At 31.8% G+C, this 72,089-nt stretch overlaps 4 protein-coding genes across 5 annotated transcripts; 1 reads left to right on the top strand and 3 right to left on the bottom strand.

The window, feature by feature from the left end:
* Positions 1-18,973: 18,973 nt before the first annotated feature.
* LOC122584778 (putative ALA-interacting subunit 2) lies at positions 18,974-27,867 on the bottom strand. Of its 2 annotated transcripts, none has more exons than XM_043756836.1 (9): positions 27,678-27,867; positions 27,411-27,540; positions 23,599-23,660; positions 23,401-23,475; positions 22,337-22,453; positions 22,158-22,228; positions 21,550-21,847; positions 21,125-21,414; positions 18,974-19,449 (listed from the first exon to the last, which is right to left on the bottom strand). In XM_043756836.1, exons 1-9 carry the CDS (start codon positions 27,678-27,680, stop codon positions 19,395-19,397), a joined length of 1,101 nt encoding a protein of 366 aa, XP_043612771.1. In that variant the 5' UTR covers positions 27,681-27,867; the 3' UTR covers positions 18,974-19,394. The 2 variants fall into 2 exon arrangements, with proteins under 2 accessions (XP_043612771.1, XP_043612772.1); XM_043756837.1 differs by having other exon boundaries at positions 27,778-27,851.
* A 6,226-nt stretch (positions 27,868-34,093) lies between these two features.
* Positions 34,094-38,505, top strand: LOC122584741 (prefoldin subunit 6). The gene is made up of 5 exons (XM_043756794.1): positions 34,094-34,286; positions 34,421-34,491; positions 35,623-35,747; positions 35,966-36,026; positions 38,288-38,505. Exons 1-5 carry the CDS (start codon positions 34,211-34,213, stop codon positions 38,342-38,344), a joined length of 390 nt encoding a protein of 129 aa, XP_043612729.1. The 5' UTR covers positions 34,094-34,210; the 3' UTR covers positions 38,345-38,505.
* A 2,089-nt stretch (positions 38,506-40,594) lies between these two features.
* On the bottom strand, positions 40,595-47,798 carry LOC122583972 (primase homolog protein-like). The gene is made up of 13 exons (XM_043756345.1): positions 47,513-47,798; positions 47,288-47,406; positions 45,163-45,218; positions 44,826-44,877; positions 44,348-44,449; positions 43,125-43,205; positions 42,756-42,839; positions 42,581-42,646; positions 42,370-42,486; positions 41,618-41,665; positions 41,447-41,532; positions 40,869-40,929; positions 40,595-40,797 (listed from the first exon to the last, which is right to left on the bottom strand). The coding sequence occupies exons 1-13, from the start codon at positions 47,703-47,705 to the stop codon at positions 40,717-40,719; spliced, it is 1,146 nt and encodes a 381-aa protein (XP_043612280.1). The 5' UTR covers positions 47,706-47,798; the 3' UTR covers positions 40,595-40,716.
* Positions 47,799-52,494: 4,696 nt separating this feature from the next.
* On the bottom strand, positions 52,495-55,073 carry LOC122583983 (primase homolog protein). Its single transcript, XM_043756355.1, has 9 exons — positions 54,882-55,073; positions 54,206-54,286; positions 53,980-54,069; positions 53,808-53,873; positions 53,598-53,708; positions 53,376-53,423; positions 53,197-53,282; positions 52,670-52,730; positions 52,495-52,587 (listed from the first exon to the last, which is right to left on the bottom strand). Exons 1-9 carry the CDS (start codon positions 54,993-54,995, stop codon positions 52,507-52,509), a joined length of 738 nt encoding a protein of 245 aa, XP_043612290.1. The 5' UTR covers positions 54,996-55,073; the 3' UTR covers positions 52,495-52,506.
* Positions 55,074-72,089: the final 17,016 nt, after the last annotated feature.

Here is a 72,089-nt window from a genome sequence, read left to right as displayed (position 1 = left end):
TTTATAAATTATAATATTATTCTATAAAAAAATGCTATTTAATAAAAATAAATTTCTTATTAAAAAAAACTAACTTTAGTTTATACAATTTAATGTTTTTTTATAAAAAAAATATTATTATATAAAAACTAATAATATTTGATATAATTTTTTTATTTTGTTATAAGTATCAATATTACTAATTAAAAAATATATATTTCAATTATTATTATTATTATTTGTTTAATTAAATATTATGAATTCCATTCATATCCAGTTAACAAAACACAAAAGATTATAATTCAATCAAATTCCAATTCCTTTAATAGATTTCAATTCCTTCAAAAAAAGAATTTGCGAATCAAACAACCCCTTGAATAAAATATGAAAAGTTTACATATATATCCTACCTAAGAAACATAATTACATATTTATCTAAAGTGAAAGTAGTTAATGCATAAATACAATGCTTCTAAAGCATATTTTGGATAGATATGTAATTATATCTTAAAAGTGGGATATATATATATATATATATATAAATCTCTCAAAAATATATATATATATATATAGGTTTTGATTAGGAAAAAAATAAATATTAAAATAAGATAAATAACTACATATATCATTATGTTTAGTATTAAGTAAAAAAAAATTAATTATGTCTATTTTTGTCATTTTATATATTTTATTAAAAGTTTCAGCTATTTTGCCAAACAATTAAATATATGCAAAAAGCTTTCAGCTACAACTAGTGGTTACAGCTAACATTACTAGCTACTTGCCAAACATCTTTTATAATGCTAAAACACAGTTGCTCTAATAGCTTATTAACCAATCATAACTCTCGATTTCATTAAATTTTTAATTTTGACTTTTGTTGACTTTTATATTATAAATAAATATATTTACACATTAATTGTCGACCACCTATGATCTAAAGATAAATATAATAATAAACAATTAAATTTATTCAATAAATAAAATAACGCCATCTTTGTGTTATGATTTGTAAATAGTCCTTATCCATTTTTAACTAGAACTTATCAATGATATATATCCTACTGTAACCATATAACTATATATATATATATAACTATAATATAATATTTATTTTATTTTAATCTTAATCTTAATATATAGTCAAAACAATTAACCTAACAAATATTAACCAATCATAAGTCTCGATTTAATTAAGTTAGTTAAATCAACACGTGTCTCAGTTAATTTACATTTTTTTTGATTTTCATCATCAATTTATACTTTATTCGAACATCAAAATAGTTAATACTTTGTTGCATAATGTCCATCTTTAAATTAATTAAATAAGCACGTGTTTAAATTAATTTACATTTTCTTTTTTTTTTCATCACCAATTTACACGTTATTCCAATATCAAATAGTTTATACTTTGTTGCATAATGTCAATTTAATAACAAAATAGACCTATAAATTAGAGACGTACAACTTTTAATCAATATATTATTTTATATTATTTTTATTGTAAAACTTATCTACAAATAGTAATATATATCCATGTACTTTGCAAAGATGAAGGAAGATATATGCTTATAATATCCACTTAACACATTATTTTGCTTTTTATTTGTTAATATTCTTGACATTTGAATTGCACATTTATTTATTTTTTGTATATCTTCAACTTTGAAACTACAAGCTTTTATGAGTTGAATGTATAAAGATCTAATATTGATAATGTCGTAATTTTCATGTCCAGTATGAAACACGGGTCCAAAATTTAGGACTCAACATATTAGCCGTTTAGATCATCCACCCAATATTAGATCCATAATTAAATTTAAAGATGGCCTTTTTGTAATTCTATGAAAGTTCAATGGCATGGAATTTAAAACAATCCCCTGAACATCCACGTTTATAGCTTCGTTTTAATTTATTAGTTTAGTTATTATTCAACGAAATTTTTCAAAAATGTATATTAGTTTAAATTTAGTTAATAAGTTATATTAAAAGAAAATCATGCTTTTACATCCTTTGATTTCTTATATTGATATTTTTTTTTTTATAGTTTTGGGTTTTGCTAAATACAGCCTTTAGGGCTGCAGTTAGAGAACATTAAGTAGTTGTACATTTACCATAAAATTCAGGAGGTAGGCTTTTAATATGAAAGGTATAATTTTTTTATGCACGTTAAATGCAGACCTGAAGGCTGCATTTAACATTTTTCTTTTTATAAGACTTGATTAATTAATAATTATTAGGCTTTTGTTTTATAATTTGTCTATTTAAGTGTTTTGGTATATTTTTGTGTTTGTGTTGGTATTATGATATTATCGAGTCTCTTTGACTTGTCAATTGTCATTATTTCATTTTAATCTTGGGTTTAACATAACATCCATTAAAAGGAAAAGTTGCATTTACGATCATTGTTTGTACATTAAGAGGCTTATCAAAATCTCCATTATTTTTTTGACGATTTGGAGTTTCATTTAAAAGAATTTTGGCCTGCTCTAAAAAATTCACTGCAGTTGTATAATTGTATACACAGCCATACGTGTATTAAAAGAATGCTAAATAATAGGATTTTAATGAGATAAACTTGGAAGAAAGAATAATTATTTATATGCAAAATACCCTTGACATCTTTTAGATAACATAATTAACTCCATTGACACATGTCAAACACATATTGTGTCTTATATGTTTTATTTTTTTTTAGAACGTTACATGTTTTATGTTAATATACTTGTTTTATTATACCCTTTTTCTATAGAGTTATAGTTGCCTATATAGCTATGGAAAACGGTTTATCCTATACTCATAATCCAAATAAAACATCATTATTATATCATACGTTTATGACACATAATTAACTTATTGTTTTTCCACTTTCTCTCTTTTGATTTATCCACATATCAATAAATCATTGTTCGGAGGATTTAAATGATATTAGCGTTAGAATCTACATATCACTGTTCTTTGACAAATTCAACCATTTTTATTTTTAAAAAAATGGTAAACTCGGTCAAGCAATATTTTTGTTGACACATAGGGAAATATTGGAATTAGTCTTTTCATTTTGTAGGGTCTGTACTCAAGAAACATCAAGAATGAAGAAGCCAGAGAAAATAATAAACGGGTGGTGGTGAATGAGGTGTAACGTCATTATATGTGATTATGTGTAGAAGAAACGATGCATCATGATGTCGGGTGTCTATCTTTGGATTGGATTAAAAAGATTTTCCAAATGTAGGAAATATTAGTACTTGGTTATTTAGGATTTAGGGTCCCACACTACCAAGAAAGAGTGGAACTCTTGGACACCAACTCTTGGACACCACACACGATTCACACGAACATGGGCGTTATAAATATATGGAAAATCGTTCTAATTTATATTCTTAGAAAAAATCCTTCTAATGATGTGATAATGACACATAATATAATCAAAGAATGTGAATAAAAAAGAGAATTAATAAATTATACTTGACATACAGTAAATACATTAGAAAGATTATTAGAAGAATTCGTTAAGAACATATATCACTATAAATGTATACATATACTAAAAGGAGACGCATACAATTCGTCGACGGAAGTGACGACAATGATGTTTTGGTAGTGATAGCGACGACTATTGGCGGTAGTAGCACATCAAATATTATAAGTTGATGTAAATAGGATAGTGAAGATATTGTAAATAAAAAAGTTTATAATGTAAATTAAGGGCAATTAGGTAACTTATTGTAATCTCATTAAAGGCGAGGCCAATGAACAGTGCCACGTGCCACGTGGCGCTGTTCTATTAGTCTCGCCTGTATCCCGCGTTTTTCTCAGATTTTATCATATCGGATTCCGTTAAAGTTATTTTTTGTTCAGTTTTTCTTGGTTTCCTACATAGTTTTTTTTGCTTTTGTGTTTTCTTTCTATTGGTCCACCTATACCCCGCATTTTTTCGGATTTTGCTATATCGGATCCCGTTAAGGTTATTTTTCTTTCGGTTTTTGTTGGTTTATTACATAGTTTTTTTGCTTTTGTGTTTTCTTTCTATTGGTTCATCGTATACCCCCCATCACTATTTAGATTTTGTCATTTTGGATCCTGTTTGGGGTTTTTTCTTGGTGTTCATCATAGTTTTTTGGCTTTTGTGTTCTGAATTAATATAATGGAAACTTTTACACAATATTTAATTTTTCCTTTGTTATTTCTATTTTCTTTAAGGTTATTTATCTTTTGGTTTTTCTTGGTTTTTTGATACCTTTTTTTTGCTTATATGATCTCTTTTATTGGTTCATCATATACCCCGCATCATTATTTAAATTCTGACATTACGGATCACATCTTTCGTTTTTTTTTTGGGATGGTTATCAATAGTCACCATGCTTATTAAAACTTGACACGTCGCATCGGTTATAAAGTGATACATCGCACGTTTCCTATAGTTTGGATTTTGCCACATTACATCCTGTTCGGATTTTGTCACGTCTTTTTCTTTTTTAGTTTTGTTTTTCCTTTTCGGATTTTTTATTACGGGTTACTTCTTTTGTTTTTTTCACACTTTTTAATTGTCATTCAACCTTATTGTGATACACCCTGCACCACTACTTGCATTTTGCTATATCGCATCCACCTGATATCTAAATTAATATATTAATATTTTTGTCATATCACATCCCGTTCAGATTTCTATTACGGGTTACGTTTTGTTTTCTTGCATACTTTTAAACAAACATATTAATGACAAAATTATTTCTATTAAGCTGTCGAAAAATCACGGCATATATACTAAAATAACGAACCGTTTCAACAAAGAAATTGAGACCCCGCAACGCAGGGTCCAAAATTTTCTTGTTAAAATTATTTTTAAAAAGGAGGTTCATTAATGATAAAATGATCATTTTCAATGGCTCTTTTATCTTTCTTTTTTTATCCAACTATTTTCAAAGGTAAAAATGAATGGAGTTAAAACTTTTATATAATAGAATAGGTTATAAATGTGTCCATATGATGTATTGTAGCTAGATATGTTTAGAATATTTAGGGCAAAGGTGTAGTCGGAAAGTTTTATCGGCAACTTCCCTCAGCAAGAATCGGCAAGTCGGCTCCCTACACCTTTCACTTCGGCAAAAAACGGCAACTTCAATCGACAACTCCAATCGGCCAACAATAGCCGATCCATTTGACCGTTGGGTGTGTTGGAACAAGTGTCAATGACTGTTTCTTACTCTTTTTTATACATATATATATATACACACGATGTATATACACGTACGCCAGAAAAATTCCATAGAAATCATCGCCGGAACTTTGTTGGTAGAGTTTTCCGGCCATCCTCACCATTGAAGAGCTCACATACACATACCTGATGAAATAAAGAGATAGATCTAGTAATTGAAGACTTTGCATGTGAAGACTTCGCATCCAATTCTGTTTATGGTGATGCTTTCTTCTTCACTACTATCTTATCAATTGAAAGATTGATATATCATATATAGTATGCATAATTACATGTACATAGATAGATGTATATAACTATATATATATATATATATAGAAAAATAAAGTGAGGGTGTGTGGGTAGGTGTGTGGTTCTGGTGGGTGATCAAAAAATAAGGAGAGAATTTATGTAACATCCCAAACTTTTTTTAATTAACGGTTGACTTGAGTCGTTAAGTCAATACTATGTGCCCGTTAAGTCTCTAGGAGATTTAATGCTTATAAGTGATTAATGTGCAATATGTGAAGCTTAAATGCCTTAATGATTGATGTATTCTCAATAGGTGATTTTAGCCTAATATGAGCCATAAGGAAGTCTAGGGACTAGTTTTGACATAGGGAGAATCTAAAAAACGGGATTAAGGGTTAATGAAACCCTAATTACACTCATAATCAGTTTCTCCTTCCTCTTTCTCAAGCCCTAGCCGCCCCTTTGTCTCTTGAGCAATCCTAATGCGTTTCTTGCGATTTCGGGTGGATTTATGATCAATCGATGCATGTATTCAATCCGTTAATCCTCCTACAAGGTATAGATGGTAATCCTCGCTTATTATCACTTATTTTCTTCTTTATAATTCGTTCATTCCTGGACCTATAATGGTTGATTGCAATCGGTTTGTGGATAGATTTGATGATTCCGGGTCAATCGGTACTTGTTATTGCAATCATTTAGTATCTAGAGATTTCCTACAGGTATGAAATCATTGTTAATGTCATTTTAATGTTTAAGTCTGACCATTATAGGATTCACACCTGGTCTAGAGGTTTCATTTGGATTCGATTGCGTTTGAGATTCGATTTAGGTCATTTCGGGTGTCACTTCGATTGTATAATGTGTCTAATGAATCCATAAATCAATTGTTGATTTCATAATGTCAAATGATTCATATTTTGGTATATATATGAACTGTAGAGGTCATGGTTATCAGCCATGAATGTTTGATGGTCGAAATTGCTTTCAAAACAAATTGGATTTTTAGGCCTGAAACTGTTGTCATGTTGAAAAAATCATATCTTTCTTATATGAACTATTTGGGAGATGAACTTTATATTTTTGAAAAGTTCTTTAAGTCCTCTACATTTGTTAAGAACCGAGTTTCCTCTCAATTGGTCGTATAGGATGCCAAAAGTAGTCTACGAAACTGAAAATAGTCAAAAGATAAAAGTAGTCTACAGAATATGAAAGTAGTCTACAAAAGAGTCAAGTAGTCTACCAGTGAGTCAGGTAGTCTACAGAAAAGTATAGTTGTCTACGAAGAATGAAAGTAGTCAAAATAGACTAGTAGTCTACAAATAGATGGAAGTAGTCAACAGAGACTATTATACGACATGTATATAGACTATAGGCCGGTTTAGCTTCATTTCATGCTCGTTAGTTGGTCCTATGTTTATTATAGGTAGCCAGGAATACTTACTTTGCACGGTAACCTTAGTTATCATTTGTGTGCGCTTCTACCAGGTAAGATACACAACTTTGACACGCTGAGGGTTCAACAAAAATATAGTTTTCATATAATAACTTCCCCTAATGATATCTTGGTTGCTTATGGGTATTCGGGATTATACGGGAGGTGATATGGGCTATGTATATGCATATTGAAGCCTGAAATGCTACCCCAATGATATGAGATGTAATGATATGCTATGAAATGATATGAGATGTAATGATATGCTATGAAATGTTACATAATGTCTTGAGATGAATTGAAATGTGATATATGTTGATGATATGTGAAATGTGCATGATTACATGGCATGTTCATCTAGTTCACTAGACTTAATAAGTTGTCATGACACGTGCACGTTTAAGGGCCCAAACGTAAAAGATGAATATGTGATGATGTTTAGGTAACATGATAACCTAAATTTTATGTGATGCAAATGCTCGAGCTATTTTACAGAGATGAAAGTGTTAAGCTTAACTTGTACATGCCTTGCCAGGGTTGTGCGTTTGATGTGGTTGCTTAGGTGGCTCCTTGCAACGAGGTACAACGTAGAGAGTAATACGTGAGGTCTTACCAACCCCACTTGTCTTGTACATACGGATTACTCAGGGATTGACTTGCCATTGATGTACAGCCGTAAGGTTTGTTCATCTAGTCGGGTGTGACTTATGTCACCCTTACGAGATGTTTATGTTATATGAGATGCGTGACTTATGTCACAATTACAAAGATGTTTAGATGTTATATGTGAGATGCGAAATATGACTAGGCACATTTAGGATGACTTATCCTATATGAAAGATGTGGAATGAAAGATGTGATATGATATATGTGATGAATTGTGATGATATGTGCCTTAAAGATAAAATATGACTTTTCTATAACGTTTTAAATGGACGAATGTTTTATAAACTATGTGTTATCTTACTTAGGTAATTCGTTAGCTAACACTTGCTCTTTTAAAATGTGTTGTGCCTTCTGGTTCAACAATAGTGAGCAGGTAGATGTGAGAAGATGTGAGGCATAGGTAGATGATCTTGAAGCTGACTGTAGTTATCGACAGTGGCTGCTCGCATCACACAATGACTTATGATTAGATATTTATGATTTGTATTTACTATGTTGTCGGTTGTTTAATGTTGGGTAACCGACAAATTTCCATTTAAACTTGTTTTGATGATTTGACTAGTAACACCAATTAATAAATGAACCAAACAATTTTGTTAGTTTGGACTTTTAAAGTTTAAATCCGCTTTTTTTTTACGCCGTTAGGCGAAAGTTTTTGGACATCCATATTTTTAAACGACGGGTGTTACAAGTTATATATATATATATATATATATATAGGGAGGGTTATTTAAAAACACACAAATAAAAACGAACTCAATAACTATTCTATACCACACATTCTTTCCATCTTTCTCTTTCTTTAATTAAATAATAAAGTTCACCCAAATCATTCAAAATGTTTTATTTCACAAACCGTAAATCGTTAGACGAAACAAAAAACATGGGTAGTCTTAAAATTTCGTCATCTTTCATTAGAGATGCAATTCGATATACTTTTGACGACTTTTTAATTTTTGTTTTTTTTTCCTCTTGTACTTGTGTACCTACACATGTGTAGGATCATTGTTTTCACATGTAAATTAGTAAATGAACATATGTACACAACAATGAAGGTTAAGGGCGGAGCCCGTCAATCCATGGAGGAGCCATGGTGGCCAAGGGCGGAGCCCGTCAGTCCATGGCGGAGCCATAGCAACTAAGGGTGGAGCCCGTTAGGTAGATCACCCACCACCGGTCACCCCCTATGACCTATCACCCTCAATGACCTATCACCCCCACCAGCTTTGTTTTATGAATATCCTAAAGGACGAAGCCCGCTCCGAATCATAATTTTTGTTCAACCTACTCATGTGTAAGTTATGTGTAAATACCAAAAAGAAAACGAAAATTAAAAAGTCATCAAAAGTATATTAAGTTGGTTCTATAATGAAAGAAAACAAAATTTTAAGACTACCCATGTTTTTTGTTTCGTCTAACGATTTACGGTTTGTAAGATAAAGTATTTTGAATGAGTTGGATGAATTTCCATATGTAATTGAAGATAAAGAAAGAGAGAAAGAATGTATGGTCCAGAATGGTTCTTGATTTATTTTTTTTAATGAGTTCTCAAAATAACTCACCCATATATATATATATATATATGGGTGGGTTATTTTAGGACCACCTCTTATATTAGTACCAATTAGGATATGTGTTTTTGTAACTTACACTGTTACACACCACCACCATCATCTACTACGATATACAAGACTTTTTTGTAAAAACACTAAGACTTTCTGGCGACGCGGTGGCCGGAAAATCATGGTGGTGGTCGGAGATGATCATGGTGGTGTGTAAGTTACAAAAAACACATGTCCTAAAATTGGTCCTGAAATAAGTGGTCCTAAAATAACTTGCACCTATATATATATATATATATATGAAAGAGCCGATCGACATCTTTTTACTCAACTACACCCTCTATTTTGATAACTTTTGGCCAAATTTGGTTTATTTCTTGTTTGGCCATGTGTTAAGCTTTGATTATGTATAGCCTTGCCAAAATTTGGCAAATCGGCAACTACACACTTTCCCCTTAGCATGTATAAATGATACATGTTTAAAAGTTTGAAAATGAAGACGTCCATAATAATAGATATTGGGTATTATGCTACAAAATTGTTTTGTTTTGTTTGTTTGTTGTTTTTTTTTTTTTGCAATAACCAATAAATGGCTATTTTTTTTTTTTTGCAATAACCAATAAATGGCTAACACCTTTACGGCGAATGCGCCCACTCTGCTTCGACTCCAGACAATGCTTTAAAGGGTTTACTTCTCATGTAAAGAGTATAACATTGCCAAGGGCCACCTCACCACATTTGCATGTGGTAAGATTCGAACCTGAGACCCCCAAAGAGGAAATCACAATATGGAAAACCCCTTGACCATTGGGCTAACACCTCAATGGCTACAAAATTGTTTGTTTTACATTACCATTTTAACAATTTATCTATACTTCTATACTATATTATAATACAAATAGGGTTTTAAGTTTCAACTTTCAACAATGTACACCTACTGATGCATAATATACAATACATCTATATACCCCAAACACCTTTAGAAGAAATCTCAACCACTCATTTTCACTCTCTCATCAAGTCTCAATCACTCTTTTTTTTTCTCTCCTGCATAAATAATTTTTTTCCTTTAATTTATTCAAAATCTTTTATCTCAAAAACCATAAATCGATAAATTATAAAAGTTATATGGGTGTTCTTAAATTTTCATGCTCTATCATTACAGATGTCATTTGATATACTTTTGATGAATTTTTAAATCCGAGGGTGGAGCCCGTACGGTTAACACATTTGGCTATCACACTCTATGACATATTAGTATATCACCTCCTATGACCTATCACACTCTATAACCTATCACCCCTACTATCTTACCGTCGCAACACGCATGTACTTTCTCTCATATATATATATATATATATAACGAAAGATTTATATGACATTTATTCATATATAAACGTAAGTTATATTAATTACAATTTCATTTTTTTTTTAAATTTGAATGACATGTTCACATATGAACATTACGTTATAATATTTTTTAACTTAAATAGTTCTCACATAAATCTTCTTCTATATATACACATTAACTATTAGATTGAATACGTTTTAAATTATATAAAGTAGCATATCTATATTGGTTTTCATTTCCATCTAAGATTAATTAGTTAATTAATACATTAAAAAAATTTATAAGTTTGTCCAATGCATTAAAATTTAATTAATAATTATTTTTAATAGTAGATTAATTTATTTTTTTTATAGTATTGTATATATATATATCGGTTTTATTTTAAGATATTTTATATTTATATTTTATTATTAATAAAAATTATCTTTCTAACGCCTCTTATAATTACTATACTTTTGAATAAGTTTTTATCGTAAATTATTCTACATTATAGTCCCATTGAGTTGTTTACATTATTATGAGTACAATTTTGTTCATTAGATTTTGTCTTTTATTAATCTAATGATAATTATTAAATTTTAAAAGGATTTATTTATTACATTAAACTAATAATATAAATTATTAAAGAAGATATTTATGATTTATTTATAAATATTATATCTCATTAATTACGTTTTAAAATTGATATATCATAATATTATTATTTATACTCCGTATTAATTTTAATTTATATTTTATTTTATATTATCATAAATTATGAATTGTATAATAACGGTCAATTATTTTTTACTTATCCTATCATTTAGCTCATGCTATCTTATGAGTGTAATCTAGTTAATTTAATTTAGTGATATCCATTAGAGTAGGTGATATTGCTATCCTAAACTTCTGTCGACAAAGTTAATATATAACACATATACATATATACATATAATAATCATATATACCAAAGAGAATATGTTGAGATGGAGTCATGTGAAAAAGTCAAGGATCTTGTATAATGAATTTGAACCACTAATTCAAAAGGTAGGGGAAATGACAGTGACTCTCAGTGCAATGTTATCCATCAATTTGATAACACATTGCGGTCCACATTTCTTTCTTACCCATATAACCTTTTTTTTGCATGATTACTCCTTGTACGACCATTGTTATTCGTCTCATCCCCTTCAACTTTAAAAAGCAACAAATATATCATCTTGATACGATAAGTGTTCTAATGAGTTTAATGAGCTTCTACATACTTATGTAACTAATGAGTTTAATGACATTCTGCATACCAATATATATATATATATATATATAGTGTTTGTTCATTTACATCTTTAATTTTCCATTAATCTCAAGGGCTTAATCTTAGCCTTTAGATCATTTCCATCAATGGTTAAGATTAACATTTACTCCTCATTAAAAATAAAACACGGAGGGGTATTTTCGTAATTTACATCAAAATAAAGAACCTTATCTTCCATTTCTCTTCTTCTTTTTTCTCCTGATCAAAACACACACACACACAGTCTCTCTCTCTCTCCCTCTCTTCTCCTCCATGGACGGTGACTACCACCACCACCACCATATCCGACCGCCTCCACTACCACCACTACAATCTGGATCTTCATCTCAAATCACTAGCAACAACAACAAATTGAAGATGATGTTTTAAATATTATTAGAGTGATATTTTATATAGTTTATGTTTTTTATATAAAAAATGGATAAACAAACCATTTTTATCCATGATTTGTAGTTTTTTCTCTTATTTTTGTTTTTTCATATGATAAGAAGTTTATGTTTTTTCTCTTGTATAAGTTGTATTTTTGTTTAAAATTTTTATAAAGAGTTTTGCCTACAAAGTGTTTGATGAAATGTCTAAACCAAAGTGTATGTACGAAATCAAATTTGATTATATACGTATTTACTGATTGTACAGCCAATCATACTCGATTGTACATAGATCTATTCTAAAATTTGAATTTGTTAAATTTGTGTTTTGTAACTTTGTTTGTGCAATCAAATTTGATGATGTATTGAGTTTTTAGTTACATGTGTGTTTGTGACTATATGTTTATAATCAAATTTGATTATGTGTTGATATTTTAGTGATTTTTCTATTTTTGCAACTTTATGTGTAGAATCAAATTTGATTATGTATAGAGATTTTAGAGATTTGGATTTTGTAACTTTGTACACTCAAATTTGATTATTTATTGAGTTTATAGTTACCAGTGTGTTTGTGACTATATGTCTACAATCAAATTTCATTATGTGTTGATACTTTTAATGATTTCTGTTTTTACAACTTTATGTATAGAATCAAAATTGATTATGTATAGAGAATTTAGACAAAACAAATGAGTTTCATATCAAGAAACCTATTCAAAATCAAATTTGATTTTATGCATATGGTGTCAAACTTATACAAAATCAAATTTGATTTTGTGCACACATTAAGACAAAACAAATGAGTTTCATACAAAGAAATCTATTCAAAATCAAAAATGATTTTTGGTATACAATGTAAAAAATTATACAAAATCAACTTTGATTTTATGCATACATTTAGACAAAACAAATGAGTTCCGAACAAAGAAACCTACACAAAATCAAATTTGATTTTACGCATATGGTTTCAAAAACCTATACAAAATCATATTTGATTTTGTGCTCACATTGACACAAAACAAATGAGTTGCATACAAAGAACCTATTCAAAATCAAAACTGATTTTATGCATACAGTGTGAAAAAGCTATACAAAATCAAATTTAATTTTATGCATACAATTAGACAAAACAAAGTTAGTCCATATCAAGAAACCTACACAAAACCCTTAAGCGTATCGTATACATCCGTTCCCCTACTGTAGGCTTTAGCATTTTATGGTTTAGATTTTCCCAGGTTTTTACATGGTAGCATAGGGTTTAGGGTTTGAAGTCGTAGGGCCCCTAAGACTTCAAACCCTAAACCCTTAAACGTACCGTATACATCCGTCCCCCACTATAGACTTTAGCATTTTAGGGTTTAGCATTTAGGTTTTTAGAATGCAACTTTTCTAAAATGTATGCATAAATCAAAAATGGTTTTGCATAGACTTTCCCGGGTTTTTACATGGTAGCTTAGGGTTTAGGGTTTGAAGTTGTAGGGTAACCCTTAAGCGTACCGTATACATTTGTCCCCCCACTGTAGGCTTTAGCATTTTAGGGTTTAGCATTTAGGGTTTTAGAATGCAACTTTTCTAAAATGTATACATAAAATCAAAAATGATTTTGCATAGATTTTCCCGGGTTTTTACATGGTAGCTTAGGGTTTAGGTTTCGAAGTTGTAGGGTTTTGTAGGGTTAGCCTAGCCGTTAGGCTTACCCTACAACTTCAAAACCTAAACCCTTAAGCGTACCGTATACATCCGTCCCCACTCTATGGAGTTTTTCCCAAATATATGTGTCAAATCATTTTTGATTTTGGTTTCTAATTATTTTTTATTTTGAATAGTTGATTTCATATTTTACCTAAGTGAAGGTTATTTTAGTTTTTTTGACCTATTTTATCTTTTGATAGAACAACAAAAATGATATACACAAAAATGATTAAAAAGAAAAACAAAAAGACACACACTTCCCCCCTCGGATTAGCTTTTAGCCCCCCAAGGGTTTAGATTTTAGGGTTTTATAATACAATTTTTCTAAAATGTATGCATAAAATCAAAAATGATTTTGCCTTGATTTTTTAACATTATATATGTGAAATCAATTGTATTTTACACAGATAGTCTTAAAAAGACACTTATAGCTTAAAACGTACAAACTTGAGCAAAATCATATATGATTTTGTATAGCTTTTTCACGCTCTATTCTTAAAATCAATTTTGATTTTGAATGGTTTTCTTTGTATGGAACTCATTTGATTTTGTATAGGTTTTCCCCAATGTATGCGTAAAATCATTTTCCCGGGTTTTTACATGGTAGCTTAGGGTTTAGGGTTTGAAGTGGTAGGGTTAGCCCTAACCCTACCACTTCAAACCCTAAACCCTAAGCGTACCGTATACATCCGTCCCCCCACTGTAGGCTTTAGCATTTTAGGGTTTAGCATTTAGGGTTTTAGAATGCAACTTTTCTAAAATGTATGCATAAATCAAAAATGTATTTGCATAGATTTTGCCGGGTTTTTACATGGTAGCTTAGGGTTTAGGATTTGAATTTAGGGTTTGAAGTTGTGGACTTCAAATCCTAAACCCTTAACCGTGCCATATACACCCCCCCCCCAACCACCACCACTGTAGGCTTTAGCATTTTAGGGTTTAGCATTTAGGGTTTTAGAATGCAACTTTTCTAAAATGTATGCATAAAATCAAAAATGATTTTGCATAGATTTTTAACATTATCCGTGTAAAATCAAATTCTTAAAAAGACACTTATACCTTACGCGTACCGTATACATCCATTCCACCACTGTAGGCTTTAGCATTTTAGGGTTTAGATTTTATGGTTTAGGTTTTCACCAGTTGTTACATGGTAGCTTAGGGTTTAGGGTTTGAAGTCGTAGGGTTAGCCACTTCAAACCCTAAACCCTAAGCGTACCGTTTACATCCGTTCCCCAACTGTAGGCTTTAGCATTTTATGGTTTTAGAATGCAACTTTTCTAAAATGTATGCATAAAATCAAAAATGATTTTGCATAGATTTTCCCGGGTTTTTACATGGTAGCTTAGGGTTTAGGGTTTGAAGTTGTAGGGTTAGCCTGGCTAACCCTACGACTTCAAACCCTAAACCCTTAAGCGTACCGTATACATATGTCCCCCCTCTGTAGGCTTTAGCATTTTAGGGTTTAGCATTTAGGGTTTTAGAATGCAACTTTTCTAAAATGTATGCATAAAATCAAAAATGATTTTGCATAGATTTGTAACATTATACACGTAAAATCATTTTTGATTAGAAATTAAACTTTAGTTTAGGGTTTGAAGTGGTAGGGTTAGCCGTTGACTTCAAACCCTAAACTAAAGCGCAGGGCTGAAGGTCCTCGTGATCACACTTTCCCCTCGGATTTGATTTTGAATAGGTTTAGTGAAATTCCATATATCTACACAAACAAATGAAATTCCATCAAATTTGATTTTGAATAGGTTTAATGATACCGAACTCATATCTTTTGTCTAGATGTATGAATAAAATCAAATATGATTTCTTATGAGCATTTCACACTGTAAGCTTAAAATCATTTTTTATTTTAAATGAGTTTCTTAGTATGTAAATCATTTTGTTTTGTCTCAATGTGCTATACAAAATCATATATGATTTTGTATAGCTTTTCCCCAATGTATGCGTAAAATCCTTTTTGATTTTGAATAGGTTTCAGACTTTATGAGTAAAATCAAAAATGATTTTGAATAAAAATTTTTTTAAGGAAGCCATTTGGTTTGACTCAATGTGCTACAGATAATCATATATGATTTTGTATAATTTTTCACACTGTATGCGTAAAATCAAAATTGATTTTAAATAGGTTTATTTGTATAGAACTCATTTGCCTTGTCTCAAATTTATATGTAGAATCGTATATGATTTTGAATAGATTTTTCATGGTGTATGCTTAAAATCGATTTTGATTTTGAATAAGTTTATTTGTACGGAAGCATATACAAAATCATATATGATTTTGAATATGTTTAATGATACCAAACTCACTTTTTTTGTCTAGATATATGAATAAAATCATATATGATTTTGTATAGGGTTTTGACACTCTATGGATAAAATCATTTTTTATTTTAAATGGTTTTCTTTGTATGGAACTCATTTGGTTTTGTCTCAATGTGTTATAAAAAATCATTTATAATTTTGTATAGATTTTCCCCAATATATGCGTAAAATCATTTTTCATTTTGAATAGGTTTTTCACAATGTATGCGTAAAATCATTTTTGATTTTGAATAGTTCATTATATATAGGATTTTCACACTGTAAGAGTAAAATCAAATATGATTCTAGGCATAAGAACACAAGTAACTAAAACTTCAATACAAAATCAAATTTGATTGTACAAAACAAAGTTACAATACATAAATCTATAGAATCTATATACAAAATCAAATATGATTTTACACATACAGTTACAAAAACAAAAATCTCTATAACCTCAATCAGATGTGATTTTACACATACAGTTACAAACAAATGGGTTTTATATCAACAAACCTATACAAAAATCAAATTTGATTGTTCAAAACAAAGTTACAATACACATCTATAGACTCTATATACAAAATCAAATATGATTTTACACATACAGTTACAAAAACAGAAATTTCTATAACCTCAATCAGATGTGATTTTACACATACAGTTACAAACAAATGGGTTTTATATCAACAAACCTATACAAAATCAAATTTGATTCAGAATCATAAAGGTTATCAAACTTTGGTTTAGACATTTCATCAAACACCTTATATGCAATACTCAATCAGATGTGATTTGATACTAAATCATATATAAGAAACTTTGGTTTAGATATTTCATCAAACACCTTGTAGGCAATATTATACCAAACAACAAAGTCAATTAAATAACTAATAAAATTTAACAAATTCAAATGTTAGAAAGATCTAATCACATGTTCTTTAATTACATTTGAATATTTAGAATTTACACAACAAAAAGTCATCTTCAAGATTAATTGATGATGAATGTTGGAGATGATGATGACAGAGGCAACGATGGCTATACCATATCAACTGAAACGCGATGGTGACCTGAGCACGGTGGTGGTGGTGGTGGTGGTGGTGGTGGTGGTGGTGGTGGGGAGAGAGATAGAGAGATCTGATCTATGTGTGTTTGTGTGTGTGTGTGTGTGTGTGTTTGAAACTAGAAAGAAATAATTGAGGTGTGAGATAATGTGCAAAATTACCTAAGTACCCCTCCGTGTTGTTTTTTTTTTTAATCTCAGCCGTGGATTGCTTTTGATCCAAGGGCTAAGATTGAGCCCTTGGGTTTCACCAATTTTTGTGGTTTCACATGAATACAACTCAGTTATATAGGGGTGTTCACGGTTTGGTTTTTACCCGGTTAAACTGTAAATCGAACCGTTTAAAAAACCGAATAAAACCAAACCGTTTTTGAATTTGGTTTTGGGTTTGGTTTGGTTATGGGTAAAGGATAATGAATTTGGTTTAACCGAAAAAACCGAATAACCTATATTAGTATTATGTATCTTTTTTTTTTATGGACAATTATTAATGTATTTTTTACTTTTTATGTCTATTTGTTTATCATATTAACTTTTTTATGAAATTAGATAAATTATATTTTGATGAATAATTTTTAATAATGATGACAAACAAGAGTTTAGTTGTTTCACTTATGTTATTTGTTTATCCATATGGTTTAAATTTACTACTTTGGTGAAAATTAAAATTATGAACATATTTTGGTTAATCACAACTTAGACAAAAAGAAATGGTAAATTTGTGTTTCTCATATTTGGTTTTTTCGGTTTTAAACCGAAACTGAACCGAATTCTAATTTTGTTTTCGGTTTGGTTTTTCTATTTCGAATTCGGTTTTGGTTTTGAAAAATAAAAATAAAAAAACCGAAACCCGAACCAAATAGACCAAATAACCGAAAACCGAACCGATGAACACCCATACAGTTATATATTATCAATATTGATGTTGATATAAAGGGGTTGGGTATTGTAAAACAAATATCTCTACTCCCTAATAAAGCAAATTCCTCCCCCTATTAATTACTTCCATCTTTGAAATACCTTATTTACCATTGGACTTTTTTATTTTTTTTTCCTTACGTAACTACCCAAAATCCCTAATAAAGCAGACCATCTTCCCCACTACTGCCGCCACATTGCACGGATACCATGCTCGTTAAAGTAAAACAATTAGGACAAGATCTTGATCCTTAAATCATGCTTAAATTGATGCACGAATATTCATGAACGATAATTTTTATGATGGACGGTGATTTTCAGTGAAGAGAAAAACATTGTTTTATTTGTTTTACTTTAATACTTGTTTTATTTTACGTAAAACCATTGTATAAAATGTATGCCTATTTCCTTTTAATTACAATAACTTCGTCTATAAATATAGATATTATATAGATATTGAATATAAATACATGGGATAAGTTTCCTAAAATGTAACTAATCATGACCAAATATATATAGTTAAAACGAACTAAGTTTTGAACATTATATGTTGACAACTTTAAATTGTCTAAGTCATGTAACATGATATACACAACAACCCATACGAGTTGTCACGTGTGAACTTTTAATTAATCAGATATACAATTTAAACATTTTTATCAAGCTGTCAACATATAATGTCTAAAACCATAATTCGTTCATAATACGTTAATGTGTCATAGTTATATTCCAGAATATTTATCCCTTAATATAAGTGTATAGATGATGATTGTAAACTAGGTGAGTTGTACAAGTATGTTTTTGCGAGAGAGAAAAAGGGTACAGGAAAGATGACAGAGAAGGATAATGGTGAAAAAAAAACTGAACTGGAATTCAAAAGTTGAGTCTAAAAACAAACCAATAAGAATGCAAGATACGACAAAGAGAACATCTTGCTTCACCATTCATATCACTGAAAGTCTACCAATAACAAACTATTCATCTAAAAGTCCTAATGTAAGCTCAAAGAAAACTCTAATATCACCATTGCATATCGCTTTACATTAAACAAACATTGTGTAATCACATAATGCATTGGCTGTATTATCCGATTCAGCAATTTGAGCGCTGACATCACCTATTGATCTTCTATGCTTACCCATATGTGTGTAGAGTGAGTTAAAGATACTATGACAGCTTATATAATTTAATCTCATTGCTTTTTTGTGAAGAAGAATCACTGAAAAAAGAAAAGCAGAATCTGCAGGAATCCAATTTCTTCTCTTATTTAAGAATACTTCTTTTGCTATGCAGGCGACTTTTTAACGAGAAATCTCCTTCCTGTTGCCAGATAAATACATTGTGTCTCCATATGGTCTGCCCAGAAAGAAACAGAGGAAATAGTTTAAAAAAACTCAGTTATAAAACTCTCAAACAAAGGAACATCCTATGAACACTGGTGCAATATTTACAGAAATTGCGGTGTCTATCATTGTAGTTAAACTGCAAAATTTCATCCTTAAACTATGTATTCTTGTTAGAAAAAGCATTGTAAGTTATAACTTCCATTTCTTCACAAGGGCATATCTGCAAAACCTGGAAAGTACGATGAGTCTAACTATCGAATCAAGTTCAAACTTAGCATAACATTTTGAGTCTAGCTTGGTAGTTGGCATCCCTGATTGCACCTAACTACAGTCAAAATTGTTAAGATTTCACATGCACCAAGAAGAGTGGTTATTCTTGATGTAGGTGTCTTCCTAACTACCATTGTAGAAACACATCAATCTATATGGTTGAACATCCAACCTGCATATGAAACATCTAGTCCACACAATCTCAAACAAGAAGTCTGCCATGAACTGGTATGCTTACACTCTGCTCAAACATGTAAGACTACTTTTCATTTCTCTTCCATCAAACAAAATTGCTACCAAGAAGGACAGGTAACAGATGTTGTATCTCCACCTAAATATGTGATACAACATGAAAATAGAATTGTGTTGTCTTTCCAGTTCTCTAACGACGGTTGTTATTCATTAGGAAATCCTTAACAAGGACAGCAAACACTAAAGAAGTGGAAGAAATCCCTACCAAGAAAAGGCCTGACATTAGTGATAAGCTTATAATTCTTCTAGGGAGATATGAGGATGGACTTAGTGATTATATTCTAAATCCATACTGTTAACTAGAGGGGGCAAATTCCACCCATTCAATCAATTAGGGTTAAGTCTTATATATAATGGATAAAATACAAAAAAACAAAAACAAAAGGCTTATAAAAACGGGTCAAATAGGTTATATGGTCAAAAGTCCCCCAAAGTGTACTTTTATTAATGGTCAAAAATTCCCCAAAGTGTAATTTCTATGAATTAAACCCTTAATCATTTATTTATAGAACATGCAGACTTTTATATTATAATAACATAGCTTTTCTAATCATATTTGATATGCTGATTATTTATGAAAAAGTTCACTAGTTCTACTAGACAAAACCTGTGGCGTGACCAGTCCCAAAATTTACCTGTTACCAACCTGCCCAAACCACCCACTTTGCCACCTTTAGCAAGATGGCTTTTTTTTTTCTAAATCGTTGGTCGTCCATAGGGTTTCTGTTTCCCTGTTTTATATATTATTCTCAACCCATGAACCCCATATACACCTTATTTATCACAGATTCCTCTCAGTTATGAATATCAATTCATATTCCAGGACAAACGCATGGCAAAAGTGTGAGCAAACCCCAACTCTCATCTCAACTAAAAACGCGGCCATGCTGTTGCACCCCTGACCATCACAACCACATGGTCCAGATCGGTAGCTATCTGCTCCACTACCTTTTATATGTAATCAGAATTTTCTCATGTTAATTTGCCAACATTGGACCTACATCACCTGCCACGATCATGCTCTCATTGATAATAGCTACAATGGACTACCAATATAACTCTTAATTGTGTGGTATCCAATGTAAATAAAAGCACATGAGTGCAGAATTTAGGTGGTATATGAAGTAAGAATTCACTTGGTATCTTGTGGACGAGTTAGTTACCTTGGATTTTTGACATGAAGCAACAAGAAAATTAGGGCAATCAATATGGCAGATGAGCCAACAAATATGTACGCTACCCCAAGAAAGCCATTCTTTCCTCCTAACCAGCTTGATGTGGAAAGTACAAGCATTTTTTTCCCACCAAAACTGTATGTATTATAATTGTTCATGAGATGTACTACTATGATGTCATCTTCTTCTAAATCCTCTTCAATTCTCCCATATAATTTACGAAAACTTGGAAAAGCAGCAGTCCGCATCCACACAATGAGATCCTCTTGATCACTAAGCTGAAATAATTTTAAAAAAAATAAGGTGTAAAGGTTCCATTAGTTAAAAGGTAACAGATATAACTATAAAAAAAATTCACTAGTACAGACATTGTAGTTCAAAAAAATAATAATAAAACAAGGTGGGACACTCACGGGGATAGTTGTATCTAGCTTTCCACCACCAACAAAAGAGCTATTCTGGAAATTGAAGGGATAAACCTGTTTGCCAAATTTGTGATCCCGGTCACTCTTCCATGCGATGTTTTTTTTTTCAACTTCCAATTTGTTTGTCCCGCGTGAAAAGGAATAGGTGTCGTTAAATAAACTCCATGCAACTAATCCACAAGGTACTACTGGGAGACCATTCTCAAGTGCTAAAGGTTCACAGGAACCTGTTTTGTTGTATCCTAGTCCACGTAGAAGCTGCTCATCACTTCTACTTTTTACGTACCTGATTGCACACATGTTTGAATCAATATGCATAAAATGATATAAGTTTAGAGACTTTCTTAAGAAATTGGAGAGAGTACAGTGGTTTTGTGAACTTACTGATAGAATAAATTCAATATTACACATAGAAGTAGAAACTGAAAACTGTTCATGAGAGATTGATATTGTAACCAACATAAATCATTTTTTGTATCTAACAAATTAAAGTACTATGTTTAACATCCAAGGATTAATGTTTCTCCTGTTTGGAAAAGGCAAAGTTTGACAAAAATACGGCTAAGACCCGAATCCAGAAAAATATTGTAACTAACCTCCTATGGTTTTGGTAATAGTTGTCCAGCTGATAATAGATATAAATTGGAGCTTTCATAGGCTTGTGCACCTACATCAAAAATCGAACCAACAGACAAATGCTTGATGAGACATACACTCAATAAAAGAAAATCATTTAATTGGCATAATTCGTCAGCTACAGAAAAGAAATTATCACCTTTAGATAACGGTGACAACTTTTCGGAGCTGATGCATTCTTGATATATGCTACCTTGTTGCTCTTAAACATGTCTGGAATACACTCAGTATCATATCTATCCACAATTTCATGAACCTACAAATGCAACGTAAAGTAAGTCCAGTTTAATAGACTTCTGACTATCTGTAGTACTATAAGCAGCAATAAGGACACATTTGCTAATGATTGGCTGTTTTGGGTTATGATTTATCTTAAGGGATTAGTTGCTTAGAATGTAAGAAACTTTGAACGAATGTCTATAGTAGGAAATAACTAAAGTTGTGTGTATTGTATGTAAACAACTTTGAAATAATGTTTATTGTATGTAAGAATTTCGTTTCAACCAATTACAATCTGACAAGTGGCACCTGTATATGGTTGCCACGTATGTAGTCTTACATACAATAAACATTTTTTCAAGTTGCTTACATACAATACACATAACTTTAGTTTTTTCCTACTATAGACATTCGGACAAAGATAGTTACATTCCAGGAAACTAATCCCTTATCTTAATCGTGCCAAATCAGATACTTTCGTATAATTATAAAGGCATCTCAAATGAGCTAAGGTCACTAAAAGTGTATACTTAATGTCTTAATGCATTCAATCTCCTATATACCATTAATTTAATATTGTGATTGAATAGTTATCTCAATCATATTAACACGCTAGTTATTTACCTAAAACTAAAAAGTGATCCCGACCAACCTAACCCTTTTTAGCTTGTTACCCAAACCATATAACCGCCCATTTGCCACGTTCGAAGCTGCCACCGGTATGCAAATGATGCACAATTACTTTCGTATTGGTGGAGTCACTACTCATTTACCTCATGGATGGATAGAAAAATGTTAGGATTTTTGTAATTTTTTAAAAGGAATTGCTAAAATTCAAAAGCTTATTCCACAAAATCCCATTTTTAAGGAGTAGGCATTATTGGAGGATCAGAAGAGAAAAAAAAAAACAAAAGAGGTTGCAAATTAAGAAAAATAACATAGCGAGGGCAATCAGTCGTGAGAGAAACAAGAGGTGAAGCTTACACTTTGAGAAGCATGAAGAGAAATTAACCCAACAGGGATGAAAATGACACCCATAAAAAAGAATGTCCCAATGACCTGAAAAGAAAAGCACATAAAGCATAAAATAACACGTACGACTATGAAACTTAAAATGAGATATATCAGTACCCACATCAAGATAGTTTAGTAACCAACAATTAGGTAAGATATGATGCATACCCATGCTGGTGTTAGAACAGGTTTACAAGCAGGGAGAGTTTGTTGGGTGAACTGATGTATAGCTGCAAAAGCACATGTAAACATCATTGATGTAATTTAGCGAAGTTTTTGATGTCAGAGCTTTTTATTACAGAAAGATGGCACCCACAATTAATAAGACAAGGACTTGGGTAGGGGTTTTACCAGGTAACAACCTAAAACTAGATGTACTTGAGTACAAATCCCATTACATTACATTACAATATCTATATCTATAATCTATATCTATATCTATATCTATAATACCTTGTAAAAGAGGAACCCACCCCGAAAAATCTCAAATAAGGAATTGAATTACCTAAAATATCCTCTCCTTTATTCATTAATTTAAACATCTCCACCTAATATACTTATAATACCCTTAATGAAATAATTTACAACATTACCTCTTTTAACATCAAATCATCAATTACTTTTATATTCACCACTATTGCAACCCCCACCACCCGTCGCCGCCATCACCATCACCGCCGCATTGCGCGGGCATATGACTCATTACATATAATAAAGCCTTCATAGGAGGTACAACTGACGCTAAAAGTATTGATGGGGTAAAGCTTAATAAAGTGCGAGTCATTGACAATAATCATGGGGGTTGAAAACTTGAATCATTATGCGAATTTTATGGTAAAATAAAAATAAAAAGTAATAACTGAAACTATGACTACCACTATGCTAAACCCACCACAACCTCTTGGTTTGTAAGACACTGCAGACAGTCACACATGCTGGTATAATGGCATTTGTTATAAACTTCTCTACATGTATCTTATTCTTCAATTGAATATATTCATTGTTATAGTTTGAACTTAAGAGTAATTCCAAGACTCATACCACAAATTGAACGTGATTGGCAGGACAAATTTAAATAACATAAAAGCATATCTCGATCACCCTATTTAATTCAATAATAATATACGAAGTTTCTAAATAATTTGTTAATTAATTTCACAAGCCAATAGTGTATTGTAGGGCTGATTGGTTTAAAAGGTCCTGAACTTGTCACTTTTTCTTAATATAGGGGCCAACGTAAAATTTCATATAACATGGGTTATAACATGGCACACACCGTCTATTTCAAGTACTAAAAATACCGGATGGTTATTTTGTGACACGTATGGTAGTTTTGGAACATGTTGGCAGCCATGTAGATCATGTTCTTCGTACATATAGTCAACACAAAAGCTCTTTTCTTTTCTTCATACATATAGACAACATTACCTCCTTTAACATCAAATCATCAATTACTTTTATATTCACCACTATTGCAGCCCCCACCACCCGTCACCGCCCGTCAATGCCACCACTGCCACCCGTCACCGCCACCACCATCACCGCCGCATTGCGCGGGCATATGACTCATTACATATAACAAAGCCTTCATAGGAGGTACAACTGACACTAAAAGTATTGATGGGGTAAAGCTTAATAAAGTGTGAGTCATTGACAATAATCATGGGGGTTGAAAACTTGAATCATTATGCGAATTTTATGGTAACATAAAAATAATAAGTAATAACTGAAACTATGAATACCACAATGCTGAACCCACCACAACCTCTTGGTTTGTAAGACACTGCAGATAGTCACATATGCTGGTATAATGGCATCTGTTATAAACTTCTCTACATGTATCATATTCTTCAATTGAATATATTCATCGTTATAGTTTGAACATAAGAGTAATTCCAAGACTCATACCACAAATTGAATGTGGTTGGCTGGACAAATATAAATAACATAAAAGCATATCTCGATCACCCTATTTAATTCAATAACAATATACGAAGTTTCTAAATAATTGGTTAATTAATTTCACAAGCCAATAGTGTATTGTAGGGCTAATTGGTTTAAAAGGTCCTGAACTTGTCACTTTTTCTTAATATAGGGGCCATCATAAAATTTCAAATAACATGGGTTATAACGTGGCACACACCGTCTATTTCAAGTACTAAAAATACCGGATGGTTGTTTTGTGACACGTATGGTAGTTTTGGAACATGTTGGCAGCCATGTAGTCATGTTCTTCGTACATATAGTCAACACAAAAGCTCTTTTCTTTTCTTCGTACATATAGCCAACAACCTTTACTTTTACTTCCCAAACTCCACAAACTCATCAGATCTTCCCACATAAATATCCCCTCAATATTTTTAATTCCCACATAAATATCAATTTCATTATTGTTACAAGAGAAATTTATCAACGGGTCACCACCGCTGTTGCCTTTATCCATCGGATCGCTGCTATCTCCACCGTCACCGGAATCGGCTGCAGCACCGCAAGGGATGATCATTCTTCTTCGCGTTGTTCGTGAGAAGATTGTTTATTATTAGTTGTATTGACAGGATTAGCGCTACTCAGTTGATTATATTTGCAAAAATATCGGAATTTCACAACCGTCACCATCTGACCATCATCGCCTCTATAGTCGCGACAATCACCACCACGACCATCATCACCTCTAAGCCGCCACCATCGCTGCCTCCACAATGGCCACATTATGGGGAAATAATTGATAAAATCTTGGTGGGTATTTCGGGTAAAGATTTATTGTTTTTGGTAAGAACTTGAAATAATGTTTGAAGCTTTAATGGAAAAAAGGTAAATATTGATAATAAATTCGGATTTTGAATCAGGTAAGAAAGATTGAGGGGTTTTTGGTAAGAAAATATATGAACGATTGTACTTTTATGGGGTTTGAGATGAAAAACAAAGGTAGGGAATTTGGTGGAATGATGAAATGCAGGAAAAGGATTTTGGGAATTATAGATTGAGAATGGTAGTTGGCTGGTTAGTGGTTGTGATGATAATAAAATAGTCGACATAATTTTTCTCCATCAGTCAAACACACACAAAACCAAGCCACGTAGACATCAAAAACCAGATAGTGGTTTTCGGTCCTATGTTATATGAGAATTGTCACGTTATACTTCACGTTATATGAACTTTACGTTAGCTCCTTAAATAAGAAAAAGTGACAAGTTTAGGACCTTTTAAACCAATTAGCCCTATATTGTAATTTTTGACTTGCTTAATTTATCAACTAATGATTAAAATTCTGAAACTCAGCAATTCAATAACAATTCAATGTTCATCGTGAACTTTTATATCATACCAGTTGTTGCTCTAACAACAAGCAATTGTAGTAACCCTAAATTCAATCATAAGAATTTACATTTGGTAGCAACTAGCAAATGCATACAAACTGGAACCATGATGGAATATTTGTTCCCTTTGTCAGTCAAACTAGTTATTAAAACAATGACTATTCCAAGATTTGAAGTCATAACCTCCTTTTGGTTTACAAGGCACTACTACGCAATAACGCAAAAGGCAACGTTGGTATGAGGTATTTGTCATAAACAATTTGTAAAAGGTGGTATAGTGCTAGGCAAAACATCCTGGCGGTCGTCTTGGTTAAATCTTACTAGTTAAACATCTTGAGGGATGGGCCAGGGTAAAAGTCTAGAAAATGGCCGCAAAACAAAAGTTTGACTTTCCCTTTCGATCCGTCTACTTTATAAACTTGTGTGCAAGTAGTTATATGGATGAAACAACGGTTGATGTTAAGGGTTGGGGGGGACGGGTACACCGCAAGTCCCTCAAGTCCAAGGGATCCAACATGTACATTTAATAATCTTCAACGGGCAAATGGAATTTTCGTGTTTCTTTAAACACTTATACATATCCGCTTAATTTTCATTTCACTATATATATATATAAGTATATAAGACTATATAGTAGAACAAACATGAAAGGGGATTGGTTACCTTTAGACCTCCTGCTGCTGCTGCTGCTGGCGCCATGAAGAATTACTAGTGGTGAGGCAGCAGTTGTTGACACATCACCTCCTCGTTCATCTACCTCTACATCCATGCTAATTAATTCTCTCTCAAATTCCTGTTTCATTCATTTATATAACAATTAAAACAACATTTGATAATTTTAATTATACCAAAATAAAAGACAATGAATTGAACCCATAATAAAATAAATATAAATATATAGATTTAAAAAAAAAAAAGAAGCAAGCATACCATTTTGTGAAACTTTATTACGGTTATGAATGAATGATGATACTAATAATAATAATAAAGGTGAATGATGAGGGGCGAAATCAAGAACAATAGATCATACCTGTTATTTTATTTGAAATATATATATATATAAGTGAAAGCAAGGAATATTAAAGTGGAGTGGTTATCAGGGATGGAATACAATTAATTGATTAATATAAGAAGAAGAAGAAGAAGAAGAAGAACAAGAGTAGTTGGTTTGCTTCGGTACTCGACAACGACTACCGGACATACTAACAAGACGTATGATTTGGATACTAGAAAAACAAAGGAGTGATTCAAATATGAGTATCGAATCTTAACTTTTAATTTTGATATAATGGTCATGATTCAACAACTTCACCGGTAAAGTTATACTCAATTTTAGGGGATCCTCATTCAAAAATAAACAAGCGTTTAAGTTTTATCATATTTCGATTTTCTTTCTCAAGTTTTATCATATTTCGATTTTCTTTTTAACGGTTAAAAATTATTGTATATTTGGGGTAGTCGGCAAAAAGCATCGTCAAGTTGTTTTGACAAGTTTTGGCAAGTCTATATCATATGCATTGGCAAATTTTGGCAAATCAATCGGCAAGTTGGATCGGCTAGTTTTGGCCGATTGCGGCAAATATTGGCAAGTATTTGGGAAGGTGAAAAGTTTACTTTTTTTTTGCTTTTTCTTGTTTTGTCTTTTTTGTGGCAAAGATTGGTAAGTTTGGCAGCTACACCATGACTTTTGGCAAGTTTTGGCTATATTTTAACAAAAAACACTTATCTTTTTATTGGATGAAAACTAGCCAATTTGTCAAACATTTGTCACTACACTCCCCTTATTTTTTTATACCGCCTAATAAAAAAAATCCTTGTTTAGAATAATGTAATTTGAGGTAAGTGATTTGTCTAAACTAAGCTTTGTCATAACAAAAGCACACACAACACATCCTAGGGGTATTGATGGGTCAAATTATTCGGGTTTTGGGTTATATGGGTCGGATTATTCGGGTTTGAGCCATACAAAATGTGACCCATAAACCGAACCGAATAAAGATTTGGGTTTTGGGTTTCGCGTTAGTTCGGGTTGGGTTTTTGGTTAACCCAAATTAACCAATTGAAAAGGTTTTGAAACATCTACAAAAACTTCCAATGTGAAAAATAGGATCAGTTGCTCATTTACATGTACAATACAATATTTTACAACATACGAGTTTTGAAGTACATCATCAGAAATTCAAAATTCAAAAAAGCAGATTACGCATGATCAGAATATTAGAATATAAAAAAGAAAATAGTACATACATTATACCAGTCTAATCCAAAAGAATGTTTCTTCTTGTATTTCAAGTCAAATTCTTATATATCTTATTACAATGAACAGTCACTCTAAATTCTTATATATCAAAATTCTTATATATATTAGTGAACAGTCATTCTAAACTTGAAGTACAAACAGTTCTTGTTTCCAAATTTTCAATAACAAATAACAAAATATCAGATAAAATTTATATATATTGAAAGATGTAATGGAGAAACAAAATTATAATTGTCGACTTCTACTAGTTTTCTTGTAACCATGTCATATTTATCACTATAATAATTCTAAAAATATATAAGAAGAATTTATTCGGATTATTCGGGTTAACCCAAAATAAAATTTTATCACCTACAACCCGAACCGATTAAGTTTATATGGGTATGCTTAACCAAATAACTAACCCGAAACCCGAATAACGCAACCCGCATAACCCAAACTCATTTGGGTCGGGTCGGGTTATCTGGGTTTGGTTAAAAAACGTCTTTAGGGCGCGTTTGGTTTGCGAAATATTTTTGCAAGAAATGGAATCTGATGGAATGGAATTTAAATTTGTCATGCGTTGATTGCCATAAGACTGAATGGAATTTAATTCCTTTTGTCTATTCGGTTCGTAAATCTGTTAACAGAATTGAAACGGAATTTTGGTAAAAGACCGAAACAACCCGACTCAACTCGACCAAAAGTTCAAAAAAATTTTAATTTTTTTTGGTACTGGCCGTAAATTTACGGCTCTCTTGTGGCTGAGAGCCATAAATTTACGTCTTAATTACAACTGACCGTAAAAACCTAGTCGTAAATTTATGGTTCAAATTATAACTAGCAGTAATTTGCTCCTGGATTTTTTTCTTCTCTAAAATAAAGTAACTCAATAATACAAGGGGCCGTAAATTTATGGTCCTAGGTCGTAAATTTACGGTCAGGTTTGCACAAAACCATTTTGACTCAAATTTGATTCAAACTATTTTCAAAGCTCAAAAGCTCAAACCAAAACACCAAAAAGAGTAATATCACATATTACAACATAAAGGATACATCTGAAACCTTTACCATTGAAATTTACATTAAAACGATCAAACGGGTCACATTACCTAAGTTGACATTAACCAAGACTATTCTATACTTTAAGTTACAAAAACCATGACTCGAAACTAATTTTTGCAGAAATATAGATTACCCAAATATGACAAAACATCACAAATGACCAAGAGTCAAGTTTAACAAAACAACAAGAGTATCATAAGCCATAATGAGGTAGGATGACTAAGTATCTATACTAAAAGTTCTATTCTTCCGCGAATGGACAATTACCTTCCAAAACACCTAGATCAACTTCTTATTAACACTTCAAATCAACAAGGGCTTAGTTCCTTCTTCTGGAACCACCTATAAAAATAGTAAACAACTAAAATATAAGCAAATGCTTAGTGAATAGACTTGCATACAAATATATATACGAAGGAGGGCAAAAACACAAAAGACTATCGCATGTAGCCAATAGTACCGTCGTACCATCACTTGCATACTCACTTTTGCGCTAACAACACATACATGGATCCATATACGCTAAACATTAATCAAAGAGGTTCTTAGGCCTCATCTCAATACAACTATGGGGTTCTTAGGCCCCGGCCTCAAAATTAGGCCCTAACGCCGAATCGATTACCACACACGGAATCCACCATCATATGGTAATCAACCCAACACACATATAAGAGTATGCAAAGTTACTCACCTCCTCCGTGGCTAACAACAATCAAAATTTCCACAACACAAATGACAATGCTTTCAACCTAGCAAATAATCAGAAAATTCATATAAGACTATATTCACAATCTTGGCTAACTCGATTTAGCCATACTAACAATTCACTATCATTCCTAGCCCACAACAAACCCATTGTGTCATTAAGTTGCTTTACTTATAAAAATCCATTATGATGCAAGAATGCTCATCATCATCTTCACCAAGTTCACCATTTCACTTTGACTAGTAAAGTGACAATTCTCATACTTTGAGTGTTACTAATATCATTCATATTTCAAATCATTTTCATCATGCATCTCAATAACAAAACCATATCATGAAAGAAATTGGGGAAAAATATCATGCACGGACTTAATCCCACAAACCCCCCAAATTTCCAATATTCAAGAACCTTAATTTTAAAAATTAAATTAAAACTAGGTTGTAGGAATCCTTACCTAGAAGAAGAGTATTAAAATCAAGAGTTGGGCATTCTTCCTTCTTTCTTCCTTAGGTGTGTTAACATGCACTACACACACACACACCCAATTCTCTCAATTGAAATTTTTCCCTAAAAGATTGTTATTATTACTATTGTTATTCACTTGAAAGATTGATTGGAAGAATTAAGGATGCAATTTACTTTTGATGGAAGAATTGAGAAGAGTTTGGAAGATTAAAACTTGAGAGGTAATGAATTTGTGAATCATCAAGGAAAATGGTTGGGCTATCCCCCCCTTTGCCACGTACATAATAGAATAAATGGGTATTTTATCCGCTATCCTCTAAACCAACTAAATTAACCCCATATCCAAAAATAAAATATTAAGAAATTATTTTAATATCAAAACTACAAAAAGGGGTTAATTTATTTATCTTAAAAATCTTGGAGTGTTACAAAGACCAAATTACCCTTACTCAACAATATTTTAATTATTAAAAATTTATGGATAAATTTAATATTAAATGCCAAATGCTGTGTATAAAAAACATAAAAAAAATATATTGTGGATATCTTTTTTATAATCTGACCATTGAACTCCAGGGACATAAATTTTGTTATAAAAACTCGCATAGTGCAAAATATCATTCCAGCAGATTTATAAATTCATAGAAATTGCAATTAACTAGAAGTGGCATATTGCTATTAATAAACTAGTACACCATCATAATAAAGCATCTGAGTACAACAAAATATGATGTTTTAAATCACATCTGGTGTCGTGTTAATGCACTGCAAGTTTAAAGTAAAAATAACAGCCACAAGTATCATCATACACACACAAAACAACATCAGAATCTCCGTAAATAAAAACCAATGTCGGGTTTCAATCAATCGTTAACATTTACGAGTTTATTCGTACATTCACGCACCAGAAATGTACATTCATATTTAAACCCCATTTTTTTATTTCTCGCAACAACGTGGGGGTAGAATGCTAGAATGTTCTATGGTTGTATCTTATACAATGTTTTTTTTTATTAATTATATATTCAATCGCCTTTTCATACTTTGTACATACATAATGTCGTTATTTCTTTTAATTTGTTAAGAAGGGTTCAGTGTAAAAAGGAAAAGGAAAAAGAACTCTCCAACGCTGTTTTTTTTTGTCTCAATATTCCGACAGTGTATGAGCGAAATTAAGATGTTGGCAGACCCTACCTCTTGCCTAGGTAAAGTGGTTGCTTCCATGATCTACCTAAATGATAGAAGGGCTGAGTGTATTTTGTACGTAATATTTAAATAATGTTTGTACATATTAAGTAAAAATAAATAATTGACGGAAATTTTTGTTTATTAAGTTAAAAAAAAACATGCCACTGGGTTGGTGGCCGATTAGTAAGGTCTTTAACCTTGAAAAAATCCACTTGGATTCGTAGTCCACTTCCTACATTTGTAACGGTAGATTATAGGGGGCTGTTCAAGAATCTTGGGTATCGTCCGAGGCATATGTGTAAGTTATGAGTAAAAATAAATTAGCTTTTGGTTCAAAAAAAAAAAAACTTAAAATCTGACTTAATGTATTAAGTTTTTACATATATCAAGTATATATTAAGTAAAAACGAAAACAAGGTCATTGTTAGGGGTGAGTATGGGTCGGTTTGGATCAGTTTTTGGCTAAAATCGAAATCCGAACCGATTTATTCAGTTTTTAGAAAACTAAACCATTGGATTTGGTTTTTATTTCGGTTTTTATTCAGTTCGGTTTGGATCGGTTTTGGTTTTTGTTCAGTTTTTTTCTAATTCTTTTTTTTTTTTACTTTTTTGTTTATGATGTTATAAATTTAATTTTCAATTGTTAACAAAAGAACTATGATATTAAAACTAAAATATAGATATGCTTTTTTTTAACCAATATGTTTTTTAGGTGTTAAAATTGAAATAACTTTTATAAAACGAATTGATTTTATTGTATTTTTCATCTAAAACATACAATATATATAGAGTTGTACACTAAAAAGACAAAAAGTTTAAATATATTAACATATTTACAAATTATAAGTAATAAATATAAATGTAATATGATATAGATATAAAATAAATTAAAATATAATGGGTTCGGTTCAGTTCGGTTTTCGGTTTTTTCAGTTCGGCTTTATGGGGTTTTTTCGGTTTTTGGTTTTCCGTTTCGGTTTTTGTTCGCCCCTAGTCATTGTACCACCTTTAAATCAATTACATTTACATCAACCTACATTATTTGACGCTTTCACCACCATCGATGGTCGCCTCCATCATCACCATTCGCCATCACCACAAGACCACCGTCGCCTCTACAACAGCCGCATTACGCAGGTACATGGTAGTTATTTAATAAATAATAATGTTTGTTGTATATATAGATTATGGGCTTTGATCATTTGAAAACTAAAATTTTCGTGAAAACTAGAAAACTGCCAAACACACTGTGATTTGAATTTAACACAATTTTTTTATAATATGTTTTTCGAAAACACATTGTGTTAAGTTCACATCACAGTGTGTTTGAACAATTTTCCGATTTACAACGCTATCAAAAACACACCGTGATTCAAAACTTAACACAACGTATTTTAGGTTACACAATAAAAACACATTGTGTTTTATAAAATCACATTGTGTTAAATTCAGATCCTGTGTTTTGATAAATTTTCTAGTTTTCACAAAAAATTTAGTTTTCAAATGAATATTTTACTATAGATTATAATTAATATATGTAGATGATAGTTTAAGATGGGTTTGAGAGTCCATAAATGGTATATGACCCAAAGGACTAAGTCGAAGCCCAACATTACTGTCAAGTCCGAGACCCGCTCGGCCTCTTTTGGTGAGCAACACACTAAACCGAGCCAGCTCCCTTCCTCCCTCTTTTCCTTTTCCCCAATCTTCCTTTCTTTCTTTCTTTGATAGTTTCTCACAGTCTCACTGGTCACAAGAATTAGACTCACAAAATATAATATAAATATAGAGAGTAAATCAATGGCTTCAGCAGCAACGAGAGAGCTACAGAAAGAGCTAGAAGGGAAAGCCAATGATCTTAGCAAAATCCAAAAAGGCGAGTTTCCTTTATTCATTCCGCTATACATATACATATATATATATATATAATATTGAATTTTATTTTTATTTGACATGATGAGATGATTTGATACTATTATTATTGTTATGATAAAATGAATAAAATTCTAGATATATCGAAAAACCACCAAGTGAGAAAGAAGTACACCATCCAACTTGGTGAAAACGAGCTCGTTCTTAAGGTATATCTTTGCTTTGTTTTACCTTCTCTCTCTCTTTTTAATAATAATTATTTCTGTATCTTTCTTTTCATTCAAATTGGAATGTCTTCAGCAACATTTTATAAGAGTATAAAATATATATGCTCATTATTGAAACACATAGGGCGTTTTTAGTTTTGGAAATTGTGTTGCAGTTTTCCATTTATAATTTTCTAGAAAATGGAAGGAGTTTTCCATCTTTTGAAAACAAACGAAAATTTTGAAAACGCATTCATAACTAGAAAATGCTATATTAAAAACGTGTTCTAATATACTTGGTGTGGGAGGTTGGTTTTTTTTTTTTTGGGGGGGGGGGGGGGGGGGGGGGGTCGAGGGGTGACGGGGGCATGTATGGGGGCGTAGGGGGAGAGTTAATATAATTCGAGGTTTTCAAAATTTAGAAAATGAATGTGAAAAAGAGTAAAAAAATGTTTTATAATTTCCCATAGAAAAGTGGAAAACACTGTTTTCTATGTTCTTGGATAACATTTTTTTAAAAACTATGATTTGAACGCGTTTCTAGTTTTTCATGTTTTCTTGGAAAACAATGGGTGTTTTCCCCAAGTAAACGCCCCCATAGTGATTCATTTGTTTAAATCAAGAAAGCAAACAAGTACCTGAAAAACACTAATTTAAGGTTTATAGGAAAGAGCAAATATTTTGGAAGACACACATACACCTTTTTTGTACTTTGATGCCTGTCAGTGCAAGTGTCAACACTGTCATCCTTCTTACGAATACAATTTCTACAACTACAATCATCATTTAAAGTGGAGTGACTATTTTTTTTTTGGAGTGACTAAATAAGAACCATTGCTCGAGCCAACAGTTTATCTGCCAAGGCGCCAAGTAACCATGTCTAGAGAAAAATAAAGTGGCATTTACTCGGTGATAGAGGGGGTTTTTTTCTTTTTTGTTGTTACAGGACTATTTATTGGTTAAACCCCTTCACCCTCTGCAATTTACCAAACTTGTACTTGGAAAAGAATTGAAAATGATATAGTATTACAAAATTTTTATATAAAAGCCAGATGCAAGAAAATTGTTTTCAAAGTATTTGCCTTTCTAGCTAGTTATTTCAGATTTGATTGTTATTTAATTGTGTTCGTATAGGAGCTAGATTTGTTAAATGAGGATGCAAATGTCTACAAGTTAATTGGACCAGTGCTCGTAAAGCAGGATCTTGCTGAAGCAAATGCAAATGTTCGGAAGAGAATCGAATATATTTCAGCTGAATTGTACGTTTACATTGTGTTACATGTTATCGTATTTTTTGCATATTCTGATATGCTTTCTGGATGCATTTCATTTTGTTGTTGCGACTTTCGGCTTTTTGCATATTTACATGCCAATAATGTATATAACCATCCAAAAATTAAAAGCTGCCATGGAGTACTTATCTAGAGTCATTCATTTGGTTAGATTATTTAACTGTCTATGTGAATTTTCACAACAGAAAGCGTTTGGATTCAACTCTTCAGGATATGGAGGAAAAGCAAAATAGCAAGAAAGAAGCGGTTAGTTACATTCTCACTGTTCATGTTGTAGTATATTGTAGAATATGATTTAATACATGAGGGTTTTGGTTGATATAAATATTTAGTCTATAAGCAATGCGAGTGTTTGAATGACATGTTGGTAAATTTTAAGCTTGCTGCATTTCGCTGCTTACTCCAAATATTCAGCCATTCTGCATTGTATTGTTCGATAAGTTTACTTAAGCATAATTTTAATTTAATTACTGCATTACATGTCAGTTGCATTTCATATGATTAGCAATACTTATTATGATAGCTGTCTAACAGATGGACATTTTTTCTATAATTTTAGTGGTGTAACATGTATACTGTGATGTCTCCCTGATAATAGGTGAAGTAGTAAATTTTATCCATTAGATTACAATCATACATTATACAAATGGTTGATCAAAATAGGTTCACCTTTCAAGCTATTATTGAATACCGTTCAAAGCAACTTCTTATTACCGCTTTCCCGGTTTCCGTTTTCATGAATTGTAAGATACCTTGAAGCTCTTTCCTCATCATGGAAGTAAAAGAGGTCTTCATTTTCTTTAGCTTTTTAGTGAGGGGGGTTGGAAACAACATATCGATTTAGCTCATTAAAGATGGGATTAGGAGAAAGTAGAAACTCAATTCGAATAATGGAGCCAAGTTGTATCAAAGCATTCGTATTTATCCTAGATTGAATGATCACAAACCATAAGTTTATTCTATTTTATTAGTTGGTCACATACTAAATAACAACATGTTGGTCCTTTAGTCACAGAGATATCATTACACGCTTACATACTAAATAAGAATGTGTTGGTACTTTAATTACATTACAGAGATGTCTATTTTACTTAGGTGGCAAGATGGGCAAGTTGATCATTTTGGGTGATGGGTCAAAATGGGTTCACATTGAAATTGGTCATATTTTTGCACTGGTTAATGAATTGGTCATTGTTAACTTAAATTATATAATTCTCATTACAGTTCCAAGTCATCGAATTAAAATGAGTATGTGTGACTCTTAACCCCTCCCCTTTTTGCCTAAAGTTTTTGATTTGACACCTTTCATATAGAACACAGCCCAAGGCAACCTATTTACATATTAATGGGATGAAATTGCCCCTCTACAGGAGATCATACTCATTTGGCGTAGTCTGCTTGTTAAGTAACTATGTTTTGGGGATTAGTGTTATATTTCATGTGGTGAAACAAAGTAGATTGACAAATCAAGTAAACATTATCAATCTTTTTGCAGGTTTATATTGAGTTCCTTCTGTTTGCAGTTCTTAGACCATTTTGCTACAATATTCGCTTTTGTGCTCTGTCATTCTTTGTATCCTTAAGCTAATTAAATTGCAGATCAAGCAGACTCATTGTTTGTGTAGGTTTAGTTTTGAACTTTTTCTACTTAAAGACGATTTTTTACTCCATATTATATTTCTCTCTATCATGTAGTTTCTTTTTATTCTTTGCTTTTGGTTGACTAATCTTGGTTGACAAATCATACAAGAGGGTACCCATCTTAATATGACTAATTTTAGAAATCTGTTTTAAGTTAAGTAAACTGATATGTTAATTGCATCAATTGATTTATTCCCGGATAGAAAGCAACAAAGTCGAATATAACGGTAGAGAAGAATTGTGAAATTGAAGTTTTTCCATCTAGAAGTTCATAGTGTTCTGAGATACAAGTATGTCTATGTTGAAAGTTGAAGGTACTATAATATAGTAGAAAACAAGTATACTCGCATTCCCTAGTGACTTCTGATTTGTTGTAGGAGTACATGTGATCTTTTTTCCCCATATGTCATCCAAGTAACTAGAAATGGCAAAGTGGGTGGTTTGTGGTTGGGTAACTTATCAAAAAGGGATTTGGTTGCAGTTCAAATAGCATTTCATGATCTTTTTCTTGCCTGGCACTAGACTTGCACTGTTCCTCCATGAGTGCTGCTAACGTATTATGTATGGCTTACAAATCTCATGGGTATCGTTTGATTTTAGTTGAATATGAAAGTGTTATTTGCTAGAAACCATTTGTACTTGGAAATTTGTAGGGAATACTTGGGCATTTGATTGTTTTTTTTTGGGTAAAAGGGATTTTACCCTGGTTAGATTTTAGACATTTGATTGTTAATTTCATTATAATATCTGAGTAGTGACCTCACAGTTCTTATAATCTAGCTGCTCGTATTTGGACATATACATTATGAAGATAAATCATTCAAGAATCAACTTTTTCAGCTTCTTTTTATATTTCCTTTTTGTAGATTTACAAGTTGCAGCAAAGGATTCAGTCTCTTCAGGCTGGAAAAGCCAAGGCTTAGTTTGTTTTACAAAAAGTGCTGTTTATTGTCCGATAAGTTGGTTGTCTCAGGATGTAACTTCTCTTATGTTTTTTTTTTTTTGAAAGGCAACTTCTCTTATGCTTTGAACTTCAATTGTTATTCAAAAGATGCATCTATTCCCATCCTACATGTTACATACATTTGTTCCATCTGTGTTATCATATGTAAAATTCAGAATTTAACATGGAGAGATTGATAGGATTTTCTCATGATTATAAAATCATGATTTTTATCACTGTTTGAGTGTTTGAGATTATTGTTAATGCGAATCCTATTCCCAACAAGCTAATAAATATTAATGAGTAGTTTATCTACTAGAGAAATGATATTATATCTTAGAGCTGTATTAGGGTATCTTTATTATAATTGAGTTTCTTTAACTGATATTACGGGGTAGCTTGGCTACCCAAGCTATAAGGTTAGCGTTTGTAACATTAGGGTTGTATTTTCTTAAAACTAGGGGCGGTGGGTGTAGTGATGGCGGAGATGGTGGTGGTGACGGTGGTGGGGGTGACAGTGGGGACGGTGATGGGGCGACGATGGTGGTGAATGTAAAAGTAATTGATGTTAAAGGTTGTGTTGTAGTTATTTCGTTAAAGGTATTATAGGTATATTAGATGGAGATGTTTAAATAGTGGTTAAAGGAGAAGAGTATTTTTGTTTTTTTAAAATCATTAAGTTTAAGCAAAAAAAAAAAAGGTGATTTTTTTTATTAGATAGTATAGATATAGATGATGAAACAAATCTTGTCATTAGGAAGTTTTTGTTTCTCAAATTTTAGGAACCTTTTTTTTTAATATTTCTGTTCTTTTGTATCAATACGGATCAAATCGAGCATGGTTCATGTCATCTTCTATGGATTCAAGTATTGCCCCTGTTAGGGTACGGACTTTGTGCATACACTTGGTATCTGTCTTCCTTGTGTTGCACGAAAAGTGTCTGCCTGAAATCTGAATTATCTAATTAGGCAAGTCTTTTACCTAAATAAGGAAAATAATAAATACTCCTAACCAATACTTTTAATATATCCACTTGTTAACACATGAAATTCACTAATTTTCTTTCCTAATTACCACCCTGATTTTTCATATGTCACGGATCTTATTAATTAAGAGGATTTTTAGGCTAAACAAATAGGAGGATTGATCATTACTCCCTAAATAATACTCCCTCCGTCCCAATTTAAATGTCACGTTGACTAACTTTGACCGTAAATAACTTTGTTTGTGTCATGTAACACTTGATATAAAATATATGAATGGATTGAGTTTTTAATGTACTTTTCGTTCATATAAATTTCATCAACTACTATATAGTACAAACAAAGTTATTTACGGTCAAAGTTAGTCAACGTGACATTTAAATTGGGACGGAGAGAGTACTACATTGAGCTACGTAGTATGTATGATATACACGTGAATCTATATTTTGAGTTTAAAATCTTATGGTAGACAGCTTATAAATGCACGGAACTTGTTACATTTATTTAGTTTTTTTTTTTTTTTGTTTAAATAAAATGTTTGAAGATGGCAAAACATTTGCTGACAGTTTTAATAAATTTGAAAGCGCAGAGTTCTAAACTTTAACTAATACTTTCCTACAACTCATAATCCTATAAAAAAAAAACAAAAAACAAAAAAAACCACCAACTAAGAGCATCCACAATGAGAAAATTATCAAAAGCTTATTTATAAAAAAAAAAACCACGAAGTGAAAACCGATGGCTCGGCCTTCGTTGGTGGGGTTTTTTCTTGTGTCTCAGTAGTTGACACAATTTTTTTTTTCTAACCCTTTTGCGGTCTTAGCAGTTAAAGTTTTGGGATGGGTCTAAATGTGTAAGTTTGATTTCTAGATTTGTACTTTGATCTCTAACTTCTTGCTAGTTGATCCTTTGATTATATATATAATTCCGCCGTTCTAAAAAAAATAAGTCTATAAAAAGTCTTTCACCATTGAGTTAGATGACTTTTTTGGTCAATAAAAATCTCAACCTATTGAAAAATATTAACACTCTTTCTATCAATATTAAAATGCAATTTAATGATTTTTGAGGTTTTTAAAGACTTTTACCATTGGAGTTAAAGGTTTTTCTAAATCTTTTTATAAAAAGCTTTTAAGTAAAAGGTTAACCATTGGGAATGGCTTAATGGATTGATGGCCCATTGGTAAGGTCTTTGACCTTGGGATGATCCACCTGGGTTCGAGTCTAAATTCTTACATTTGTGAGAGTGGATTAATAAGGGTTTTTCGAGAGTCATCGTCATAAGTCTAATTTAGAAGTAAAAGTAGAATAGAATGCCGAATTTTTTTTTTTTAAAAAAAAAGAAAAAAAAAGAACTGTTTTAATAAATTTAAAGTGAGTTCTTCACTTGATATAATTCTGCAGTTTCAACAATTTGTCTCAATTTTTCTGCACCCAAATGCACGAGAACCTGTAAAGTAAGAAGATCATGAATTCTGTGTTACAGAAGTTTATATGAATTAATTAAAAACATTGTATAACCTCATTTGCATCCTTGTAACAGTTGTTGTCGTCTTTCTTAGGCCAGGTTACAAGCCAACATCTGGAAACGAGGTGTAAAGGATATGATAAGATAACTAGTAATTATAAGTCATTGTCTTTCATATCTTTTACAAGCATTCTATCAATAATAGTTCCTATACATTCCAAGCGAAATTTTCTACAAGAAACAGATATCACTAAAAGTTAGAAGTGCAACTTGAAAAGTGCCAATTCTACTAAAAGTGTACTACTACTCAATAAACTTTACCATATTTTTCAATGAAGATGTATAAAAGCACATAACTAACCAAGTTTTTGCTATTCTTTGTAAAACTCATTTATGGATGTCTTAAACCTCTTAAGTTTTCACCATTTTAGGAAATATGTAAAAAAATCACATTTTTGTTTCCACAAAAATATTTGAACAAAAAAATATATAGTGGTATGAGCAAGAAGGGGTCATGACATTAAGATATGACCTTGTATTATTTTCAGGGCTTATGGAGGCACATCAATTAGGGTTTAGAATGACACTGCTATACGTTTTAGTTTGAAATTAAAATATAATGTTATATAACCTTTCTTTTCCAAGGCGCCTTGAAAGTTCTTCTGCTAAGGCTTGGCCAGGTCCATCGCCATCTGTTGCCAATATAATTCGAGGTGCCTATGTATATGAAAACAGCCATAAACCATCATCGTGGTAGCAGGGACTAACATCCAAGCAAAAGCAAAAGACTATGCTTATGTACCTTATCAAGATGACCATTGCAGTCCGATAGATACTTAAATCTGGTGTTCTAATCATACAAAGTTAAATAAATAAATTAATAAGAAGTTTATAATACAATTGAGAAAACTTCTAGATATCAAGGGAGCAGATCAAAAAAATTTGTGTAGAGATTGCAAGATAGAAGGCTAGAGCTAGAGCAGGCTTGATAGCATCTTTGGGTTGAGACTTGAGAAAATGAGTCATTCCTTAGCATGGGTCAGGCCAGGCCATTCCACACTGGACAGATGTTCTGTCCACTTTTATTTTATTTAATGTGATTAATAATGCTCTACTTAAAATTACAAATTCAATTATTTACAATATATCCCCAATGTAAAGCTCCATCGCTCTAAAAAAAATGTGCCCCATTCCCAAAAAAAAAAGAAAAAAACTGCCGAACTAGCACGTTGAAAACTGTGGATGCAAGCATTTTTTTTACATAAAATAAGGCTCACTGTGGATGCTCCAACAATGAAAGACAGACTTTGGATAGTTGGCAACAATTTTAATATAACTTTGAAACTGCCATAATAAGCCATACTCGAGAGACTCCCACTGTCACTGGGAAATGTCCAAAGATATGACTATTTGTGTCAAATGATTTGCTTTTTAACTATTCAATTAATAATACCTGATCTGTTTCAAGCCAAAAACTTGGTGTATGTGTATGTGTTGTGGGTAGGGGGTATGCATTTAGTAGTTTCATACTAGCAAATTAGGGTCATTACAAACCTGTTTTTTAGATGATGATGCTTTTGTTGATACATGTTGGGGTGCACCATCAGGAACACTGACACAATTCAGTATTCCAGCCTCTTCCATTGACAGCTTATCGATTTCCCCTTCAACCTACCATCACCATTGAAAGAGGGTCATCATATACATATACACATAATAAGTAGCTAAATTTAACTAAAAAATTCAAATTGGCTAGAGTCATTACTATAACAATGTCATTTCCTTCCTGTATGTCATCAAGTCCATAGAATATACTTTCCCCATGCTTCACCTGAAGATTATAGACATAGCTCCTTATCAAGCATTGCATACAAAATATGTTAATACTATGTAAAATTTATTATGAAGTACCATTAAGAAAAAAAACCATTTAATCCAACCTGCCAGAACTTTCTGCTTGTTATACTGCGGAACTTACAATTGACAAGCTCCCCTTTCCTTATATATGTATAAGCTATCACATTCTGTTGATGAAAGGGGAAAAATAACTTTACAATAATATTACCGGTAGTCAAACCTGAGAACTGTAACAGAAATAAGAGCACCTTGAAAGTAACAATATCTAGATTATGCAAGACTTAGGAGAAAGCACAGTTGCACAGATCGATAAGTGATTTTTAACAAGTGGAAGGATATATATAGTAACAAGTCAAAGGTTAATATAAACCAAAGTATCATAAAAGAATATATTTATATGTGTGTGTGTGTGTATCTAACGCCAGAAGCTATGCAGTTACAAGCATTGATACCTTATCATCTACCATCTGCATAACAGCATTTTTCTGCAGAGTGTCTACTGATATCATTCGCTCAGCAAAGTACTTGATAATCTGCAGCATGTAAGAAACCAATATCATTTCCATGGAAGGTTAGAGAAGACGACCTGGATGATAATGGTCTATTATTGTTTCAATTGTCAAGTTGTTACATGTTGGTTGTACTACGCGCTTCCAAGTTCCTATGATTATATTCACACGTCTTATACACTTAGGTTTTTGATTACATGAGGTTGTGTGTACACCATAGTATTCACACGTCTTATACACTTAGTTTTTTGATTACATGAGGTTGTGTGTACACCATAGAAATCTTAAAATGGCTACCATATATGCTATCCATGTGACCATGTACGTATGTTTTTTGACTAGCTAACTTGCTTCATTTCGTTATATTTTATAGTGAATTACTGTGGCAAATAGTTAATCTTCTTACTGTATCTTTGTGTGATTAAATATGTATTTACTGTAGTTTTTTCTATGCTTGTTAAGTAAGACTTGGACTTTAACAAAGATGATATAAGTGCATAAGTTGAAGAAGTGCGAGCCCGTGAATGGTTTGTGATGACTGCATGAACATGACTCTTGTAACAGACCAGGATTATGGGAGTAAGTCTGGCAACTCTCCCATGTGAAGGATGATCAAGTGTTGACACTTGATCTCATCAACTAAATTGGAAATGAACAGCACAAGTCATCAAGTAATAAGAAGGAAAAAAAAAAGACAAACAGCACCAAAATAGAAACAATTATATGAACAGTGGAAAAAACTATTTGTGAAGACCTGGCAAGGTTGTGATGACCAATAATAGACTGATGCGAATGAGAATAAGCAACTATATGTTCCCAACAATGAGTAATCAACAAAGGCAATTAAGCTACTAGAATAGGTGATAGTGACAAGAGACTAGGGTCTCGGACATTAAACCTCATACCATCTACGTATTTAAGATTTGAGTGAATAGATTAACAGTTGTTTACTGAGAGCAAACCCCCAGTCACCCCTGTAAATTATGTCCAAGAGGGATTTATGGTGAAGAATAATAATGACATGCAAATATAAGAAAGTGTTTTTAATGCGAAAGAACAAAATAACTGAACAACACTCTATTTAACACTTGAAACGGTTCAATCTTGTTGGAGGGATTTAGCCACAGAGCTTAAGAGTAATAAGAGTACAAAGTACAGTGAAATACCTCATCACCTAGTGGCTCTAACCGCAAGGTCTCTTCACTCAACTCTTTAGAAAACTTAAGTTTGTTGACTTCATCTTGTGTAGGTCCAACATCTGCCAAAACCTGCAAAGCCATTAAAAACCTGCCGAATATATTTTTAACAATATGATGTGAACCGTGAAGGTGAAGTTGTTAATGGGCAGGCGGATCGACCAAATTGGTACGGATGGGAAAACCACGCGGAAGGGGGGGGGGGGGGGGCAGCCTTATTTATAAGGGACACAACCCATTACTTCACTCCCACGTAATAACCATAATAATTATTATTATAAACTTTAACACCCCTGCTTCTCTGGACTGTTTTTGTTCTTCTTCTGTCAAACATAAACATGCCCCCCTCCCCCCCTCCCCGGCCCAGCCAATTAACAGCTTCACCTTCACGGTTCACATCACAATATCTTGTAAATCAAGTGACGAAATTTTTTCCCAGGGAACATACATGACCAGCCCATCCACATTCAAAATTAAAGCATCTCCACATTGCAACATTCCTGCAAAATAATAAGCTTTAAGGAGTTGAAGATGAACGGTCGATAAGAATTGACTCGAATACATTTCATTCCCATTCTATAGTTCCATATTATCCATAAGCATTTTGTTGTAATATAGCTAGATTTTCTGTCTGAAATACTTGATACCTGAGACTTTATCAGTCATGTCAATTTTGATATATAAAAAGGAGCAAGTATTTAGGCAGGTATGGTTAAAACTGTACCAACGCTTTCTTTCCTTTTTTTTGCAAGGAATGGAGGAAGTTTTATGAATAGACAACTTACTTATTTTTGTTTACATGAAATGATAGACTGCTCTCCTTGGTCTGCCCACCTTTGCACTGGTTCAACACAAGGTAATGCATGAAGAAGGAGACTTTTAGTAAACGAGTCCAACAAAACTTGCAATCCTATTTATAGATATCCATCCCTCCTCCCTCTTTTCCAACATTATTTTTCAGATAAATAAAGGAAATATTTGATAAAATGCTACTTATATTTCAGATAAATAAAAAAAATATTTCATAAAAATATTTGGTTTCTATATAGTATTAGTTTAGGCTACTCTATAAATACATCCTCTTGTAATCCTTTTTAATCACAATATAATAATACCACAACAATTACAAGTTTCATACTATGAATACATGTGTTATGGTGTGTTTTGTTTGTAAATGAGCTTGTTAATGACTTTGGTAATGAGTTTAGATTCATCAAACTCATAGTATGAATCCAAACATCTATCCGTGTGTTCCATAAACATTACTCGAATCCAAAACCCCCAAAACAAACACACCCTCTAACTGTAATGACCATATTATCACATAAGAGAGAGAGAGAGAGAGAGGGGGGGGGGGGGGGGGGGGAGAGAGAGAGAGAGAACATGTACACCATATGAGAACAAAATGAAAGTATGTTGCTCATCTACAACAATTGTCCTTACATAAATGCGTGCAACATTGCTTAAAAATCGACATAAGCAACAATACATACATACATACATACATACATACATACATATATATCCAAACCACCTACAACATATTCTAAGACTACATCTTATCAACTTAAAAACACAACATCACCCATTCTCCCAACAAAGGAAGGACGATATCTCAACTCCTCCTACTTACCACCCCTAGCCCATGCAAGGAACATTTAAACTTTGATATAATATTTAAAGAAAACTACATAAAACCATATGTAGCTAGGGATGATCAGAATATGGGCTGACTCAATAAACCCAACAAACAAGCCGAAACCAATACAACCCAAGATAACTTGGGCGAGTTCACAGTCCTTGATTTTTGGAAAATGTCAGGTCCATATCCGGTCTAGGTCGGTTTTGACCCATGATCACTCAGCAAGGCAACATGACTTTTTATTTTTCCTTTAAAAATTATCAACCAATATAATGAATTTTAACTATAAATATCACGGATATATATACTATTAAATCATTGATTCATTGTTTTTAATAAGAGATTATTTTATACGTATATTGATCAATGTGATGTAACAGAAGGGGTGAAACCTAGTGGTTCTGGGGCCATGTGACCACATGGGCCCACGTTGCAGGTCACATGTACGAAACTTGCCAAAGGTAAGAGGAAAAACTATATCTTGTGATCTATGTCCGAGGATTGTGTTTCACCGGACATGATTTCTATGCGGTGTGCACACTGGGTACCAAGACGCTACATGGGACCAGACCCTTAACCCCCCCCCCCCCCCCCCCCCCTTTTTTATCACTATGATGTTTACACATACAAATGCATACAAGTTGCCTGTACATATATCACATACGGGAAAAAGCATGATCAGGAACATATTAAACAAAATTCTAACTAAATAGACCAAGCTAAAATCAAATTTACATACATAAACTACTTCATTTTATAGGATACATATAATGGTTCAGTTTTGGTTCATTTTATAGGCTGCCAAAAACGTCCAAAAATCTAACCTGATGACTATGCATTAATGGTTCAGTTTTGATCTGGTTAAACACTCATAGAACCGTGAACCTAATTTGTGTACCCTTGTTGTTGTCTAATCGAAACAGCAAGACCCTGTTACATTGCTCCTTTGAAGTCGGCTTTATTAAATGTAGACAGACATTTTATACCCTTGCCGTTGTGTAACCCAACTAAGGCACTCAGTTTTATTCTGAAATGTAAACTGATATGGGTGTTTTAGCTCTTTCATTTCAAACTGGTTTCTGGTAAAGTCAATAATTTTGATGTACTAATCATTTCTATGTGTAATGTACGCAGCCTATGGACTCTTCCCGAGCTTCCCACCCGGGTATCTTTGAAAAGGTTTATTATTATTATTATTTATAAAAAAAAAAAAGCAGCAGCAAGTAACACATGAATGAGGAAAATGAAAAGAATTAACAAGAAAGTACCAATGGACAAATAAGGTAAGTGTAATGGCCGCGGGTACACGAATCAAAATTAATCCCAATGCTATCAACCTTGTCCTTTATTCTTTCCACTTCACCTTCTTTAGGTTTGGGCATATTCTCTTTAAAAAATAACAATAATAATAAGCAAACGAAATTACTGTAAACACATGCTGACTGAATTAAAAATAAAAACAATAACAATAACAATAATAATAATAATAAAACCTGAAGAAGAATTGTTAAGAGGAGGAGGAGGGGGAGGAAATTGGTGTCTGAAAACAGCTGGTGCCGATAATTGTGGGTGGTGGCAGCGTGAATGAGGATTCAACTGCGTTTTGAAGTTTATACTTAGTGATGTCGTTTGAATATTTCTGAATAATAATAATAATAAGCACCGCTGTTGTTGCAACCCATTCATTTTTCTCTCCCACAGTAGACCTTTTTTATTATTATTTTAATACTTCAAGATAAGAAGAAGAAAGCATTAGCGGGAAGGAACATACAATAAGGGAAGAAATTTCTAATCTGTATAAAAGAGAGGGTTATGGGGGTGTAAATGACCTTTTCGCAAATTATTCGAATTTGAGGCAAAAAGCTTGTTTCGAACGAATTATTCGAATTCGATTTGCAAAAAGCTCATTTGGAGTCGAGCTCAATCTCGAACTTCGTATACATAACTCGAATAAGCTCACGAGCCTAAACGAGCTTTCATATAAAATCTACCAATATATATATAACAAGGTGCTAAATTCTTTTATGGAGAAACAAGGACCGTTAAATGAATTCAAACTTTTGATTACAACCCTTAGATCTATACCATTACCAAATTTAATATTAAGTAAACACAACATTAGTCCATCTACTTAAGATAATTTACACTTTTTTGTTTTCCATCACTAATTTACAGTTTCCCCCATTAATATTTAATCACTAATATTAAGAAAACACAATATTAGTCCTTGTATTTGAAATAATTAAATTTTGTATATTTAATAGATTAAACTCGTATGTTGTGCGAGATAATTGAGAACATAAATATAAAAACAATAATTGATAGTTACATTATTATTCATAGTTATGGTAATATAAAGTACTATCAGATTACGACCGATAAAAAAAAATTATAGTTTATGAATATATTATATACGCCAAGTATAAAAGCAAGACTAATGAAACATAAATATTTAAATCATAAAAGTCTTTCTCATGATATATAATTATTAAATTTAATATAATAAATACTTTTCAAAAAATAAACATAATATAATAAACAATCTTATTTGATAAAAGATAACTATCATTGAATTAATTAAAAAAAAAGTAGTATAATGTATATAATCTTTGTACTTATATATAAAATGGAAAATTAAATATTAATGATTAGGATTATGATTAATGATTATGATCAAAATTGATGATAAAGATTGTACATGGCAACATAGATATAACAATTTAAATGGAAAATATGGCACCTCATTAAAAATCTAATGTGACAAAAAAAACTAAAAATGTCACATATGAAACTATCATCTCTTAATTACATAGAGAGATTGAATACTTGATATATAATTATAAAAACATAATAAGTTTGAATTTTTCACTACAAGCCTTAAATTTTTTTATTAACTTAGTTTCATTTCGTGCGCATATTTAAATTTCAATGCAAGAACAATTACCTTTTATATTTTGACAAAATATTACAAGAAAAAAAATTAAAAAAAGAGTTATAAAATACGGAAAAATACTAGAACAAAGCACAAAAATATGGAAGTTAGATTGTCTAATTTATTATTGGAAGTTAGATTATTCGAACAAAACACATAAAATAAATATGTTATTTTATTAAATAGATACATAATGTAGTTTAAGATTTATAATCGAGTATTTGATTTTATATAAATAAGAAGATAATATGTTTTTTGAAATTTCATTTAAATCACAGGGTAGATCGAAGGGAACCCTTTGATCCCGTGTACCGAATTGGTACCTACGAAACCTCAATGTTGAGTTTTTTTGCATCGATGATTAGCTATCATTATCAGTCTTATCCACGACAAGAATTGAACATGCGTCCCTCAAGACAACAGACTCTCAATGATGTCATGGTGGCCAACCCACCTAAATGAGTTGGTTTGAAATTTAATTATAGTAGATAAAGTGTTTTGTTTATATTTACTTTTATATCGTCAGTATACAAATATATAACAACCATATTATAGAAAACAGCTACACTAAAGAGCAATTTTGAATATTATTATATTCACCAGTATTAGATGTATTAACATTACATTGTCATTATACCAAAATTTATATATCTTACTAGCCATTTTTGATACAAATAAAACTTTAAATAACAATACAACTGTATTTTAACATGTTTTATCTATAATTAATAATTATGTTATTCTTAAAACTTATTGTGTTTATTTCGCGTATTTATATTGTCTCGCGTAATATACAGAAAATATAATTTTACTTTTATATATACAAAAATACGATTTTCTTAAATAATGATTAACCAATTGAAATATTTTATTTCATTTAATTAACATTTGCTTATGTTGTTGATCCTATCAAATTGAAAAACTTATTATTTGACACTTTTTAATAAGTTATTCATTATATGTTTTTCCTAATAAATCTAGAAGTTGAAATTTAGGGTCTCTTATAAGATTATATTATGAACTTTCAAATCTTAATTATTGTATTATAATTTGCTTTACATAAGTTATGTTAATTAAAGTAAATATTAAAAGTTTAAGATTTTAATTTCCTAAATATTTTAGTTTTTAAATTTGTTACATAAATCCAATATTTGCTTCAAATATTATTAATATTAATAATACAATTCAACCATGATTTTAAAAAAATATTTTGAAAATTTCTAAAAATTTAACTATAAGTACATAATCTGAAACCTCAATATATTGATGTGAAATTAATTTTAAAAATTTCAAAAGGTTAACTATAAACACAAAAAGTAAACTTTCAAAAGGTGAGCTACTGACAAGGTCTTAAACCTTAAGGAAATCCATCAGGGTATAAATCACACTTTCGAAGTTTGTATTAGTGGATAATTAAGAGGGTTTTCAATAATACTGGGTTTCATCTCAGACATGCGTGGTTCAAATGCTAACTACTTTTGTTTTGTTAAATTTTCTTTATATGTATATTTATATAAACATTAAACTACGTGAAAATTGTAAAAAATGACTAATATAGTTACACTAATTAAAGAGAAGTCAAATCTATATAGAGCTCTTATTTATATTCCGCTAAAAAAATCTGTTTATATTGAATTTCAAACTATCACTTGACACATAATTTGAAGTGTTACTAATTGTTTATAGAAACATAAAATCATATGTTTTTTTTCTATATAAAGACATACATTAACAACAAGATACTAATTAATTTACAACTTTGGCACCATGATACTAATTAATCTATTTTCAACATCTTTTATATATGTTTGTCAATGTATGATATTGTGAAAAGATAACTTGTCACTAATTAAATATGTTATCTCGCGTATTACGCGGGATAATAATCTAGTATAATAATATAATATTATATTGCATATTAATTAATATATTATAGACTAACGAGCTTTTTTGACGAACTTTTGACAATCGAGCTTAGTTAACTTACCGGGCTCGAGCCCTGTAGAGTTTTTTTACAAACGAGCCGAGTCAAGCTCGGGCTTTTTTAAAACATCGTGAGCCGAGCTCGAGCATAAACAATAAGGTTCGATCGAGCTCGTTTTAGAAGCTCGAGTTCGAGCTTGGCAGTATTCAAGCTCGGCTCGTTTACACCTCTAGTTATGGTTATTCTTAGACTATATGTGTGGAATGCGTTAAAGGCAAACACAGTACTAAAAAATAAAATAAAATTTATCCGTGTCATTTTGCCAACACTTTTCAGCCTTTCGGTCTTCTCAACTAGCTCTCTCAAATATATTTATCTGCATCCATCATATTTGAGGCGCGTAGTGACCCAACCAGTGTTATGGTATCTCGACTAGACTATTTACAATGACTATCGCTGCAAACAGTCGTGTACGTTATCCGTACACTGTTGACAATCAACAGTGTTTTTTTTCCATATCCAACTATTTGCAGCGACAAATAGTGAGCCCAGGCAAAGTACACTGCTGGTAGTTAGCACTGTGCTTTTGTCTCATCCAATATGTTGAGCGATCGTTGGATATGGACAATACTACTTTTTACTTTTATGCTATATATGAATTCGTTCGTTCGGTTACTAATACATCTTTCGTTTTCCTTATTGGGGCTCAAAATCCGCGGAAGACGACACTGAACAGTTTCTTTCTTTCTTTTTGTTCTATAAATATTTAATTTTTTTTGAAATTTATTAATATCTAAATAGGTGGCAACATCATTGCCGATAGTAAATTTAAGCTTTAAAGTGTTGAGGGGTACATTGGGAAACATGTGGTGAAACCAATGGCTTAGGAAATGAATGAAGAGAGAGAGAGAGAGAGTTTGTGATTAGAGAAAAAATTGAAAAGGGTAAAATATTGGAGCCCATATCCCTACCCGTGAATATTGGTATCTCGACCAAAAGTATTTGCAGCGACTGTCATACTTTTGTCACGTCAGCAATGCACCACCCACCGCCATTATTGCTTTGATTGTTGACCACAATTTTAAGTGTGGCTTAATATCTACACACTTTTAGCTCTTCATATTTTTATACACATATTATTTAATTTGTTCACGCTAACAAAAAATGTGGATAAATACAATATTACTTGTAGGGTACGAGGAAAAAAAAAAAAGAGGAATCTGATAATTCTTGTTTAAATATATATATATATATTAATAGTATTCAATCTTACTATATTGAGCTTTGGCTACTATGTACAATAGACCTGCCAATCTATATTTTGAGCTCCGTCAATTTCACTATATTGAGCTTTAGTCATGTACTATGCATGGAATTTGTTAGATTTATTTACGGAGTAGTTCTTTTTTAAATAAAAGATATTAGACGATGACAAAACATTTGTTGTTTTCCTAAAATTTTTAACAAATTTGAAAACGCAAAATTCTAAAGTTCAACTGAGAATTTCCTACAACTCGTTATCTTCCATGTTTTAAATACTAATACGTATCTACTGGTATTACCGGTAATAAGCACAGACAAAGAAAGAAAAAGGCAAAAAAAAAAAAAAAAAAAACCGAGTTGCATATAATTCAAAGTGAGTTCTTCGCTTGATATAACTCGGCAGTTTCAACGATTTGTTTCAATTTTTCAACACCCAAATGCACGAGAACCTGTGAATAAGAATCTAAGATTACTATGAATTTCGTGTGTCAGATAAGTTTATATATGAATTAATGAAAGACATTGTATAACCTCATTTGCATCCTTGTAACAACTATTGTCGTCTTTCTTAGGCCAGGTTACAAGCCAACATCTGAAAATTAAAGGATGTGTAAAAGATATGATTAGATAACTTGTATTAATTATAAGTCATTGTCTTTCATTTTCGTCGATCAACAATAGTTTCTATACATTAATTCCAAACGAAATTTTTGACAAGCAACAAATATTACTAGCTAGAAGTTAGAATTGCAACACAAAATTGTCAATTCAATTAAAAGTGTACTACTACTCGATAAACTTTACCATATTGATGTCTTTAACTTATGTTTTCATCAATTTAGAAAAGAGTTAAAAAAAGTCTCACTTTTGTCTCCACAAAAACATTCGAACACAACAGAATTTACTGGTGCTGACTTATGAACAAGAAGGGGTCATGACATCAACATATGACCTTGGTATTATTTTCAAGGGCTTATATATGGAGGCACATCAATTTGGGTTTAAAATGACACTGCTATACATTAAGGTTATTAATATATAATCATTTGTTATATAACCTTTCTTTTCCAAGGCGACGTGAAAGTTCTTCTGCTAAGGCTTGGCCAGGTCCATCGCCATCTGTTGCCAATATAATTCGAGGTGCCTATATATACATGAAAACAACCATAAACCATCGTCTTGGTAGCAAGTCGGGACTAACTAACATTCAAGCAAGCAAAAGATCATGCTTATGTACCTTATTTAGATAATCGTTGCAGTCCGATAGAAACTTAAATGTGGTGTTCTAATCATACAAAGTTAAAATAAATTAATATATAAGAAGCTTATAATACAATGTAAGACATACCTGGAGCTATATCCAGATTATCAATGTTAATTAATTTGTTCTTATTTTTTTTTTTAACTCGTTTGGTACATATCACAGGCTCACTGAGGATATGCTCCAATGAAGACATACCTGTTTTTTAGATGCTTTTGTTGATACATGTTGGGGTGCGCCATCAGGAACACTGACACAATTCAATATTCCAGCCTCTTCCATTGATAGCTTATCGAATTCCCCTTCAACCTACAATCACCAATGAAAGAGATCGAGTCATCACATACATATACACATAAGTAGCTAATAAATCTAATTAAAAAAAATCAAATTGGATTGAGTCATTACTATAACAATGTCATTTCCTTCCTGTATGTCATCAAGTCCATAGAATATCCTTTCCCCATTCTTCGTCTGAAGATTATAAACAAAGCTAATCAAGCTTGCAGTACAAAATATGTTGCCACAATGTAAAAGTTATTATGAAGTACCATCAAGAAAAAAACCCATTTAATCCAACCTTCCAATAATTTTTGCTTGTTATACTGCGGAACTTACAATTGACAACCTCCCCTTTTCTTCTATATGTAAAAGCTATCACATTCTCTTGCTGAAAGGGCAAAAATAGGTTTAGAATAATACTGTAATATTTGCGGTAGAAGCATATATATTTATAGTAACAACTCGAAGGTTGATATAAATCAATATATCATAAGTGTATCTTTTGATACCAGAAGCATTAATACCTTATCATCTACCATTTGCATAACTGCATTTTTCTGCAGAGTGTCTACTGATATCATTCGCTCCGCAAAGTACTTGATGATCTGCAACATTTAAGAAACAAATATCATTTCCATGGAAGGTTAGAGAGGATGACTGGAAAACAAATATAATCTACCATATGGTTCACATAATGTTTTTGGAAGAAATAGAATCTTTCAAAGGAATTGAAATTTGAAGGAATGGAATTTGACGGAATGTTTTTGATATTTTGAAAATTTAATTGACGGAAGGAATTCCTTCCTCCATCCCCAAGGAATGGAGATTCCATCAATGATGGAATGTTTACCGTCCCCGGCGTCCCATCCACGCACTCTGCTGGGCGCGCCCGGCAATCAAACTCAAGTTTCGCCTTGATCGATACGACAACCTTACTAATAGAAAGGGTCAAAATGCGCTCAAGCAACCTATCTTTGAATCAAACGTTGAATGAAATATTTTAGTTTGGAAACTTCCCTAGTTGAAATGGTTAACGTGTTCCGCTGCTTGGACCAACTCTTATTATGTCCAAGAGGGATCGATTTATGGTCAAGAATAATAATATGACTTGCAATTATCAGAAAGTCTTTTTAATGGGAAACAATAAAATAACAGAACAACACTTGAAAACTTAAGAGTAATAAGAGTATAGTGAAATACCTCATCACCTAGTGGCTCTAACCGCAAGGTATATTCACTCAATTCTTTAGAAAACTTAAGTTTGTTGACTTCATCTTGTGTAGGTCCAACGTCTGCCCAAACCTGCAAAGCCATTAGAAACCTGCCAAATATATTTTAACAATATGATATGAACCGTGAAGCTGTTAATGGCCTGGGCGATGGAAGGGACAGGTTAATGTTCGACAAAAGAAGAATAAAATATAAGTATAGACAATATATCCGAATGGCCTGCAAGCCTTATCTATAAGGACACAAACTATTACTTGATTCCCACGTAATAACCATAATAACCCATTAATTACTTGACTCCCACGTAGTTTTAATAATGTAACAATCTATCTTCTATATCTATCTATACAATAGTACCCGTGTAATGCAGCAGTGAGATGGTGGAGGTGAGGTCATAGGAGGTAATAAGTCATATAGTAAAATAACCAAATGCCTTAGCCGTACGGGCTTCATATACTCGGATTTAAAAATTCGTCGAAAGTATATCGAATGACATATCTAATGAAGAACATGAAATTTTAAGAACACTCATACAATTTTTATAATTTATTGATATACGGTTTTTGAGATAAAAGATTTTAAATAAATTAGAGGAATAAAATGATTTATAAAGGAGAGAGAAAAAAATGAATGGTTAAAATTTGAGAAGAGAGAAAAAAAATGAGTGGTTGAGATTTAAGGGTATTATAGGTATATTAGGTAGAGATATTTAAATTAGTAAATAAAAAATAAGGGTAATTTAGGTAGTTCAAATCATCATTTGAGATTTTAGAAAAAGGGTAAAATGCTTTATAAAATAGTATAGATGTAGACTATATTAATAAACAAACTACTCTTATTTCTTTTCAACTCTCTACCTTTAAAATACCCAAAATACCCTTAATTTTTAACACATTCCTAACTCACACACTAAATATACCCAATAATGGTTAGGAAATATGTCTATATATATGTGTCTACGCATTGTAAAAACTAACAGAATTCATTATATACAAAGTGTGAGTTTGTGTGTGAGTTTTGTTCATAGAAATGTTTGATTCGAGCCCGAGATCATCCGGATGGGACAACACTAACTTTATATACAAACTTAGAAAATTAGTTTTCTGACAGAATCAAAGATGTCACAAACTAGTAACCACATTACCATTTACATCATTTATTTTTAAATTAATAACCACATCGTTACTACCACCGCCACTAGCACCACCCGTTACCGCCGCCGCATTGTATGGGTACCTATTTCGTTATAATTAAACTAGACATACCCCCCCCCCCCCCCACCAACCAATATCACAATATATAGTTAATAAAGTGAAGATTTTTTTCCCCAGGTTGCAACATTCCTACATAATAATAAGCTCTAAGGCCATTGGGGTGTTAGCCCAGTGGTCAGGGTGGTTTTCACAATGTGGTTGGGGTCTTAGATTTGAATCTTGCCACATGCAAATGTGGTGAGGGTGACTTAGCAATGTTATAATTATCTAACACATGTATGAGAGCAAACCCTTTAGGGCATTATTGCTTGGAGTCCAACCGGCGTGAGCACATCTGCATGGGGTGTTAGCTATTTATCCGTTGCTACCTTTAAAAAGAAACTCTAAGCAGTTGACGATGATGGTCGATAAGAATTGACTCGAATACACTTCATTTCCATTCTATAGTTCCAAACTATTCATAAGCATTTTGTTGTAATATATCATATTTTCTATCTGAAATAACACAGAAAAAAAAGTAGCAAGTACTTAAGCAGGTATGGTTAAAACTGTAAAATTTATTGTCGTTTGGCATGTTGTTTGCGACGAATTTTATTTCGTTGCAAAAAACCAGATTTCTTGTAGTGCTTTGCACTCGTTCAACAAAAGGTAATGCATGAAGAATGAGCTCGACTCTTCAGTAAAGGAGTTCAACAAAACTGCAATCTTATTTATAGATATCCATCCCTCCTCCCTCTTTTCCAACATTGTTTTTCAGATCAATAAAGGAAATCTATCATAAAATGCTACTAACTTTCACTTTTGTTCCAATATGGTACACATAATTCCTTTGTTTCCAACATTGTTTTTCAGATCAATAAAGGAAATCTATCATAAAATGCTACTAACTTTCACTTTTGTTCCAATATGGTACACATGATTCCTTTGTTTCAGTATGATGATCAGTCAATATGTCAACAACTAACCGTTTAATGTGAATTGAATAAACCATTTAAGCGGCAATACGGTCACCTCTCTTCTATATAATCATTCAATGTGCTACTATATGGTGACCATGAATACATTGTGCTACGGTATTGAGTTTAGATTGGTCAAATCTATGCTTTGTTGGTTTCTCAACCTCACACCACTTAAACAAACATCTATCCGTGTGTTCCACAAACATTCCTCGATTCCAAAACCCTCGATTCAAACGCACCCTTAAACTCTAATGACTATATTATCATATAAGAGAGAGAGAATGTATACCATACGATGTTGAGAGAAAAAAGAAAAAATAATTGAACCTGTTAATTCTCACAAATATCATGAACAACTTTTCTAACTATCGTTGATTCAAAAAGAATATCGTAAACAAGGTGATTTCACACACTAAACACACAATTGTGTATAGAGAGGAGAGACTTTTCATATCATTAAAAGAAACTGATTACAAACAAAATACACATCCTAATTTATAGATGGTAATCATGACAAGAAAACTAAAATAATTAATAAACTAAATTAAATATATAGAAAACCAAATAGTCTAATAATAAATAAAATAAAATTCTAGATTATTTCGTATCGATCTAGATGCTTCTACATCATTCTCCCCTTGGTAGATATATCTCATATACGGTCGAACCTCTATAAATTGATACTCGATAAATTAATAACCTTGATAAAATTAATAATTTGTCCGGTCCCAACTTGGGACCAGTATAAAATTAGACATCAATCAATAAAATAATAAGATGATAACTTTTTAAAAATCTCAGTGTATTTATATTGGTCCCAACGAAACTATAAATTAATAATTATTCGGATCTTCCAAATTTTAAGATTGCTTAGTAAAAAGCTACTTATTTTATTTTGTTGAACTTCAAATCTATATTGAGCTTATCTTTAAATCTTTTCATTGCACTTAAAAGTTACGGCATTGTTTTTTGTATTGCTACAAAAAGTGGTGAGGAGCTGTTACCGTTAACAATATTTCTTTTTAAAGTTATTGAATCATTCTCAACTTCGTCATTAACCAGATTTTGAATGATTTCGCCATAATTTCTTTAATGTTTTGAATCTCATAACCTTCATTATTTACATCAGGATAAATAAGCAAGTGATTCATATCCATTTTGTACTGATAATGCATACAAGTAATCAAGTTCTCAAGCTCACGAATGTCTTTTTCACAACTTACATCGTAAAACCTCTTTAAATTAACAAAATGTTAATTTATCAATATAATAATATCTTGTTAAAATTTTAAATATCTCGGTCCCGACATTATTGATCTATAGAGTTTTACTGTATACATATATACATATCTCATATATATATATACTAGTTTTAGACCCGTATAAAAACACGGACAATCGATAGCCGTTGGTATAAAATTTTATTAACGTTACATATTTATCCAACGACGTACAAAATCAAGTTCATTAGTTACATGTATTAGTTATATTAAATATTCAATTTGATTAGTCTTTGTTTTTATTTTTATTTTTGGGAATTCAAGGAATGTTATATTTAAAATATTAATAATTTGTTATGAAATATATTTTTCAAATGGTTTAGCATTAAGTCAATTTTGATTAAAACAAATTAAAAGTTGTAAATTGTTGAATAATGAACAAAAAAAAATGTAACAAATGATAAGATTAGATTTTTTCTAAGACTTGAATATAAAATAAAAAATTAAGAAAATAATTAAAAAACCAAAACATTCACGGGTCTACCTACCAAACTTCTATCCCCCATTCTTGTTTCCTTTATATTTCACGTCGTTCCCTCTGTTAGCACAAATATATCAATTGAACAATACAATATACACTATCGTTTACAGCCATGACAATTGAGGTAAGTAATTATACAATCGGTTGTTTGTGAAATTGGATTTGATGTAATATGTTTTCAGTATATATAGTATTCTATGTCTACCACAACGTTTTGTTTGTATAATGATATTGAATATTTTCACATGTATAACTTTAGTTTAGCAAAATAGGGTCTCATCAAGGCTTTTACTTTGTTACTATGTTTTGATAGATATATATATATCGTTGATTGAATATTTGTTGAAAGAGTAACATATTGATTTGACTTATTATGGCGGTTGAAGTTGTTTCTGTCTTAAATATATAGAATTCATGTAACACCCCAAATTTCGCAGTAGTATTTTATTACTAAAAGTAATATCTATCAAAAGAATAAATGCCGAATTATTTAAAAAGTCGCATAAATCAAATGCCGGGCTTAGTGTTTTAAGCGTCGTTTACTTAAAGGACTAAAAGTGTAAGATAACTATAAAAAGATGAGCTTTAATGTAAAATGGAAATTAATTCCATATATATATATATATATTATTAAATGATCATCATGATCATATCTATAACAAAAAGAAAAGTAAGTTGGCAGAATGGGGAACGCGAAAGGAAGTCGTCCGGAAGAAGAAAAAAGAGAAGAAGAAAAGAGGAATAACGGGTTTCGGGTCAAACTAAATATGCTAAATCATCCCTAATCGATTATAGGTTTTGATTATCATCTTTTTAAGGTAACCAAAGATTTTGAGGAATGCAAGGGTATGCTGTAGCAGGATCACATGTGAGTATATAGAATTTAAGCTGGCAGGTTGATTATATCTTGGCAGATTAAATGTGTGTAAGAGATCTCATATGATCAATATAGTTATATAATTCCGTATTTGTTTAGATGTTTCAATTGTTGAAAATATGTGTTGAAATTGCTGTTATTAATTAAATTATGAATGATTGACAGTAAGATTGAATTATATGGAACTCGGGTATATGTGTAATGGATTCCATTATAATAGGCTAACTAATATCTGGAAAAAAATCGATATAAGACTTAGAATGGATGTATATTCATTACATCAATATGCAAGGTTAGTAGTTGTTAGCAGGACTCGTTTTAGAGTCACTCAACAATGGTTACGATATGAAGGTTGAAATTGACATAATAGTTGATTATATAGTGATGAGAATATCTCGATGCACCAAATGGTTGAATTTTGTGTATAAATCTATATGAAATAAACTGTTGCAATATGCTATTTGAAATTTTAATATCTCTTAATTTGAAGATACGAAGTGACGATAATGGTGATTACATGGTATGTATAAAATACTGTAACTTCGCCTGATCAATGGGGTTATGATGTATTACGCTACCTGGAATCATTAGAGTCACCAAGTATTACATTTGTATTGCATTACTGTTTTGTGAAAACATGAGAAAGTGTGCTTACTAAAATGTCAACAGTTATTACTACTAAGCAATGCAGTGATTGATGATGCCGAGTAGATCTAAGGCCGGAAAGATTCGAATATATATATATATAACTGTTTTAAAAATGCTGAAATATGTCACCGTTAAGTTGTGCTGATATATATGTTAATTACTTGTTTGCAGATAATAAGCATATATAATTATAGCAACATGGCTAGAATTAAGACAAGAAGTATGGTAAAATGCAGATAAGATATTAATGTAAAAGTGAATGCTTATACATGTAGTCATGTACCATGAATATAGTAATCAAGTATTGGAAGGATCCTACTCAGATACGAGTCGATAAGGGTATAAATAAACCGTTAGTATTATAAAGTGATAAGTGTTAAGTTGAAGCAGATTTAGGTAAAAGCAGGGCATGTATGAGTTAATCCGTAAAGTAAAACAAATATGTCGTCTGAGGGCAAACGATAGATTGAATGCCATATACTGAGATAAGCTAATGGCAAGGTCAAGCCACGTAATATTAATAAGTTAACTTTGATAATAGTAAAGTTAGCATTGAATGACTACGATAATATATTACCAGAAGAGTGCATCATGTTAATATGTAGATCAAGCCAGGTCTACTTAAGTGGTGGAATTTAATACAGATTTTGATTGAAATTTTAATCACCAACGGTATGAAACCAATATTACTAGCAGTATATTAGGCGGGAAATGGTCGTTTACTGTGAGATAAAGTCAAATTTATTTGAATAGCCGTAAAATAGCAGTTATTTATGTTAGCGACTAACGATAAATGCTTGAGATTGAGAAAACACTTAAGAGAAATTCCCAAGAACATGCGGTTAATCAGAGTGGTAGATTGACAGTCACAAGATTTAGTTGATGATTCAAGTAACCAATTAGACAGTGTTAGAATGAAACCCTAACGGATAACAAGGCAGACATGACCAAAAGTAACCATTTGAGTGCAGTATTTAATGTAGCCAATGATGTAAATAGGCGTAGCAACCCAAATTGTAGTGTTTAGTAAAGCTGATGTTATGTATATTTTTATATATATGCTGATATCTAATTTGCTATTAGCCTGATTAAATTGGCACAAATAATTATTGTTAAACTAATTAGGGGTAAGAGGATGACTCCTTATAAATTGTTGTTGGGAAAATAACTATACTTTTCTAACCTTGGTTAGCAGAGTGGTTTTAGACTCCTTAAATTAGATATTAATTCAGAATTTTTGCAGATAACAAGTAAAGTAGGGTTTGCAGGATTGAATGACTTACAGACAAATCTTATTAAATTGATAAATGGAAGTTATCTTGGTAAATAGATGCATTCGATTAAGCCGAAGAATTAACACATATAATATTTAGACTAGTCGTAGAAAGAAATGAGATAATTGCACTCGATATGTAATCGTGCTAAGATTTCAGGTTATTAAGATTTATGCAGTTGGATAGATTGACTGCAGTTAAGACAAACCTAATGCAGAGACGATTCGTGAGGACACGAATCAAATAAGTGAGGGATAATTGTAACACCCCAAATTTCACAGTAGTATTTTATTACTAAAAGTAATATCTATCAAAAGAATAAATGCCGAATTATTTAAAAAGCCGCATAAATCAAATGTCAGTCTTAGTGTTTTAAGTGTTGTTTACTTAAACGACTAAAAGTGTAAGATAACTATAAAAAGAGGGGCTTTAATGTAAAATGGAAATTAATTCCATATATATATATATATATATATATATTATTAAATGATCATCATGATCATATCTAAAACAAAAAGAAAAGTAAGTCGGCAGAATGGTTAACGCGAAAGGAAGTCGGCCGGAAGAAGAGAAAAGAGAAGAAGAAAAGAGGAATAGCGGGTTTCGGGTCAAACTAAATATGCCAAATCATCCCTAATCGATTATAGGTTTTGATTATCATCTTTTTAAGGCAACCAAAGATTTTAAGGAATGCAAGGGTATGCTTTAGCAAGACCACAGGACCACAGGTGAGTATATACAACTTCGTCATTAACCAGATTTTGAATGATTTCGCCATAATTTCTTTAATGTTTTGAATCTCATAACCTTCATTATTTACATCAGGATAAATAAGCAAGTGATTCATATCCATTTTGTACTGATAATGCATACAAGTAATCAAGTTCTCAAGCTCACGAATGTCTTTTTCACAACTTACATCGTAAAACCTCTTTAAATTAACAAAATGTTAATTTATCAATATAATAATATCTCGTTAAAATTTTAAATATCTCGGTCCCGACATTATTGATCTATAGAGTTTTACTGTATACATATATACATATCTCATATATATATATACTAGTTTTAGACCCGTATAAAAACACGGACAATCGATAGCCGTTGGTATAAAATTTTATTAACGTTACATATTTATCCAACGACGTACAAAATCAAGTTCATTAGTTACATGTATTAGTTATATTAAATATTCAATTTGATTAGTCTTTGTTTTTATTTTTATTTTTGGGAATTCATGGAATGTTATATTTAAAATATTAATAATTTGTTATGAAAATATATTTTTCAAATGGTTTAGCATTAAGTCAATTTTGATTAAAACAAATTAAAAGTTGTAAATTGTTGAATAATGAACAAAAAAAAATGTAACAAATGATAAGATTAGATTTTTTTCTAAGACTTGAAATATAAAATAAAAAATTAAGAAAATAATTAAAAAACCAAAACATTCACGGGTCTACCTACCAAACTTCTATCCCCCATTCTTGTTTCCTTTATATTTCACGTCGTTCCCTCTGTTAGCACAAAATATATCAATTGAACAATACAATATACACTATCGTTTACAGCCATGACAATTGAGGTAAGTAATTATACAATCGGTTGTTTGTGAAATTGGATTTGATGTAATATGTTTTCAGTATATATAGTATTCTATGTCTACCACAACGTTTTGTTTGTATAATGATATTGAATATTTTCACATGTATAACTTTAGTTTAGCAAAATAGGGTCTCATCAAGGCTTTTACTTTGTTACTATGTTTTGATAGATATATATATATCGTTGATTGAATATTTGTTGAAAGAGTAACATATTGATTTGACTTATTATGGGGGTTGAAGTTGTTTCTGTCTTAAATATATAGAATTCATGTAACACCCCAAATTTCGCAGTAGTATTTTATTACTAAAAGTAATATCTATCAAAAGAATAAATGCCGAATTATTTAAAAAGTCGCATAAATCAAATGCCGGGCTTAGTGTTTTAAGCGTCGTTTACTTAAAGGACTAAAAGTGTAAGATAACTATAAAAAGATGGGCTTTAATGTAAAATGGAAATTAATTCCATATATATATATATATATATTATTAAATGATCATCATGATCATATCTATAACAAAAAGAAAAGTAAGTTGGCAGAATGGGGAACGTGAAAGGAAGTCGTCCGGAAGAAGAAAAAAGAGAAGAAGAAAAGAGGAATAACGGGTTTCGGGTCAAACTAAATATGCTAAATCATCCCTAATCGATTATAGGTTTTGATTATTATCTTTTTAAGGTAACCAAAGATTTTGAGGAATGCAAGGGTATGCTGTAGCAGGACCACATGTGAGTATATAAAATTTAAACTGGCAGGTTGATTTTATTTTGGCAGATTACATGTGTGTAAGAGATCTCATATGATCAATATAGTTATATAATGCCATATTTGTTTAGTTGGTTCAATTGTTGAAAATATGTGTTGAAATTGCTGTTATTAATTAAATTATGAATGATTGGCGGTAAGATTGAATTATATGGAACTCGGGTATATGTGTAATCAATTCCATATAATGGTGCAGTTGGTAGTATTGGTACTAGTATAGCAGTAGTTGATATAAAGTGTTAATTAGTTATGTGATATGGTTTTGTTAAAATTATCAAGATAAATAAGCTGTACACATGAGATTGTTGTTTTGATAAGATTATGGTAATTAATATGGTAATAGAGAAGTTAGTGGTAAAGTTTGTTGTTATCAATAATATTAAGCTGATAATGTAACAAGCAAAAACCTTATTGTACTTGTATGTTTAGGTAATAGTTAAGCAGTTTGAAGGTTAATAGCCAGTATTTGCAGTTAACCATTGTTATTGGCCAAAGGCAGAATCTAGGTCGTTGATGTTATATATTGAGGTATGATTATAGCGTTGAATCGACTTAATTGTGAGCTAGAATGCTAAGTAGGCTAGAAATGTGATAACCATGTTGTGTGTTGGAGTAACAATGTGTTACCTAGATGTTTTGTTGTGTAAGTGTGTATGTTATTCAACCACACGTGCTTTAATTGTTATGTGATCGTAGTCGTGTTGTTATGTGTATGTAGATGATTGGTTGTGTAAGTGTGTATGTTATGTAATCACACATGCTTTAAGTGTTATGTGATTATGTGTATTGTTAATTTGGATACGTTAGGCTAATGTGCAGATTTTGTGGATATATGCGGTTTAACGATGTAGAAGCAGTTAATCCTTGATGCAAAGAGTTGTATTATTTACTTTTTTTTTTTATAGTTTGTTACAATGAATCTATTTTAGCAGGTAGAGTCAGAGTTGATTATATGGAGGTTGGCTATATATGTGTAGTCTGGTCCATATAACTGAATAGCTGGCAGATTACAGTTGCACACTATCATGCAGTTTATCTTATGCAGTACAATATACACGCAGTTTATTTAATGCAGAACGTTACACGCAGTTTATATAATGCAGAAGGTTAATATGTTTATTTTCTATATATTCACTAAGCGATGTGCTTATTCCTTTAATTATAATGCTGTAGGTGCTTATGGATTTAACGTTTAATGATGAGCAACTGGATAGGATGAGCATGAGGAAAGTCATAGCCGTGGATGATCACTTGCCGAAGGTTTATGCAAGTGGTACCTTTAAGTTACAGCCGAGTGTATTATGCTTGTTACATTAATAGCCCATATTTTGGAACTAAATATGTAATTCTCTTTAAGTTAGCAATGTGGTTGTTAAACTGAGTTGTGTCAAGTATTTTGGCTGTTTAAAGCAGGTTGTTTTGAAAACTAGGAGGTATTGATTGTTGATATTACGATGGGGTCATGCCGAAATTTCTAATTTTTCTATGGTGTCGTTTGAAATAAATTGGCATTCGGCATTGTCGAATAAATATGTATTTACTGAATACATATTAATCTATAGAAAGTTAAATGAAGTTTTCTTTAACTTTTTAAAAAAAAAGGAAAAAAAAAACGGGCGTTACAATTCAGAAAATCTTTAATAATCTTTAAATTTCAGGATTTGGATTTCCAAATTCTTATTACTGCCGGTGATAATAAAGAGTTGCTAGAAGGATATATTGGTAAGAAATAATAATTTTTTTCTGCAATAATTAATAAAAAGTCATGTTGGAATAAATAAATGACTTGTATACTCCATTGACCTTTTCTTTAGATGTTACCCAAAAATTTCACCAACTTCTTACTACCAGACTGCACCACATTGAAATTGGTTGATTATGATAAGAAGAAATACTATGTTTTGTATTTATAAATTTGGAGGTCCTTGCTATAAGATTTATGGTGGTCAGTGGAGTGCATTTGTGAAATCAAGATTTGGTAGTGAGATTGCTAAGTTTTGTTTCACCTGGATAAAGAAGCGTACGTTTCTAGTATACACATGCAATATATAATTAATATAAAAGAAAAAAGAAACATACGTTAAGTCCTGCAACTCAAAGTTCATCCTTTTGCTTTCCTTTTCTTTATTCTTGAAGATGTCAAGGTCACCACACGAAGCAATCCTTCCCATTACATCTGTAAAAACAGAATATAGACCGATTATGAACCCAACCTTTGAGTTGATAATTGACTAAAAATCATGATGTATAAACCTTAAAAGAGAGAGTACTAACCAATAGTAAACCTGTCGTTTGCCCTGTTGTGGTTGATTTCATCAAAAGGAACAAAATTAAAGCCATAGGGATGGCCTTGGAAGGAAGTTACAGTTTGGATGGAGGAACACTTGACTAAGTTTATCTTGTGATTCAGAGGAACCACACGATACTTGTCTCTTTGCTCAGCCACACCGAACCTTCGGATGACAATGGTGGAATCCTCATTAAGATATTGTCCAAATTCAGCAACAAAGGATTCTTACATTGAGCTTGGATTTTCATTCCTTGACACAATAAAGCATATAATTAAATTATAAACAGGTGGGAAGAAAACAAGAGTGATTAACACGATTCATGTTGTCAAGAAATATTAAAAACATATCCCTTACCCTCTCATCAAAAAGTACCATGTCAACCTTAAAGGTTTGTTCCCATTTACGTATGATTCGTGCCTTCATGTTCCAAAAGTCGCTCGCCACACTAAGATCTTCAACAAAATTGAAATTTTCATTTGCCATGATTAGTGAGATAATTAAGATTACAATGACATAAAGGAAGAGAAGATGTGGTGAGAAATTATGGTTGCTTATGGCCTAATTTATAGAGAAACACCAAAATTGTTTTTGATTATCTTCTTTCTTAAGATTTGTCTTGGAAAGAACCACAAATTTGGTTTCTTGTTTGACTTTCTGATTTAATAAAGCATCTTCTGAAGATAAGTACGATTAAAGATAAAATTATGTATTTGTTATAAGGAAAACAACCTAATTTTTGAATTCTTGAGAAGAGTAATACTGTTTAGTCCAGTTTTGTGCATGGGAAACATGTAAATTAAGCCTGCAAACTTCCTCCTAAGTACCCTGCAACCTCCTTTTTTGTAGTACATAATAGTCAAACAAAAACTAACTACCTCCTAAATACATAGTTAGTACCAAACTAAAGCCTTAACTAAGTGGCTAACCAAAACATGATGTCATTAAAAGTGCACTTTATACTAACGTGGCCTATCTAGTTTATTGACAACACCATTTTCTTAGGTAAGCTTCTAATCTCCTTTAATAATGTTAGGATATATATATATGTATATAAATCTCTATTTCCAAGCATATATTTGGCTTTTCTTTGGTATCACCATGTCATCTTTTGCTTACATGTCGCCTTCATATCGCAAGGCGATAAGAACTCGACAACTCATTTGCTATGTCAGCTTTTGTCCTACGCGTCGTCTCTATATCTCTTTAATCTAGGAGCTTGCTACCTAATCTGTCACATCTACATGGTTATTCTTTGAATTTTGAATGGAAAAAAAATAAGAGGCTCGCTAGACTTGAACACTTTATCTCACATAAAATAGTAATGCATTAAGATCCATCTGCTCTAAATTGAATTTTGTTTATTTATAGTTGCACCTTTTGAAGACACTTTATCAATATACCATATATGATAGATAGATACAAATAAACACACATTAACATATATACTAAATCAAAACATTAATGCAATAATACCCATTCGGTTTTACAATATCTGACTCGGTTTGTACACTTGGTTGGCTAAGATTCAGTTGCTAAAGTGGTTGGCTTAAGTTAGGATTAAAATTACATTTTTGCCCCTTATCACCTACAACTTTCAAGAACTCTTTTCCTTCTTCATTTGCTCTATCAACTCCCTCTTTCTCTCTTATTCTTTATTTCTTACATCCAACGGCGGCTAGCCATTATGTCACCGTCACCAACCATAAATTCTAGGGGAGTACTTCTTTAACCGCAGTCATTCCATCACCAGCCAGAAATTTTTAAGTTTTCTTACTTTTCTATATCTCTCGTACCTTTTTCATAACAAAATCACAGATTTAAGTAAACAATCAGCACCCAAAAAAGGGAGGAAAAAGAAGGAATATTACATGCAACAGTTTTAAGAGTTGGGTGATGCAATTAGGGCTTTTCATAAAAAAACGAATCAAGTTAGCCGACCATGACGATGTTATTGATGTCACCACGGTCAAAAATCCTTTGTTTCTAAGGTGGTTTATTAACGGAGGATGAATATGAAGGAAAAAGGGAAAGAATAAAAGTTGGTAGTTTTATCACCTTACCCTATCTAATTCTTTGTTAAGGTATGATTTTTACTAATTTTGTTATTAAGAAAGTAGGGTCATCTTATTTTAATTGGGGATTTTAAGCATAAGTGTAACACCCATCATTTAAAACATGGATTTCCAAAATCTTTCGCCTGACGGCGTCAAAAGAAAACGGAAGTAAACTTTAAAAGTTCAAACCAGCAAAATCTGTTTGCTTTATTCATTAAATGGTATTACTAGCCATATCATCAAAATAAGTCTAAATAAAAATCCACCGGTTGCCCAACATTAAACAACCGACTACATTATCAATACAAGTCATTAGAGTCATAAAATAATGCAAAAAGTCTAAAGTGAGCAGCCATTATGGGTAAACTAAAGTTATCATCAAACAATCTACCCATGCCTTGCTCTTTATTCATCATCCATCATAAACTTGCTAAACCTGAAGGAGCAACACATTTCAAGAAAACAAGTGTTAGCTAACAAATTAGCTAAGTAAGATAACACCTCATCTATAAAACGTTTGGCCAATTAAAACATTTTATAAAAGTTGTATTACATCACTAAGGCACAACATCACATCATTGCATTCAACATATTTCATATAAGGTAGTTCATCCTAAATGTGCTTATACATCTTTCACATGTTTACATCTCACATCAACACATCATTATAGTGGTGACATAAGTCCCACCCGACTAGATGGTTAAACCTTACGGCTGTCCATCGATGTCGTTAAGGAATGGCAAGCCAATCCATGAGTAATCCGTATGTACAAGACAAGTGGGATTGGTAAGACCTCACGTATTACTCTCCACGTTATACCTCGTTGCAAGGAGCCACCCAAGCAACCACATTAAATGCACAACCCTGCAAAGGCATGTACTGGTTAAGCTTAACACTTTCATCTTTGTAAAATAGCTCGAGCATTTTCATCACATATAGTTTAGGTGTTCATGTTACCTAAACATTAATTACATATCATATCACATCTCATTAACATTTGGGTCCTTAAACGTGCACGTGTCATGACAACTTACAAAGTCTAGTGAACTAGACATACAAGCCATGAAATCATCATATCTCACATAAACATTCACACATGCACATATACATATTAAGCATCATTACATATCAAGCATGGTCACATGACGTACATTATCATATATCTCATATCGTTATTCACCATATGTCATTGCATTGCATATATAATTACATATCATCTTTCATGGAATAACATATTTAATCACATATCGTATTTGATAACATCTCAAGCATTGCATAGCAGTTCATGGCCTCTCATCTAAGAACATACTATCTCATATCATTGGGGTAGCATTTCAGGCATCAATATGCATCTACATAGCCCATATCACCTCCCATATAATCTCAAGTACCCATAAGCAAACAAGATACCATTTGGGAAGTTATTATATGAAAACTATGTTTTTGTTGAACCCTCAGCGTGTCAAAGTAGTGTATCTTACCTTGGTAAAGCTTACCAACAAGTTAAGAGTATCTTATAGTGCTAGCTAAGTATCCCCCACAACCTATTATACATTAAACATACATTACATAAGTTAAACGGAGCGAAAATGGTGAACTGCAGTTAGTGGGGCGCACCACATTCCAGTGGGCCTAGTGGATCACACCACATTCTAGTGGGGCTCATTGTCTTCAGATTTTCCAAAAACGAGATTTTTGTGTTTCTTTCGATTCGAACCCATCTCAAACCCTCACGACTTGAAACTTTATATATCACTTCAAGACATCTTTTTATAACTTTATTAACATCATGAAACCATCAATTGATCCTTGGATTACATACAAACATTAACCACTCGATTAATCACACGAATGACTCGAAATCGATAAACGAATTGCAACTAAAGCATACCCAACCCTTAAACCAGAGATAGGTGGACAAAATCTATCAAAGAGCATTACCCTATGATCTTAGAATGAGGAATCACCTGTAGGGATGATTAAGGGATCGAAAACTAGAAGAAATCACCACCGGATCGTCTCAAAATCGCAAGAAATGAGAGAAGAGTACTTAGGGTTTTGAGAGGGAGTTCTTTGAGTGTGTAATCTGATTAATGGAGGATTATAGGTCACGTATATGACCTGCTGTACCATATTTCTAAACTTGACATCTAGACCCTTGGACTTTCTATCTTTCACTTAATGCCCCTTAAACTCTTACGGGAACACTTTTCATCACTTTAACTCAATCGGGAATACCTATCATTATTATTAATCACTTTACTAACATATTACTTTGTGATAAGACATATTAAACTCTCCACTTGAACATATTTAATGAAATTAATCATTAACACGTAGACACATTAATCATATATAATGATCGTAGTCATTATCGCATAAACGTATTAACTATTAAGACGCATTAATCCAACGGAAGGTAAACGTTGACTAACGACATGGTCAATGGTCGACATAAAATATTTAGGATGTTACAATAAGATTGACCAGTTATCAATTTTTATTTGGATTTTGATTTAGAATATTGGAGGGTAATTTTGGTTAGTGAATATTAAGGTTTGTGATGTAATGTAATGTAATTTCTTAATTTGTTGGGTATAGATGGATTGGATGAGTTATTAGTGCCACTTTATAAACTTTCACAAAGGGAAAGAGGAACAATTTGACTTTTGAGGTCGAAAAACCTTTTTGTTAGGTCCAGTTTACAGCAAAACTGGAGCGTTTTTCAGTGCAAACTGGAGACCAGAAGATTTGTCCAAAAATAATGAGAAGTTTAGTGGCGAGTGTACAGTTGATGCCACTGGAGCTAAGATCTGACCTGAACTAAAGACATTCCAGTTGAAGTCAAAGACGGCAAGTGAAAGGAAGAAAATATTCATGGTAGCGAAGCCTAGTGAATGTTTTACCCAGATCAAGACTGAAGAGCTATCCAGTGTAAAGTACCAACAAAGCTTTACACTAATTATGAGGAAGACTTTTTACCTTTATATTCTATTATCCGGACAATACCATTTGTCTATTGATGATATGCCATATACGGAGCTCTACCTCCGTATAAAAGAGTGGATACGAAGGACCCTTCATAAGTAACAAAGGTACTGGAACATTGTACCAAGCAGGCATATCCGTAGCCAAAACTATGATATATACCTCCGTAATTCTAGAGCTCCTAAAGATGATCACAAACAATAACGAACGGATATACAAAAATCCATTACACGCTTATTCGATCTCCCAATAAGGGAATGACATCAGACGTTCCTATAAACTAGGACACGATTTAGTAGTCTTAGATATATCTTCCATACTTAGGATATATCACAAAAAAGGAAGAGATTTACCCTAAATCTTTATCTTCCTTTCCAAGACTTTACCCTCTATATAAATTGAGGAAGAACCATACGGCAGATCAAACATTCACAACCATTCAACATACTAAAAACCCTAAATACCAATACAACTAACCTTCGTAAACAAGCTCTCAGCCTCATTAACGGCTGAGAATAACCAATCAAAGGCGTAAAGTGGCCTTGGACCCTCTGTCCGGAAGGAAATCGCCAACCTAGACCTCCAAAACCCTACTCACACCTTCGGTTGAGTCATAGTGAGATTTTTTGATCAATCAAATTGGCGCCATCCGTGGGACAACTACTCTAAAAACCGAATCCAACCACGATCAAAACAAGAAGCATTATGTTAGACCTTAATCCCCTTCCGAAACAATACAAGTC

Source organism: Erigeron canadensis, chromosome 1, assembly GCF_010389155.1.
Source record: "Erigeron canadensis isolate Cc75 chromosome 1, C_canadensis_v1, whole genome shotgun sequence".
In the NCBI taxonomy this organism is placed as follows: domain Eukaryota; kingdom Viridiplantae; phylum Streptophyta; class Magnoliopsida; order Asterales; family Asteraceae; genus Erigeron; species Erigeron canadensis.
This window is presented reverse-complemented; position numbering and strand designations above follow the sequence as displayed.

Coding starts and splice junctions, on each gene's coding strand:
- LOC122584741 (XM_043756794.1), top strand. CDS start 34,211: ATGGCTTCAGCAGCAACGAGAGAGCTACAGAAAGAGCTAGAAGGGAAA. Junction 34,287..34,420: donor TCTTAGCAAAATCCAAAAAG/GCGAGTTTCCTT, acceptor ATAAAATTCTAG/ATATATCGAAAAACCACCAA. Junction 36,027..38,287: donor AAAATAGCAAGAAAGAAGCG/GTTAGTTACATT, acceptor TCCTTTTTGTAG/ATTTACAAGTTGCAGCAAAG.
- LOC122583972 (XM_043756345.1), bottom strand. CDS start 47,705: ATGAATGGGTTGCAACAACAGCGGTGCTTATTATTATTATTATTCAGA. Junction 45,219..47,287: donor CTTACCTTATTTGTCCATTG/GTACTTTCTTGT, acceptor GTGTTGAACCAG/TGCAAAGGTGGGCAGACCAA. Junction 41,666..42,369: donor CATCATCATCTAAAAAACAG/GTTTGTAATGAC, acceptor TTGTATGATTAG/AACACCAGATTTAAGTATCT.
- LOC122584778 (XM_043756836.1), bottom strand. Junction 23,476..23,598: donor CTGTTCTAACACCAGCATGG/GTATGCATCATA, acceptor TTTTCTTTTCAG/GTCATTGGGACATTCTTTTT. Junction 19,450..21,124: donor CTTCATGTCAAAAATCCAAG/GTAACTAACTCG, acceptor CTTTCTGGGCAG/ACCATATGGAGACACAATGT.
- LOC122583983 (XM_043756355.1), bottom strand. CDS start 54,995: ATGGCTTTGCAGGTTTGGGCAGACGTTGGACCTACACAAGATGAAGTC. Junction 54,070..54,205: donor TGCAAATGGTAGATGATAAG/GTATTAATGCTT, acceptor TTGCCCTTTCAG/CAAGAGAATGTGATAGCTTT. Junction 53,424..53,597: donor CAAAAGCATCTAAAAAACAG/GTATGTCTTCAT, acceptor TTGTATGATTAG/AACACCACATTTAAGTTTCT.